At 39.3% G+C, this 66,308-nt stretch overlaps 2 protein-coding genes across 3 annotated transcripts; one reads left to right on the forward strand and one right to left on the reverse strand.

The window, feature by feature from the left end:
* Positions 1 to 18,061: 18,061 nt before the first annotated feature.
* On the reverse strand, positions 18,062 to 22,398 carry LOC116161113. Of its 2 annotated transcripts, XM_031474332.1 has the most exons (3): positions 22,140 to 22,398; positions 20,970 to 21,918; positions 18,062 to 19,146 (listed from the first exon to the last, which is right to left on the reverse strand). In XM_031474332.1, coding segments are annotated over exons 1-3 (1,050 nt in total). In that variant the 5' UTR covers positions 22,240 to 22,398; the 3' UTR covers positions 18,062 to 19,145. The 2 variants fall into 2 exon arrangements, with proteins under 2 accessions (XP_031330192.1, XP_031330191.1); XM_031474331.1 differs by lacking the exon at positions 18,062 to 19,146 and having other exon boundaries at positions 20,259 to 21,918.
* A 5,405-nt stretch (positions 22,399 to 27,803) lies between these two features.
* Positions 27,804 to 50,535, forward strand: LOC116161435 (polycomb complex protein BMI-1-A-like). Its single transcript, XM_031474772.1, has 6 exons — positions 27,804 to 28,257; positions 28,357 to 28,446; positions 46,874 to 47,040; positions 47,100 to 47,190; positions 47,548 to 47,745; positions 50,466 to 50,535. The coding sequence occupies exons 3-6, from the start codon at positions 46,911 to 46,913 to the stop codon at positions 50,533 to 50,535; spliced, it is 489 nt and encodes a 162-aa protein (XP_031330632.1). The 5' UTR covers positions 27,804 to 28,257; positions 28,357 to 28,446; positions 46,874 to 46,910.
* The last annotated feature ends 15,773 nt before the right edge of the window (positions 50,536 to 66,308 follow it).

Here is a 66,308-nt window from a genome sequence, read left to right on the forward strand (position 1 = left end):
GCAGACACACGTAGAAGCAGGCTCAGAAACAGAAAACGGAAAAGGAAACATACACAATTTATTGGGAAACTGAAAAGGAAACGCGAAAGAGAACATGGACGCGAAAACGGAAATTGAAACATGGGTAGACGGAAGCAGAGAAAACGACGGCAGAAGTTAAGGGAGAACTTAAAATAGAAGTACCTAGACCCAAAAGCCGAAATAGAAACGGAAATGTGTGCGAAAATGCAATTGAAAACTAAAACAAAAGTCGAAGTATAACCAAAACGGATGTAGAAACGAAAACGGGTAGAAATAGAAAGTTCTCTAAAGCAGACAAGGTGCTTCTTCGATCCTTTTGTTTGGCGGATGTGGTCAACAGTTGTCCCTACTTCTCTTACTTTCCGGACGTTTTCTCTCTTGCTTACCAGTTGCCATCGATATCCATTCTTCTCTATTTCTTGCTCTCTTCCATCTACCATACTTTTATTTTCTTCTTTTAAATCTCTTACAGCTTCCCTGTCGTAACTCATTATCACCCTCACGCCACATTTTCTCTGTCTCTTTTCCCTTATTCCTCATTCTCTTCCTTTCACCTCTGTTCTTACTCTCATTCTCTCGATTTTTTACTTTCAAGCCTCCCATCGTACTTCTCTTAGTTTTCGCCACTTCTTTTTTGTGCTACTATATCTGTATTTTCTGTCTCCTTTTTCTTTCTCTCTTTGTACCTTGTACCTACATATCCTCGAATGTTAACTTGTCTTCAAATTTCCTTCTTCTCTTCTCCGTCTTTCCTTTCTGCGTACTAGTTGTATCCATGGTCTCTGTCCATTTCGGTTTCCGTACCGGTTACAGTCAACGGTACCTTTTCTATTTCTGTTTCTCGGTCTACTTCTGAGCCTGATCTTTGTTCTGCAGCTTCCCCGTTTGTAGGTTTCCTTTTTTGTTTCCCATATCCGTTTCGTCTCTGTTACCATTTCCGGTTCTGTTTCTACTGCTCTTTCGGCTTCTACTGCTGTTCCTTATTTCCGTTTTCAGTCGGTTTCCGTTTATACCGTTTCGATTTTGGATTGGATTATCTGCATCAGTTTCTGCATTTGCGACTGCCGTATCTCGTAGCTCCCACTTGTGTTTGTTGTTGTTTCCGTTTCCATAGTCCGTGGCCGCCTTTGTCTCTGTTCTTGTTTGTTTTCTTGTCGCATCCGGACCTCGTTTCTGCTTCTATGACGCTCTCGGTCTCATTTCCACTTCTGTTTCTGTCATCCGTTGTCTCTGTTTTTGTTAGTTTCCGGTTTTATTTTATCCTTTTCATGCTTCAGTTTAGACTTGCACATTTCTTCTGCTTCTAGTTTCTCCACTTCTAATTTCGTGTTCGACTTCAGTCTTCTTTTGCTTCTATTTTGTTGTGTTTTGCTTCTGCCTTTCGACCGTCGAAGACTTTTGGTCTCTTTGCTTCATTGTGTTTCTACTTTTAGCCTAGTAGGATTTAGTAGGTTTGAATTAGTGTCTTTTTAACTGTAAGAGTAGATAAAGTGATTACTTTAACGGCGAGAGTAGATAAAAATGGGACGCGGATCGCGAAATAAAATGAAGTTCAAAACCAAATAGAATATTGTTTCCATGGAAACGGCGAGAGAACCTAAGCTTGCTATTTGGGACGTGGGAAATAATTCCCGAACTCGCGCTCTGATTGTTCGATTACTATCGATAGCATCGACCTTGTTTGTGTGTGTTTTTGGATGCCAAAGAGTGTGTATGTAGTGATGAACGATCTAATTAATTGGTTTTGGGTCCCTGAGATAATAGGAAAGCTTATTGCAACCATTTCTTCAGAGCTTGTAAGAATTACGTTTCAAAACGTTTAGTTTAGGTACCGCTGACTGTCTTTAAAGATTTAGAATTTTTTCAGAACTTGTGAAAATTTTCGAGTTTAATTTTATACAAATTCGTCCGTTTCAACAAATGATCAAACTACTGATCCAACAGTCTGTTACTTTAGATCAGTGGTTCTCAACCTTTTAGACATTGCGAGCGAGGTTGAGTTTGAATTATAATTGTTTTTAATTACATAATAAAAACGCCTACAATATATTTTTGTTTGTTATTAAATAAATAATTGTAAAATAATTGTTTTTCATTATTTTCCTGTATTTCGCGACCCCCCATGGACACGTTCTGCGACCCTCGGGAGGTCGTAATCGGTTGAGAACCACTGCTTTAGATAATGAGAAAATGTATACCGATAAAAAGATGATTGATGGAGAGAAAAAGATTTTAATTAATTAGAAATGGGATGATGATCCCTGTACCATTTCTTCAGAACTAAATTTTAGGAAGATATTAGAATGAGTTTTGTAAGCATTTCGAAAATATTCACGTCGAATATGTTTTGGGGAGGTATAAATACCCCAGACTCACCGATTCCACATTCTTCCGCCAGAATATTTAGTGTATTTAGCATTGGACGGTGCTATATGAAAAAGTGTCTTGGAAGCATTAAGGGTGAACGTTTTGAGGTAGAAAGTAGTACCGGGGGGTCTGCGCCCCAGTGCAAGGAAATATGTTCGTATGATAATTGTAAGGAAAGGAATGGGGAGTTTGTATTTTTTTCCCGGGGAGTATACCATACCCCCTAGAGCCCCCAGTTATACGCTCTTCTCCCAAAGTTTTCAGGCAGAACGTACTGTCGGGGGGTATGGGGAGTATAGAATACCCCCAACGCACGATAATATGATCTTATGATAATTGTAGGAAAAAGAACGTTGAATGTGTCTTTTTTCCTGGGGAGTATTGCATACCTCCAAATCCCGCAGTTATACGTTCTTCTCCTAAAGTTTTCAGGCAGCATGTACTGCTGGGGGTCTAGGGGGTATTGAATAACCCCCCCCAGCGCACAAAAATATGATCATATTTAAATCATATATAAATCATATGATTGTAAGAAAACGAACGTTGAATATGTCTCTTTTTCCTGGGGAGTATTCCATATCCCCCAGCTCCCACAGTTCTAAGTTCTAAGTGATACCCTCCAGCGCACAATCGATATTATGATAATTGTAAGAAAAGGAACGTTGAATATGTTTTTTTTTATGTTTTTTCCTAGGGAGTATTCCATACCCCCCAGAACGTTCTGCCGGGGGGTCTGGGGGTATATATAAATCTATGACCTTATGATACTTGTAAGAAAAGGAACATTGAATGTCTTTTTTCCTGGGGAGTATTGCATATCCCCAAATCCCCCAGTTATACGTTCTTCTCCTAAATTTGTCAGGTAGAACGTACTGAAGGGGGATCTAGGGGTTATGAAATATCCCCCCCAGCACACAAAAATATGATAATTGTAAGAAAACGAACGTTGAATATGTGTTTTTTTTCAGGGGAGTATTCCATACCCCCCATATCCCCAAAGTTTTGAGGTAGAATGTACTGCCGCGGAATCTGGGGGTATGGAATACCCCCCCCCCCAGCGCATGGAAATATGACCTTATGATAATTGTAAGAAAAGGAACGTTGAATAATATGTCTTCTTTCCTGGGGAGTATTCCATACCTCCCAGGCCCCCAGATCCCCCAGTTATACATTCTTCTCGCACATTTTTGAGGCAGAAGGTACTGCTGAGAGATCTGGGGGTTTCACATACCCCCCAGTATGTATATGATTTTATAATAATTGTAAAAAAAGGAACGTTGAATATGCCTTTTTTCCTGGGGGTTATTCCATATCCCCAGAACCCCCGGTTCTACATTCTCGCCCCAAAATATTTAGCGTATTTAGCACTTAAATAGGGACCATCCAAACGGAAGGTCCTTTATGAACAGAGCTGGGTAAGGCGTTCTAAAATTCGCATCGAGCTGTTTTGCAAAGGAAAAAGTGCTCGTGAGCGGAAACAACACTCAAGAGCGGAAACAACACTCAAGAGCGGAAAAACGCTCGGGAGCAGAAAAAACCGCTCGGGAGTAGAAAAAACGCTCGCGAGCGGCGCTTAATTCTTCAGCGCTTGAGGGCGGTTAAAAGCGCTCACGAGCGAAAAAAAAAACGCTCAGGAGGGGAAAAAGCGCTCGCGAGGTGAAAAGAGCTTGTGAGCGAAAAATCACTCAAAAATCGCTCATGAGCGGAAAAATGCGATCGAGTCCGAGCTAAAGTGCGTTTACTTATAAAGTAGTAAACGCGCGAGTATCGAACATCAAGGGCCGCTCCAAAAAGGGCTCGCGAGCGGGAGCTTTTGGAGCGAAACGCTTGCGAGCAGTACCCAGCTCGGGAGCCTTAAGGCTGAACGTTTTGAGATAGAACGTGGTACCGGGGGGGGGGGGGGGGGGATCTGGGAGCGCACGAAGATATAACCTTACAATAATTGTATGAAAAGTAACTTTGAATATGCTTTTTTCCTGGGGGGTATCCCACACCCCCCGGTTCAACATTTTCCCCCAAAATATTTAGCGCATTTATCACTTACAAAGGAATTATAATGGTACGGGGGGTGAGGGAGTGGGAGCGCACGAAAATATGATCTTATGATTATTATAAGAAAAGAAACTTTGGATATGTCTTTTTTCCTGGAGAGTATTCCACACCCCCCAGACCCCCAGGTTCTACATTCTTCCCCCAAAATATTTAGCGCATTTAGCACAATTAGATCATGGGAGCTTTAAGGTTGAACGTTCTGATGAGGAACGTAGGACCCCCTCCCCCCTCAGCGCACTAAAATATGCACATTGATATGTCCTTTTCTCCTGGGGGGTATGCATTAACTCCGGACCCCCCGGTCCTACATTCTTTCCCCAAAATATTTAGTGAACTTAGTGGAGTACCATTTTCGTTCTTCTGTGTTTTCTTCTACATTCGGATGTTTCCCGCTTTCCGTTTCCGTTTCCTCCATCCCCGTTATACTGTTTCTGTTTTGAGTGCTGGGTCTACTACTTCTACGTTTCCTACTGTGCTGTTTCTGTCTCGCCTTCTGTTGCTGTTTCCACTTCTGCCTGCGTACCTTGTGGTCGCTGCGGTTTCTGTTTTTGTTCGTTTCCGTTTTCGCTTCCGGCTCCGTACCCTTCTCCGTTACCGCTTCCGTTGTCGGTTTAATGCTTTTGCTTCTCTTCATGCTTCTTTTTAGGTTTTCGCTTCTTCTTCTGCTACCTCTTGTTCGGCTTGCATTTTTTTCTTTTCCTATTGCAGCGGCTGTTGACCTTTGAAGACCTTTCGTGGTGGTGCTTCTGCCGCTGATTCTTTTAGAACTTCTATAGTTCTACTTCTGTTCTTTTTGTTCCGCTTCCGTTATTGCTTCTACTTGAAGACGTTTTTTGTTAGGGAAATGGATTCGATTATAAAAGCTTATGATGCAAGTTTGATGCATAACTTTGTTCTCTAATTATAATTAGAGAATAAAAAAGAAAGGATATGCAGTCTTTATTAAAGCTTTTGATGTAAATTTAATGGTAAATCTGTATTTCTGAACAATCAAAAGAGCCCTTTTTTTCTCATTAATAAGTTAAGGAATGCAAATGCAACAATAAAATTGCAGATAGTGGCCACACCCTGCCGAAATTTTTTCCGAGGGTGAACTATTATCGATTGGTCAAATTCTTTGCATACAAAACAGGCGCGATTGTTTTTTCGAAGGTGTAATTTCATTAAAAATCCCGTAGTTAGGTATGCCGTACATATTGTCTGGGACACTGCGACAAAAGACAACAATCTGGAGTGGCGAGAATATTAAGTAACCATTCTTAGTATTCACTACCGGCTGTGTACCAAACGTAAACCTTCGAGCGGGTCGACCGGACCGCGTAGGTCCAGACGACCTCGTGCGAACCCTTTCAGCCACTCATCTTTAAAAATCGCACCCGATCGACGAATTTCACTTTGTCCTTTGGGTGGAAAAATTCCGACGGAAGAGCGAGTTTAATTAGAAGAAGAATTGACGCGCGGCCGTATCGAGGCAACCTTCGATTTTCTTTATTGTGTTTTCGGTACACATTCCCCGAGGGTTTTAAGGTCTACGAATCTAGACGTCTCCCTCTAACGCGTACGTCGGTCTTACTCCCACTAACGTGGAAGAGGAGCGGCTTGCAATAGAGAAGGCCTCTCTCTGTGAGTCTCTTGCTATGTATTGTTAAGTGCCGGAGGGCATGATTTCACCAGGAGGGTTTGATATTAAATTTAAGCGCTATTTTGATAATTAAATACAAATTCCATTTTTTTTTGCTATACAATCTGCTTTGAGAAGCTTAATTAAAAATTGGAATTTATGCAAATTCTTGTTACGTCTAATCTTTGTGTTTACCTACTTTAGTAAAAGTCTTGTGCTTTTAGTCGACATACATATACGGCCGCGCTTGTTCCATTGAGAATTGTTCCTATTGCGAATTTTCTTTTCTAAAATGAAAATTACTCCATTTCTATCCCTCAGGAGGATTGTCCTGGGTTGGTAACAAGATTTGTGAAATTGAAATATATAATAATTCCCAATGTATTCGATGTTTGAAATGTAGACCAATGGGATATTTAAATAAGCTTGTTACGATCCTTCTAGAACACTCTCGAGGCGCCATCACGTCGATAAATGATCAGTCACGGGCGATAAGGAATGAAAGCGGTTATGACTCATTCCTTCTCTGAAGTATATGCCTTCTACATTTTTAGATTTTAGCTTAAGGAAGAATTGAAGATGTTGGTTAGATCAAATTAAGAGAAAGTAATAAAAGGAATGAAAGATAAGATCATGAAATGCACAAATTCGGCCCATCGCGGATTAGCTAAATTAAGGTACGTACAACAGGCCACAACTACTTTGGAGCTTCTATTAAATTGCCCAGCGAGCCGAGGGCGAGTTCGGCACAAATTTGGCCCATCGGGCATTGGCTAAATTAACAGGCGAGGAAGAGAGTTTCTATTTCTACCGCATTCAGCGAAACATCGCGATGCAGGGTATACGTACAACAGGCTACAACTACTTTGGAGCTTCTGTTAAATTGCCCAGCGAGCCGAGTGCGAGTTCAGCACAAATTTGGCCCATTGGCTAAATTAACAGGCGAGGAAGAGACTCTCTATTTCTACCGCATTCAGAGAAATATCGCGATCCAAGGTACGTACAACAGAGTACAACTACTTTGGAGCTTCTATTAAATTGCCCAGCGAGCCGAGGGCCAGTTCGGCACAAATTTGGCCCATCGGGCATTGGCTAAATTAACAGGCGGGGAAGAGAGTTTCTATTTCTATCGCATTCAGCGAAATATCGCGATGCAAGGTACGTACAACAGCCTACAACCACTTTGGAGCTTCTGTTCAATTATCCAGGGAGCCGAGGGCGAGTTCGGCACAAATTTGTCCAATCGGGCATTGGCTAAATTAACAGGCGGGGAAGAGAGTTTCTATTTCTACCGCATTCAGCGAAATATCGCGATGCAAGGTACCTACGTACAACAGGCTACAATACGTTGGAGCTTCTGTTAAATTGCCCAGCGAGCCGAGGGCGAATTCGGCACAAATTTGGCCCATCGGGCATTGGCTAAATTAAGAGGCGAGGAAGAGAGTTTCTATTTCTACCGCATTCAGCGAAACATCGCGATCCAAGGTACGTAGAACAGGCTACAACTACTTTGGAGCTTCTGTTAAATTGCCCAGCGAGCCGAGGGCGAGTTCAGCACAAATTTGGCCCATCGGGCATTGGCTAAATTAACAGGCGGGGAAGAGAGTTTCTATTTCTATCGCAACAGACCACAATTACCTTGGGGCTTCTGTTAAATTGCCCAGCGAGCCGAGGGCGAGTTCGGCACAAATTTAGCCCATCGGGCATTGGCGAAATTAACAGGCGAGGAAGAGAGTTTCTATTTCTACCGCATTCAGCGAAATATCGCGATGCAAGGTACGTACAACAGCCTACAACCACTTTGGAGCTTCTGTTAAATTGCCCAGCGAGCCGAGGGCGAGTTCGGCACAAATTTGGCCCATCGGGCATTGGCTAAATTAACAGGCGAGGAAGAGAGTTTCTATTTCTACCGCATTCAACGAAATATCGCGATGCAAGGTACGTACAACAGCCTACAACTACTTTGGAGCTTCTGTTAAATTGCCCAGCGAGCCGAGGGCGAGTTCGGCACAAATTTAGCCCATCGGGCATTGGCGAAATTAACAGGCGAGGAAGAGAGTTTCTATTTCGACCGCATTCAGCGAAATATCGCGATGCAAGGTACGTACAACAGCCTACCCACTTTGGAGCTTCTGTTAAATTACCCAGAGAGCCGAGGGCGAGTTCGGCACAAATTTGTCCAATCGGGCATTGGCTAAATTAACAGGCGGGGAAGAGAGTTTCTATTTCTATCGCATTCAGAGAAATATCGCGATCCAAGGTACGTACAACAGCCTACAACTACTTTGGAGCTTCTGTTAAATTACCCAGCGAGCCGAGGGCGAGTTCGGCACAAATTTGCCCATCGGGCATTGGCTAAATTAACAGGCGAGGAAGAGAGTTTCTATTTCGACCGCATTCAGCGAAATATCGCGATGCAAGGTACGTACAACAGCCTACCCACTTTGGAGCTTCTGTTAAATTACCCAGAGAGCCGAGGGCGAGTTCGGCACAAATTTGTCCAATCGGGCATTGGCTAAATTAACAGGCGGGGATGAGAGTTTCTATTTCTATCGCATTCAGAGAAATATCGCGATCCAAGGTACGTACAACAGCCTACAACTACTTTGGAGCTTCTGTTAAATTACCCAGCGAGCCGAGGGCGAGTTCGGCACAAATTTGGCCCATCGGGCATTGGCTAAATTAACAGGCGAGGAAGAGAGTTTCTATTTCTACCGCATTCAGCGAAATATCGCGATGCAAGGTACGTACAACAGGCCTACAACTACTTTGGAGCTTCTGTTAAATTGCCCAGCGAGCCGAGGGCGAGTTCGGCACAAATTTGGCCCATCGGGCATTGGCTAAATTAACAGGCGAGGAAGAGAGTTTCTATTTCTATCGCATTCAGCGAAATATCGCGATGCAAGGTACGTACAACAGCCTACAACCACTTTGGAGCTTCTGTTCAATTATCCAGGGAGCCGAGGGCGAGTTCGGCACAAATTTGTCCAATCGGGCATTGGCTAAATTAACAGGCGGGGAAGAGAGTTTCTATTTCTACCGCATTCAGCGAAATATCGCGATGCAAGCCTACGTACAACAGGCCACAATTACCTTGGAGCTTCTGTAAAATTGCCCAGCGAGCCGAGGGCGAGTTCGGCACAAATTTGGCCCATCGGGCATTGGCTAAATTAACAGGCGAGGAAGAGACTCTCTATTTCTACCGCATTCAAAGAAATATCGCGATCCAAGGTACGTACAACAGAGTACAACTACTTTGGAGTTTCTATTAAATTGCCCAGCGAGCCGAGGGCCAGTTCGGCACAAATTTGGCCCATCGGGCATTGACTAAATTAACAGGCGAGGAAGAGAGTTTCTATTTCTACCGCATTCAGCGAAATATCGCGATTCAAGGTACGTACAACAGGCTACAACTACGTTGGAGCTTCTGTTAAATTGCCCAGCGAGCCGAGGGCGAGTTCGGCACAAATTTGGCCCATCGGGCATTGGCTAAATTAACAGGCGAGGAAGATAGTTTCTATTTCTATCGCATTCAGCGAAATATCGCGATGCAAGATACGTCACAACTACTTTGGAGCTTCTGTTAAATTACCCAGCGAGGCAAGGGCGAGTTCGGCACAAATTTGGCCCATCGGGCATTAGCTAATTAACAGGCGAGGAAGAGAGTTTCTATTTCTATCGCATTCAGCGAAATATCGCGATGCAAGGTACCTACGTACAACAGGCCACAATTTCCTTGGAGCTTCTGTTAAATTGCCCAGCGAGCCGAGGGCGAGTTCGGCACAAATTTGGCCCATCGGGCATTGGCTAAATTAACAGGCGAGGAAGAGAGTTTCTATTTCTACCACATTGTGGTGCGACTACTTTGTAGTTTCCATTAAATTGCCGAACGAATCGAATTGTTGGAAGAAGAGAAATTCAAAGCAACTTATGAGACGCTTAAAGTGGAAATTAAGAATCGTTATACGAAATTTGAGAAGAAGAACTTGAATGGAACATACAGAACTTGAGCATAACGTAAATAGAGTCTTATAGAAAATAGAGACCTGATAGAACCTCGGAGGGAAATTGAATGAATCTTAAGTGTAACGTAGAGACAAACTTCAAAGAATTTGGAACGAATTTTGTTGGAACTTGAGAAGAGTGTTAAGAAAAATTTGAGAGATATTTAAAAGAAAGTGAACATGAAGAGGAAGAACTTGAAAAGGGCGCTCTCCCTTTAAGGAGTGTAAAAGTTTCATATTCCTGTATAGAATTTAAAGTCACATTTTTGATGTAGTCCTCTCGCAAAACCCACCGTTTTAAAAAGAAAGATTAATTTACAACTTTACGGAAAATAAGTAAGCGCTCTGCAATTAAAATTCCCAAATCGTCAATTTTTCATCGCAATAATCCGTGACTGGTTAATCCACCAAATCGTGCAGGGCAGACGGACCAAAACACAACAGTGTAGCTCGAGCTCCCACTAATCATTGGTTTAGCTTTACACTGTTACGCGAAATTGCGACACGCGCGAAACGTTCCGTCGGGCCGGGGCACTGCGCGTCGCGACCGCCTTAACTTAACAGTGTACAATTTACATTAATTCATTGGCGTAAAGAACTGCTGCACCAGGCCGTTTCGTTTCTAATGAAAGGTCCCTGCTAGCCCCCAGCTATTGGAGGAGGACGAAGATATAGCGCGCGTACGGCGTGAGCGAGACGCAAAATCGAACAGCTGTGGAAACTTTCCGCATTTCTCATCCTTTTGCCTTATATACATGCACGTTTTGGGTTACGAAATGCATTTCTGGAACGTCGTAAGTGGATTTTCTTACAAAAAACCGCGTTGGGGCGTCGCAAGGATCCTCGGCCGGGGCCGTCGTAATTACCCGTTGAAAAAGTCCTAATTATGCGGTAGGTACGTGCGAATGTACGTAACATGTGGAAATTCTACGACCTAAAGGCAAATATTAGCAAATGTGGCTCATTATAATGTAATGTATGCGTGCCCTAATGAAACAATTTCGTTGGCTGGCTACCGTATAATTTTAACAATACGTTTCCGCTGGTACACGTTTCGGGTCACTGTGGCGTGGTGGTATTCTTTTGGGGGGGTGACGCGTTTAATTTTTTGCCTGGTGTCCTTCGATTTTTCTGTTACGCAACTTTTTTTGTTTCCATCATCTACCTACCGACTGTCGGATGTATAAAAAATGACGAAAGTGATTATTTTACAGATTAGGAACAATAAAAGAGTTTACCATATGGCACATACATTGTGTCTCACCCTGTATTTTGTAACTACTTTGGAGATAATGTCTCATTTGGATGTCAAATTAGGCGCAATTCAAATCAAAGACATGAAAACTACGGATTCTGTTTTATGAACCATAACGAATCAAAACTTGCGGAAGTTGTATTTAATCAGTTTTGTATGGGACCATAACCCGTTAGTTGGATCTACATATATCACTTTACCGTTACTCTTAAAATAAAGATCGCTAAATCGCAAATTTAAAACATGCTATATAAAATATGAAGTCAAGCAAGTAAAGGAAACAAGTTAGACACTGGAAGTGAATCGATAGGGGCAAGTTAAGGGAGGGGTCCAAGCAAAATATTTGAGAGAAGTGGAAAAAGTGACACAAATGAGATACGTCAGGTAAGTGAAGTGACAATGAGACAATTGATAAAAGTGTACCAATGATGCAAATGACACAATGCAATAAGAAGTGAAACAAACTGCGGAATAAGAAAAGAACAAAAAAGCGAAAGATATTAAACGTGAGATAATAAGAGCAAGTGAAGTGAGTGAAACAAGCGGAAAAGAACAAGCCAATCAAATGAGACATGCCGCTCAATGATGCATTGACGTAATAAGAGATACAAAGTGTGACCCACACGGAGCTAAACCGACGATTTACGAAGCGACACAGGAAGAAACAAGGCAAGAGGCAAAATATGAAGCGAAAAAAGAAGAAAATGTTGCACGTGAAACAAAAAAGGCCAACAAATAAAGCATGAAACGAAACAAACCGCGGTATAAGAAGTGAACACCGCACAAAGAAAAAGAACAGAAACAAAACAGAAATGCGCTGATGTTGCAAAATTTTTTGTCATTCATACCAGCATTTAAAGCACTCTTTTATTGCGGGGGTTGTTACTTTACGTAGTACACCGAACATTTTTGTTTATTTGATAGATTATGTTTAAATAATCTGTAACCAACCCTTAAACAACCCTTTATTAATTAATTTCCGTCTACTTTAAGTTTGCGAAATTTTTTACGTCCAAAGTCGACTACCCCTTGAGGACGTGCGCCTTGCAAAAGGTGGTTAATTTCGCCCCTAAGAAAAAAAACAAAATTCCGTCGCGCAGGAATTGTGCACGTTTACAAAACCTTTCCGATGACAACAATTTGAAAACAATTGGAGCAAACGAAGGGAGGGAAAAACTTAAAAATCTCCACGTTAGTATAACACGTAGGGGGAACACGCCGTTCCTAAAGTTGTTAATTACAAGGCCACGGCTGGCGGCTTCGTCTTTCTGTAAACGTTCTACGCCCGCGTTTCCTGCTGTCCAGCCAGCCAGCCGTCCTGCCAAAGATGAGATCAAAAGCTACCTTTTTAAAAATGCGCTATAAAACTTGCACGGAAGAACGTTTTGAGGAATAACGCACCACCAGGGGGCATGGGAGTATAAAATACTCCTCTAGACTTCGGGCGCTAGGGGACATTGATACCCCCAGACCCACCGGTCTAAAATACTGATTTATCGGAAATATTCCTTGAGTAAGGGAGATTGTTTATATAAAAAAACTAGCACGAAAGAGCTAAGGGATATACGTTTTGAGGAATAACGTACCACCGGCACAGATAATATTAAATATTTCCGTAATCAATATTCAAAAAGGTATATTAGTTGAACATGTATTAAATATACCTAGAATATATACGTGCCTTGTAAGATATACTAGGGATATGCGAATGAGATTCTCAGGTATTCTGAGAATAAGATTAAAAGAATATTCTCCATTCATTCTGAATATAAACTTACAGAATATTCTCATTTTATTCGGAATATTCTTTGTGTATGAGGATATTCTGAATATAAAGTTAATCATGTATATCAAAAACTAATTAAAATAAAAACATTTATTATTATTATTAAACTTGAAAGAACGCTTCCGTTTTTTCCCAATATTCTTAGAACATCTTTACACTTATCCCATCACTATTCTCTACATATGAAATTTGGAAGTATGAATAAAAGGTTATTAGAATAGGTATGTATAGTATAGATACAATACAATCCACAAGACTGTGACAGTGACAAGACCCATCAACGAAATACATGCCATAAATATACCTAAGGCGTATTAGGGGCTACGCTCTTATAAGAAAGAAACATCACATATTCTCAATTATTTATCCTGGGGGTGATATACCGAATAATCAAGGAATATATTAATAGTATGTTCTCAGTATTCGTATTGCTGAATATCTTTGGAATATAGCAGACGAACAGCAGGGTGTTTCATAATTGAATATCATTATTAAAGAGGGCGATTTTTTGGGTCCCTTTTAAAAAGAAAACTTCATATGAACCTATGCCCTAAACGTCTTAACTTTTGAGATACAGGGTGGTAAAGTTTTCAAAAATAAATCGTAGGTATTATTAATATCTGTAATACCACTTTAGATATTTTAATGAAATTTGGCATGTATGGACTATGTACCCAGAGGCATTTTTTGAAGTACCGCATTTTTTAATTTCCACCAGTGGCGTTCGTACGGAATTTCACATGTCTATTTTGGCAGACATTGATGGTACGCCACTGATTTCTCTGAAAAAAAATTATTCTTGAAATCCCCAATCATTTCTAAGCAAATTTGATCCCTTTGTTTTTTCAATCCGATGCACGGTTTTCACTTAAAAAAATAAAAACCGTTTCTCTGCATAATCATGACAATATCGTTAATATCACAATATGAAATTCAGTACGAACGCCACTGGTGGAAATTAAAAAAATGCGGTACGTTAAAAAATGCCTCTGGATACATAGTACATACATGTCAAATTTCATTAAAATAGGTACCTAAAGTGGTGTTACATATATTAATAATACCTAAATGATTTATTTTTGAAAACTTTACCACTCTGTATCTCAAAAGTTAAGACGTTTAGGACATAGGTTCATATGAAGTTTTCTTCTTAAAATGGACTCCCCCTTAAATATTGACATTCAATTATTAAACACCCTGTAAATTCATACAACATTCTATGGATATTTGGAATAATCACATACTTTATTATAGCATGTCAACAGAATATTCTAAGAATATCGAATGTTATGTGGGGGCGGAGGGGGGGGGGATATTTCTTAGTACGGGAGACCTCAGGGCTGAACGTTATGTAGAATAACGTACCATTTCTCGCAGGAAAAAAAGATTTAATGTTCATTTCATCTATCATAAAGACTTCGGGCACATAAGGGGGGTATTGATAACCCCCACACCCTCCGGTTCTACATTCGCCACCGAAATGCTTAGTGATTTTCGGAAATATTCCTTAGGTAAGGGAGATTAGCACGGAAGAGCTTAGGGACTGAATGTGTAGGGGAATAACGAACCACCGGGAGTCTGGAGGGGGGGGGGGTATAGAATACCCACAAGGAGAAAAAAGATTTAATGTTCATTTCCCTATACATATAAAATATTATCGGGCGCTGGGAGACCAATCGATCGGTTCTACATGCCTCCCCCAAAATACTTACTACCTACTTTTCGGGAATATTCCTTAGGTATAAGGAAGATGGTTTATATAAAAATTAGCACGGGAGACCTTAGGGCTGAAAGGAGGAATAACGTACCACCGAGGGTATGGAATACCCCCCACTCCATGAGAAAAAAGATTTAATGTTAATTTCAGTACATATTCCTTAGGTGAGGAAGATTGAATGGTTGATATACAAACCAGCACGGGAGACGTTTTGAGGAATAACGTACCACCGAGGGGTCTGGTGGTATGGAATACTCCCCAGGAAAAAAAAGATTCTCAAAATACTTACTTGGAATATTCCATAGGGATGGGAGATTCGATGGTTGTTATAAAAGCCCCACGGAAAAAAAGATTTAATGTTTATTTTCCTATAGGTACCTATCATAAAGACTTCGGGCGCTGGGGGGTATTCCATACCTCCCCAGACCCCCCGGTTCTATAACAATCGTCCCGAAAATTATTACTGATTATAGAATACCCCCCAGGACAAAAAGATTTAATGCTCATTTCCCTACACCTACATAAACACTTCGGACGCCCAAACACCCCCCGGTTCTACATTCGTCCCCAAAATGCTTAGTGAATTTCGGGAACATTCGTTAGGTAAGGGAGATTCGATAGTTTATATAAAAAAACTGGCACGGAAGAGCTAAGGGATAAAGGTCTTGGGGAATAACGTACCTCCGGGGGGTTTGAGGGGTATGGAATACCCCCCAGGAGAAAAAGATTTAATGCTCATTTCCCTACACCTACCATACAGACTTCGGACGCCCACACACCCTCCATTTCTACATTCGTCCCGAAAATGCTTAGTGATTTTCGGGAATATTACTTAGGTAAGAGAGATTAGCACGGAAGAGCTTAGGGACTGAACGTCTAGGGGAATAACAAACCACCGGAGGTCTGGGGGGTATAGAATACCCACAGGGAGAAAAACAATTTAATGTTCATTTCCCTACGTACCTATCATCAAATCTTATCGGGCGCTGGGAGACCCCTCGGTTCTACATTCCTCCCCAAAATACTTACTACTTTTCAAGAATATTCTTTAGGTAAGAGAGATTCGATGGTTTATATAAAAATTAGCACGGGAGACCGGTTCTACATTCCTCCCCAAAATACTTTCTGCTATTCTGGAATATTCCTTTGAGGGAGATTGAATAGTTTATATACAAACTAGCACGGGAGACCTTAAGGCTATAGGTACGTTTTGAGGAATAACGTACCACCAGGGGGTCTGGTGGTATGGAATACCCCCCAGGGGAAAAAAAGATTCTCAAAATACTTACTTCTCTCCTGGAATACTGCATAGCGATGAGAGATTCGATGGTTATTATAAAAGCCCCACGGAAAAAAAAAGATTTAATGGTTTATTTCCTTTCCCTACACTTATCATAAAGACTTCGGGCGCTGGGGGGTATTCCATACCTCCCCAGATAGATCCCCCGGTTCTCTAACAATCGTTCCGAAAATGCTTACCTAGTGCTTCTCGGGAATATTCGTTAGGTAAGAAAGATTGAATGGTTTATAGGTATAAAAAAACTTGCCCGGGACAGTTCAGGACTAATGGTTTTAGGGAATAACGTACTTCCAGGAGGTCTGGGGGGTATCCCCCCAGGAGAAAAAGATTTAATGCTCATTTCCCTACACCTATATCATAAAGGCTTGGGGCGATGGGGTCCCAGACTCCCCGGTTCAACATTCGTCCCCAAAATACTTCGTAAAGTTCTAGATTTAGAATACATAGCATATAGCAAATATACTTGCAGATGTGTTGCACACTGACTCCCTCGGTACTGCGCAAACGCAAGCGCGCTTAAATTTGAATTTGCTTTAACGTGCTATTGTATTTATAAATACAATGATAAAGCCTTCGGTCATCACCGTGAATTCCAGTTACATTATGGCCCCAACTTGAAAGCAACCGTCATGATCCTTTACAGCATAATATGGAATAAACAACAAGAATTGTAACGTTATTAATGTTATTATTTATTATTATAATCAAAACCCTTCTACCATCATGGTGTACGGAAAATAAATTAACATACCAGATAAGTCACTATAAATCAAGCTATAAACTATGGTGCTCCATTTCTTCCTATCTCGCGTTAACTTCATAAGGCGCAGATAGACTAGTAAGTTACTTGCGACAATCTCGCGAGAGAAACTTGTATTTACACTGTGAGTAATAAGTGTCGCGATATAAACTGTCGGGCATGTTGGGTGAGCCATTGCTGTCGCAAGTTCTCACAAAACTGTTTACACTAGCAGCACTTTTAGCTTCCGAAAATGCTGTCAGTTGATACCATGGTGTATTATACCTACACCATGGTTGATACCTAGCAGTTGTTTTCGAGAACTTATCTCACGTTATGGTGCCAATAGCACATCTTTGTGTTGCCGCGGCTGTAGTTTTATGCAATAATGTGAAGCACAAAAGAAAGTGTTAGGTGAGAGAATGGATTCCAAGAAGAGAAAAGTATGGGGCCTACCATAAATTAATTGATGACCTGAGAATCGGAGAATCAATTCCCAACAATTTAAAAATTTTATTCGCATGTCAGCGATAGACCTTCAGGAACTGTTATACAAAACTAAAAAGCAGAGTACTCATTTACGTGCCACAATAAGAAGCTTCTTAAAGGTAGTAAGATAGTCATTAGGGAAGATCTAACCAAGCATCGGCGTCTATTGTTAAATGATGTCAAGTTGAAGTTTAATTTAAATAATAATCAGGTATGGACCAACAATTGTAAAATTTTTGCGAATGTTAAAGGCAAAATCGTAAAGTTCGAACATTATAAGGACTTGGAACAATTTAAAGTGAGCCTTCCCTCTAAATAACACGTGTATCCGATATTGCATACTAACATGATAGGTAATTACTAGATTAAACGAACTTACCTGGTGAAGTTCTAATCTTAATTGTATGAGACATCACTGCTCTCAAGTTTTAATGTAGTACTTGTTCTACGAGACCGAAACGCACGCATTCAAAGCAAAAGCTAAAAATAGCCCCCCACCCGCCTCGTTAAAGGTTAACTGTTATTCATTGTTGAAAGCTGCAAACTAAATTAAGTGGGTAAAAACAAAAGGGGGTGGGTGGGATTGAACTTGAGAGCAGTGATGTCTCATACAATTAAGATTAGAACTTCACCAGGTAAGTTCGTTTAATCTAGTAATTGTATTTCGACATCACTGCTCTCAAGTTTTAATGTAGATGTTCAAAGCAATGTTTAGTTTGCTACAAATTTAATATTTATCAGAAATACACCTAAAAAACAATATGAAAGATATAACTACCATAAATCGAAATCATAAATTTATAATTGAACTTGCAAAAACGTTGGATTCACACAAAGGCAAGTTATAAAAATTAGCAAAAGTTTCTGAGCTTTTGCTCCAACCAGCCGACTTCCTAATAGAATCTATATTTACTCCAGATCTAAAAGCAGCCGACGTACTAGCGTGTCTTATACTATGCGATTTAAACAGTGAGACATCGACACCACTATCTGATAAAACAATCTTGATCCAGCGACTAAGGGTTTGCGTACTGTGAATCGCACAATGCGGTTTATTAAATGAAATGAATAAAGAATCAGCTGAATTCCGCAAACTCCTAGTCCTAGAAATATAAACTTTGAGCGTATACGCTGCGCACAACTTTTTGTCAGAGAAAAATGGCAAAATCAAATTAGGCTGTACTCTATTTAAACCAGAAGTTTTGATCTCATCAGGGATCCGAATTTCAATCTGCTTATCCAAAAATACAATGTTAGAAAGTTTAATTTTAGAAAGAGTCTGAATCCTATGGCCAGTAGTTAAAGCCAATAAAGTAACTAGTTTTAAAGAAAGATCCTTCAAAGGTAAGTCCTCTGAAGGCAAAAGAGTCTGTAAATGCTGTAAAATCACATTCGGATCCCAGATGGAGTCATACTTTCTCCTAGGCGGTCTACTTCTAAAAATTCCTTTAAACAATCTCTTAACTTCTAGATTGTTTACCAAATCATTGCCCCTAACAAAACTAATTGCCGATCTTATGACATTTAGGTAGCTAAAAGATACACCTTTATTAAATTCTACGGTAAGAAACTTAATTATATCTGAGTGAGAACTATTGTAAAAATCACAACCATGAGTCCCACAAAAATACCACCATCTAGAAAGAGCCGAAGAGTACTGCTTTAAAGTAGCTGATGATATTGAGTTGGTGAAAAGTTCAAAAGATTCAGGAGGAATTCCTCTCAAACGATAGGCTTCCCTGATAACTTGCACGAAACCAGGGAAAGTGATTTTGCTAGGGGATGAACGCGATTTCTGTAAGGTAAAATTAAATTACTATCCTCATCGTCAATATCACTACTTTGAAAAATAATAGGCTTCGATATGCATAGTTCCTTAAAGAGAGGCCACCAAACCTGAGTAGGCCAAAAGGGGACCACTACAATACCTACGGCCCCATCAAGGCTTATCTTTTGGAGCACTTTCAAAATCATCGAAAAAGGAGGAAACGCGTAAAAATATAAATTTGACCAGTTTAAGGTAAAAGCATCTACTGCTACCGATAGAGGATCTTTTCTCCAGGAAACAAATCTATTACACTTTGTATTAAATCTGGAGGCAAAAAGATCAATTTCTGGTACACCAAAAACGGAAATTATTTCTTGGAAAACCTGATCTGACAATTCAAATTCTGTTTCTACATCTAACTTCCTCGATTCACGATCGGCTATAACATTATCTGCAGAAGGAATGTAAGATGCAAACAAAAAAATTTTCCGGTTCTCACACCAGTCCCAAATATCGCGCGCCAAAGTATTAAGAGTAAAATACTTGGTTCCCCCAAACTTATTAATGTAAGCAATAGCAGTCTTATTGTCTATTCTCAATAAAATTTCACAATTTGAATAGTCAAATGCAAAACAAATCAGTCCATAAAACGCCGCTAAAAGTTCTAAGCTGTTTATATGGAGAGTTTGTTCAAAAACGGTCCAAACACCTCTGGCCGTCTTCCCTTGACAACAAACACCCCAGCCTGTCTTTGAGGCATCAGAAAAAATTTCCAGGGCATATCGATAAGTCCTAATTGGAGTTGAGATCATCAAGTTTGTTTTCCACCAATTTAAGTCTCTAGCTAGGGAAACTGGAAATGTAAACATGTCATCAAAACTCTTATTGTTTACCATTAACTGAATGAACTTAAACCTTTCAAATGACTTGAAGTGTACCCAACCAAAACGTACTGCCGGACAACTCGAAACTAACTTCCCTACAAGCCTTGCAAAATTACGGAGAGAGTACTCGTAACCGTAATCAAAACTATTCAATAAAGCTAATAAGCTGGCAATTTTCTTTTCCGGCAATCCGATAGTCATATTAACAGAATCAAAACAAAAACCCAAGAAAGTGCAAACCTTGGACGGTACCAATTGGCTTTTGACATCATTTACAATAAACCCAAGCTCACATAACAAAGACCGAGTTGATGATACGTTTAAAGAACAATTTTCATATGAATCCCCCAATAACAAGAAATCATCTAAGTAAGTAACAGAGAGTAGCCCTTTACTCCTGAGACGCCCAAAAATAGGCTTTAAAATTTTAGTAAAGATAAGAGGGGCAGTGCACAAACCAAAAGGTAAACATGTAAATTCATATAATTGTCCCTTAAACAAGAATCTTAAAAATTTTCTTGAATCCTTATGTATCGGAATATGATAATAAGCATCCTTAATGTCTAATGTGGCCATAAACATATTCCGCCTTAAAAGACAAGAGACCGTCCTCCAGTCCTCCATTTTGAAATGAGAAGTATTGATGTACTTATTTAGATTTTTTAAGTTTAAAATCAATCTGGAGGTCCCATCAGATTTAGGCACAAGAAAAATACCAGATAAAAATTGGTTATGCACAAAATCACACTTAACAATAGCCCCTAAATCTAACAGATTAGAAATGTGAAAAGCAATCTCTTGTTTTTCTTTACAAGACCAATTAGGTTCAGTAGAAACACAATTGTAATTAATGTTATTACAAAAAGGTATCACATAACCTCTAATAACTGATAACACCATGGGGTCATCGGTTACACGTCTCCAAGCAGGAAAAAAGTGGGCCAACCTGCCCCCTGTTTTACTTACTAATGTTTTCGAGGTTGGAGCCATGGCTTCCTTTTGTTGGAGCTCTGATTGGGAGTGAACTTTTTCTGCCCGCCTGTGTTTGGAGTTCTCACTGCTCCCTGTGCTCGATTCCACCGATTGGACACAAGCGGGTTGCGAAAGTTTTTTGAGCCATGTACGACAGCTTTCGGTTTGGTCAAACTTAAATCCTTCGACACTTTCTCCAGGGATTTGGAAGCTTTAACTTTTTCATCTAAGTCGGCTCCAAATAAGAAATCGTCTAAAGCAATTCCATCCAACGTAGACCGTAGAGACTCACTTATATTCGATCTTATTAAAGATCTTCGCACCTGACTTTGATTAAAATGGATGTCAGACATAATTTTTAATGAATCGTTCAAAGATTCAATTATGCTCTTGTCAAAAGATTTGACTCCAAGAAGTGTGTTTAGACACACCGAAGTAGCTGCAAGTGCCACTCCTAAACGAGCTTGTAGCTTAGCTAAATTTGCGTCCCTCTGCACGAATTTATCAGGTATCGACATGGACACCAAGGGATTTAGCTTGGGGCTATTAACGGCAATACAATTCTCAGGAACCTGGTACTTCTGTAAAAGTTTGGACATGTCTTCGGATTTTAACCCATTTCTTAGAATGAAAGTCAAATTACTAGCAATCCGGTCGTGTATTGGTGGTCCAACCGAAGTCGCTGGAGTAGAAACGTTCCCCAACAACGACAACAAGTCATCCTGCTCCGATGGAGATAAAACGACAGGAGCCGACGCACAGTCCAAGTTTTCTTTCTCTGCATCCAACACAATGGACGCAGAATCGGCGCCAACATCCCAAGCCTGTCCTGAAGCAGGACTAACCTCCAGGCACGAAAAACCGCCACCTCCTTGTGAGGGGGAAGGTGTAGTCAAAAGTCGCACGGAAAGGTCTGTAGGGGTCAGCGACCTCGACCTTGAGCCTAGCACAAAGGAAACCGTTAACGACTGTGACTAACACACATTTCTAGAAAACTTTCTAGCTTCGTAACAGAGCACTATCTTATTACGGAAAATGTAAACAAGTTACAAGATAAATAATCGCTAGAAACTTTCTAGCATCGCTTAAGAGCACTATCTTAAAGCGAAAAAAGAACAACCGCTGTTGCTAAAAATAAGTGATTAATAAAATTAAATTACTTACTGCTACAGGGCGAACAATCATCCCTCTTAAGCTTCTTCTTTAACCTAAAAAGCTCCTTCTCCAGCCTTAAAAGCTTCTTAGCACGGCTTCGCTTTCCCATAATACGTATGAAAACGGTCGCACGCAAAACAAGAATGAATAACAGTTAACCTTTAACGAGGCGGGTGGGGGGCTATTTTTAGCTTTTGCTTTGAATGCGTGCGTTTCGGTCTCGTAGAACAAGTACTACATTAAAACTTGAGAGCAGTGATGTCGAAATACAATTATTTTATTTACTCTCTTATCTCCGTAATGCATTTGATATTTTTGTCTACATATTTTTGAATTATTAGGTACGTCAAAAGTAATCTCTTTTGCACGTTTCCTTTGTTATGTTATCTTAGGTTCTTATTAATTTCTTTTCATTTATCATTCTTATAATTAATTAATAGGTAATTAAGAAATGTTTTTTGCTGTTCTGGTTTACTTATATACCCGGCATTTTGATAAATAGTTTAATTATTTATATTTTTGTTTTTTGTTTTTTTTTTTTTCGTTATGCGACACTTTAACATGGATTGGTTTCTTTTTCCATGGGTGTTCTTAAATTAGCACATATCAATGCGCGATCACTCACAAACAATTTTGATGAATTTCAAGATCACGTTATGCATAACAATTATGATGTAGTCGCAGTTTCAGAAACTTGGTTGCAAAATACTCTTGATACAGATGCTATCAACTTATCTAATTATAATTTTTTTAGGAAGGATCGAGGAAGTAGAGGAGGTGGAGTCGGAATTTATATTAAGTCTTACTTCAACTGTTCCGTTATTGCTATGGAAAATTCTGATAGTTATGAACAACTTTGGATAAAAGTTTTAGACAAACATAAGGTAGTGTATGTTGTTGGGGTGGTTTATAGACCTCCTCATGGTAATCTAAGCGATTTTCTGGATAATTTCGAAGAAGCACTTAGTACTATTATTTCAATTCACGAAAAAGTTTTCTCTTTGGGCGATTTTAACATAGATCTCTTAAAACATGATGATAATATGGTTATAAAGTATCGTTCTATGTTGGACGTATTTGGTTTATCTCAAATTATCGAATGTCCTACACGTATAGCTAAGGATTTTTTCTCATTAATCGATCACATCCTTGTCTCTGAACATAAGTCAATCTTGAGCAGCGATACTGTAAGCTCCAATAATTTCTCTGATCATGATTATGTTGTTTGCAATGCAGAATTGGACTATTGTCAAATTCATACGTCTATTTTTAGCTTTAGGAATTTAAAAGATTATGCGGGGGTAGCTGCTTCATTTGAAGATGCCTTAATGGAAGTAGCGTGGAATGATATTTATACATTACCTGATGTTAACCACAAGGTTGCTTTTTTATCACGTAACTTGCTTTCCCTTTTTGATGATTTCTTTCCCATTATAACGGTTACATCCCGTAAACCCAAAGCACCTTGGCTCACCGACAATATCAAATTGATGATGAAACTTCGTGATAATGCTTATCGCCGGTTTAAAAAAACGAAAAAGAATGGCCATTGGGAGTATTATAAATCTTTAAGAAACCTTGTAACATTCTCCATCAAACAGGAAAAGAAAGCTTATTTAAATTTCAAGCTATCCAATGGCGATAAATCATCTCTCTGGCGAGCCGTCAAAGACTTGGACATCTATAAAAAACATAATGCTAAACTACCTAACGAGTTAAACAAACCCGATGAAATTAATAGATTTTTTAATCAATCCATTTCTAATAGCTCTATTGCCACACAGAGCCAACATTTAAATTGCTATAATACTATACATCATAGCGTTAACGATAAATTTAAATTCCATTCTGTGAGGAAACATATAGTTATGAAAATTATTAACAATATTAAATCTAAATCGTTTGGCTCCGATAATATCAATATTGAGATGATCCAGCTTTGTTGTCCTTTTATAATAGCATTTATAACGCATATTATAAATGAATGCCTCTACACCAATACGTTTCCTTCACAATGGAAAGTGGCTTATGTCAAGCCTATTCCTAAAATTAATAATCCTTCATGCTATAAAGACTTGAGACCGATTAGTATACTGTGCACTTTGTCGAAAATATTGGAGAAGGTTATGAAAGATCAAATAAATGAACACATTCTTAAGTATAATCTTTTAACACCTTACCAATCTGGGTTTCGAAAAAATTATAGTTGCACCACAGCATTACTTAGTATTACCGACGATATCATTAAAGCTACAGATGCAGGATATCTCACAGTTTTGGTATTAGTAGATTTTTCTAAGGCATTTGATACTATAAATCATAAGCTTCTTTTATCAATACTGAATCATTACGGTTTCGATGTGTCTGCGGTACAACTTATTACCTCTTACCTTGAAAGTAGGCAGCATTGTGTGCTTATGGATAACATTAAATCTTCTTTACTTGGTGTACATAGTGGAGTCCCACAAGGCTCCATTTTGGGGCCACTTTTATATGTCATATATTCAAATAATATCTGCAGGGACTTTAAAAGCTGTAAATTTCATCAGTATGCTGATGATACACAGGTATATTGTTCATTCCCACCGTCTGATACATCTGATGCAATAAAATTAATAAATAAAGAACTTGAAGTGCTTGTCCGAACTGCTACAAACCATAATTTATTTATTAATGCAAAAAAGTCCACTGTGCTGCTTTTTGGACGAGATAAAGCTAGAATCCAGAACTTGGATCTCATTAGGATTAAAGTGCAAGGATCGGTATTGAAAGTGTCGCACGATGCAAGAAATCTTGGAGTTTTAATGGACTCTAACTTTAAGTATGTTAGCCATATTAATAATTGTTTGCGCAAGGCATATTCTACTCTAAAGCGTTTGTATCCGAATAGACATCTGTTATCTACTAAAACCAAAATAACCCTAACAGATACCCTTGTTTTGTCACATTTTAATTATTGTGATGTTTTGTTTCATGCATGCATTGACACAGCTACTGCCACCCGTATACAAAGAGTGCAGAATTCTTGTTTGAGATTTATTTATGGCATTGGGCGCAGAGATCACATTTCACATAAGATGATCGAGGTGGGATGGCTTAATATGTCTCAGCGTAGAATGTTGCATTCTCTAGTTCTTTACCATAAGGTTATTGTCACCCAAACACCAAGTTACCTAGCTGATCGTTTAGAATATAGAACTAGCTTACATAATCTAAATTTGCGCCATAGAGGTCTACTAAATATCCCTTTCCATCACACTGCTTACTTTGAAAAATCGTTCACATACAATATATGTAAGCTGTATAACATGATTCCGTCCCCTCTTAAAAATCTTCAACCTCTTGGCTTCAAAAATAAAATCAGACAATATCTGAAACTGGAGCTACCTAAATGAACTGGTGTGTCTTAAGATTATAGTACTTATACTTGTATTTTTATTTTCGTTGCTTTCCTCTCTTTGTATTCAAGTATTAATTTGTTCCTGAGTGCTAGCGTAATTTACAATTTATATTTTATTTTCCTATAACGAGTTGGGGTTACATGGAAGAACAGGGTTGTCAAAACACTGAATGTAGTCCCATTTCCCGTATACATTATGTGTTACTCATTTATATATATTTTATACTTATTTGGTTTTGGTATTACGTGGAAATAAATGTCATTATTATTATTATTATTATATTATACAATAAAACTCGCACGTTTACTCGCCAAAATATCGAAACAAAATGGAAAGTTGGCGAGAACTTGGTGAGCTGCACTTTTGCCTGTTTAGACTGCGGCAAGAAAAGTGTCGAAAGAATTCTTCCGCGAGTTCTGTCAAATGGATGCTATTTACACTTAAGACAGTAGTGTCCGACAGAAAATTGCGCGTGTTTTCTTTCTAGTCTAAAGGCACCTTTAGCCTCCTCCCATTCTATGCCTTGATCTTGAAGTATTCTTGCTACTTATAGGTACATATCCTATGTTGTCGTTATGCTTCCCCTTTTCTTCCTATTTTGAATTCCGGTGTTCCATATGTGTTTCGCAAGCCGACTGTTTTCCATTCGTTCAAGGCGTCTAAATAAGCGTTTTAATTTTTGTCTATCAAAGGTCTCTATCAGAGCATCCACTTCTTATTTTATCTTCTCACTAGGAATTCCACCAACTCCCCTTACCCTTCGCAAGTACTTCATTTCTGTAGCATGTAGTCTGGTTTTTTGTGATTCGTCCAGCACCCAACTCTCTCTCTACCGTAGGTCAATATTGGTCTGTAAGTAGATTTCATTAACTATTTCTAATTAACTGTTACAGTCAGTGGCGGACTAAGGGGGGGGGGCGGCAGGGGCGGTCCGCCCCGGGCCCCGTCACTAGAGTAGGCCCCCGATGCGTTGCAACTGCAAAGAGAGAAAAAAAAGACCTAGTATTGGCTGGCCGGGGTGGCCGGTGGGGAGGCGAGCGGCGGTCGGCGACGGCGTCGGGTCGGTATTCAGCAGAATAAAAGCGCGGAAACATAAATTTTAAGATTTCATCATTTGTTATGTATCAATAAAACCTTATTCACATTCATAGCTTTTTTCTATTCGTTTGTTGTGATTCATGGGTTAGAAAAGTAGGGCAGGTGGGGCCCCACTCTGAAAATCGCCCCAGGCCTCATACACCCTTAATCCGCCACTGGTTACAGTACTTACCGAAATAGTTTCTTTCTATCGCCTTTGGCATATTCTAGGAATAACAACAAAATTCATCTTGATAACATGGCATTAACATATGTATACCTATACCTAGTACACTTACTTACAATAGGTAAGCAGGTAAGTTAAATTATCTTCAATTATAACGTTTGCAGGTTATGTGTATTATTTACCCTTTAGAGAAGGAAAGATTTACCCCTTAAACTTGACAGTTGTACGAAAATTCAAATGTTAGCGCACTTGCGTTTGCGCAATACCGAGGGAGTCAGTGTGCAACACATCTGCAAGTTAGCAAATATGGGTCAGGTAAAATAAAAGTACGGTAGGTTCACACACACTACAAGAACCAAGATGCCATCATGTGCCATATCTTTCAAGTAGACATTGCAACATAACCTTACATTTGTGTTATTAATTGGGGGGGTGATATATTTCTTAACGTTACGCGAAATTAAAAGCTAACGGATCTTGGACCCCTTCAACGTCTGTACTTACCCCTTGGAGGTGTCTCGGCCGACTTAGAAAGTACTTCGTACTGAACCAGTAATTTCAACAGTTCCCGAAATAGCGTCGATGAAGAATTGTCGAGAAACCGCGGGACTCACCCCATGTCCCTCAAGCTAGAACGAAGAACAATTGCGTTATTTCATTTTATGTAGTGTATCAGTAGCCGATTTAATAATAACAAAACAAGTTGTGATATTAATTAAAATTTTGGAGCAGTATATTTTACGAGGTAAGTTAGAAAATAAAAATAATGGCAGCCTCACGCTAAGTCCAACCCTGTTCTCTAAGCCTCAAATTCAATTGTTATCAGCCTACTGATTTATAATTAGCGACAGCGATCAGCTGTTTTTTGCATGTCAAGTGAACGATAATTAAAGGAATCAAATCCCGCAACTTAATTACCTGCGAAATCCGCGGCGAAACAAACGTTCGATTTTAACAGTGTAGTGTATTTGATTTGAACAAAACCTTAGTAAAGTAACAGCCGCCGCCGGTGGAACGCTTATATACCTAAAATATATAAGGGGAAACAAATACATAGCCGCGCTCTTATATACCTTCGCTCTCACAACGACTGTCGGATGGGAACTCAGCAGTCTGTCGAGTAGAGCGAAATCGTGCTGTTAGAATATGGAATAAACGCATATACACAGAAGAGAGTGAAGTGAACGGTATTTATTTACAGCGCACGATGCCACTTTTGTGTCATTTTTGTGTACCTACGCCAAGCATACGTCGCGCAATTTCATTTATTAGTGGTGCCGGGAAAATTGTGCGTAAAGTGTAAGTTTTAAGGTTATGTGCTTGTGCGTTAAGGTTGTTAATCGCGTGTGTTTCGAATGGGAAATAATTGTAAAAAGTGATCGATCACGTGGTTGCAGTGCGTTAATTGTGATTTGACAGTTGGATTTAAGTACTTACATAACTTCAAGTAAAATCCGCCGAGGTAAGCGTAAACAACAACACCAATACACGTTACAAATTAGTTACCATAGTTGCCATATTTGCATTGTCTGTGTAGAAAAAAGGTTTCTTTTTATTGCAGTTCAAGGTTCTTCGAGTTGCTGTTATCAGTGAAAGTCGGGATTATATGGTTCGAGCCGACAAAGACGACGAGGATCCCGGAATTGTGCAGGTAAGCGAAACTCCCGTAACCTCGATATTGTTATCTAGCAATTAAGGACATTCGCATCTTATCAATTGTCAAGCTGAATTAGGCGGGAAGCGAAAGGCGTTTGAAACGAACGCACCCCCTCCTCGTCACAGTTTCCTTATCAGCGTCTCTTCTTACACCTGCTCGCAATTGTAGTTCTGGTGGAAATCCCAACGAAGGGTTGGAAGTGTGTGTACACAAAATAACGAGGTTGTTGTCGTTTGCCTCATTGCCGATTCGAGTGGATACGAAGAAGTCGATAATTGGTAAGGGGATGCCGTTGGAATTTTCGATGCTGTTTCTAGCAACTCGAGACCGGTAGGCCTAATCTCTCGCATAATCTTTTTATTCGTAAGATGTAAATGAGTAAGCAAACCCCCTCACCCTCCCCTTACGTTTAAGGTCGGTACGAACCATTATCTGCACGCGTCTCGGCATCATATACGAGGGCGGCAAAAAAAACCATCTAGATTGACGCGTACTGAGTAGAAACGCAATCTTCCAACGTGGGTCAACTCGATACCGCGTACGCTCCCAAGGATACCTACTATGAGGTGTTGCAGATCCCCTACAAGAGCCATGGGAAGGTGTTTTCTCTATCGATTTTGTCGAACTGGTCTTCGACTGTTTCTTTTTACCTATATTACACATTTCCCTCGAGAAGGAAATCGATTGTTTGATATTATAAAGTATGAAAATTGATGCGCCTGTATGAAAGTTATTCAATTGTTGTAATTTTGAATCCAAAAAGTCAAGGAAGAAAATGTCTTATTTAAGGTAGGGATGATGATCCGAAAAATTTGCCTTCTCTGGCATCTCATCTATTTAGAGTCCCTTCACACTGAGTCACTTAGCAGCTGTTGATATGGAGGTATTCATCCACACTGCACTCTGCGACTAAGTGTCGCTGCGAGGGAATCTACACAGTTTTAAATGGCGGTGTTCACACGAAGCGACCGCCTCGCAACAGTTTGTGTGTCGCCGCAGAAGCGTTATAACACCGTCAGTGGAGGAACTAGGTTAGTGCCGAAAGTGCCGCTTTGAGAGGGCAAGGGCCCGCCGAAGACGCAGCAGTACCGAACAGGACACGACGTCCCGGGTGAGGCAGTTAAATTCGAAATAGTCTGCTAAAGTCGACTACAGGGTGCAAAACAAATTTGTGAGCCTTTAGGACGAATCTCATAAACGGAGGGTATATATTTGACGCAGTTTCGATGCTATACATTTTCGTAATTTGTATAAACAAAAAAAATGCGTGGGCTCGATCTATAATATTTTGAGAAAGTAATAAATGAACGAAATGGATATTTAACTGATAAAGAAAGCGTTCGGTAGGTAGCCAAGCATACCCGTTGACAAAGGTTAAACTTAAACGAGCTATTTTTTTGTTAGTAAAAAAGACGTGGAATGTGAAATGTCATCTTAGGAATAAGGTAATAAGTATCTTTTCATTTATATTGAATAATTGAATTGAATGTGTAATTTAATATCGCATTTGTTTATGTCACAAAACTTATTGGTCTAATTAATGGGGGCGTGGTCGGACGGAAGACCGACTGAATTACATTTAACGTTGTCGAGTAGTTCAAATTTAGCCTTTGTGAAACTATACGTTCGGCCGTCAATTATTTATAATTGGAATTAAGTTTGCTAATTACGTAAGCTGCTAGTAAATTCTATTAACTTAGCTGAAATGATTAATTAATTCCTCTTCTTATAATTGACCCATATTTTAATTTTATCACTTCATGAAGATACTAATACTAGTCCGCGGTTGCGTGGCCAATCGGTGCCGAGTACTTCCATTTATGCGGAAATGTAAGGTAGAGACTGGAACGGATTTAGGATGCTGATGGGGCGAGTACTGCTCCAGCATTCGCCTCGTAGATGCCAACACTATGCGAAGCTACTTTTGTCTAAGGAAAACCCGACAAAGCCCCATACGGAGCTGAGAGGAGTGGGCAGTGGAATTCGAATCCAGAATCTGCCGAATAGAAGTCGGTAAACGTAACCACTGCGCCTCCGGCTTCGGTGCAACGGTGAGAGATGCAGTGTAGGTTAAATGGGGGCAAATGTGCCCCTTTTTGTGATTAAAAAGAACGCAACCACAAATTTTAATCGCCCTGTACAATGCGTCCTATTGGGGTAGAGACTGCATTAGTAACGGATTTATGGCTCAGTGGGTTATAATTCCGGAGGTCGGGTGTTCGAACCTGGGTTGAGGTAAATACCGGAGTAGTATAGACCAACTTAAGACCTTCTGCAGAGGCACCTCTAAATAGCATTATGCGGGTCACTGTAATTGGGCGCATGCCTGTTGAGGGCCCAAAAACAAGAGAGGGATAATAATAATAATTATATCTCAGATTTTTTTAAAGATAGAGATTTGCGATTTGCGACTCTGTACCACTTTTTTTTACTTTTAAATACCATAACCAGTATCAATCTAGCAACGTTTGTTTCCGAGATACAGGGTGAAAACTAAAAGTGGGATGTTACCGTATCTTACTACTTACCCATGTAAGATAGAAACAAGTATAAATTGTATACAACTCTTGTGCAGATAAAGCGCATTTTTTTAACCGAAATAGCTTTTGTTTTGACATCGCCAATGGATATATTTCTTGCAGACGTCTCAATCGCCATTTGATAATAGGACAGAAAGAAGGGCAGTAGTTGGTAGAAAACGGTTCCTTTCGTTGAGACCTTTAATTAGAATACAATGAGAGATAAAATTTATTTTTAACCCTCACCCCCCCCCCCCCCCCCCCCCTCAGGCCCTGTCGCTCACTGATCTCGAAAAGGAGTCGCACGGGAAAGTTATAGTTTGTACAAACCAATTTATTTCGATGAGACCTTTCATTAGAATACCATGAAGGGTAGAACATGTGCCCCCCTCCCCCCCATTTCCTAAAGTTTAACTTAGCACCACTAAAGGCATGCCTATGCAAAATCTGAGACTAATTGGTTGTCGTATGTAAAAAGCTATGCACGTTTTACTTTCAAAAACAGCATCTCAGGGAATAATTCGGGGGGAGGGCTTTTAGGCAGCGAAATTTGATGGCCGTCTGGCACACCTTCAAGGTATAGGCTACCTACTGCAAAAAATTCCAGGACTCTAGGACCTAGAAGTAGTTCAAAACGGTAGAAGTGGGTCCGAACGGACGGACGGGCGGATAAAACGCAAACAATAGCACATTTTTCTTAATTCTTAAAAAATGCGCTAAAAATGTAAACAGGTTTTCGCCTTAAGGTGAGTAACTCGACCGCATTTTCCATAAATTGATAGTGCTTCCCGAAAGACCATGTAACGGACATCTATGTGTACAAAGGAAAATAAGTTATGGAATAAATATTGTTATAAATAAGAAACTTAGCATTGCGCAGAGTGCGCATGCGCACACCTGATGTTTAAAATATGCGATATGTTTGTCACTAGATAAGTATCTTTGGTTAAAATTTCAAAAAATATCTCTGAATAAGAAATTTGACATTGCCCAGTTTGCGCATCTGTGAATATGCGATACGCCTGTCCTCACTAACAGAATCTTTGATTAAAATTTCAGCAAAATATCTTTGCACATGCGCATATAGGTATGATTTGTATAATGTGCGATATGTGTGTCTGAGTAGTAGAAGCATCTGCGGTTCAAACTTCAAAGAATGTCTCCATAAATAAAAGAGTTGACATTGTGCAGTTTGCACACATCCTATTGTTACAATGTGCGATATGCTTGTCTTTACTACTCGCTTTACTAGAAGTATCTGTGGTTAAAATTTGAAAAAATCTCAATAAATAAGAAAGTGATCATTTCGCAGTCTTGATCATGCGCGCACTAATCGTTATGATTTTTCTTGGTTGATGTGCCGGAGTTATAAGCGAAATTAGAGGAAATATTAGGAAACTCGAAGGAAATTTTAAGGAAATAAAAAGTTTCTATAAGGAAGTAACGTTACTTATTTCACGTTAATTCTGAGAAATGTGCAAATTTGGGGAAATTTAAGACAAATCTAGAACTGTTGGAGAAATTAAGGGAAATTGTGGCAATTTATCGGCAATGAAGGAAATCTTTGCCTCTCGCTTTGCCCCCTAAAATAAGTCATGATTTTTTAAAATTCCGAAATTTAAAAATCGTTTTTGTATTTTTTTTTAAATCATTTGCACCTTTTTCATTTTTGAAAGGAGAATTTAATATGCTATCTTTTCAGATTAAAATACCTATACAGGGTGTCCCATTAAAAAAAAGTTAGGTCTGATAACTTTTTTAGCTAACCTCGTATACTCATTTCGAAAACGGTAGATTATTCAAGAATCATTATTCTTTATGAAGAAACTCGTGTAAAAACAGTTTTTCTGTTTCTGTTTTAACCTCGGGGTTGGTGACGACTTATTGTAGGGGATAAAGATTTCCTTTATTGCCTAAAAATTGGTCCAATTTCCCTTAATTTCCTCAACATTTCTAGCATTGCATTTAATTTCTCCAAATTTACACACACAATTTACAAACAACAAACTTGATTTAACGTTATTTCCTTATAGAAACCCTCGTAGAAACATTTTATTTCCTTTAGATTTCCTCGAGAAATTTCTCCAGATTTCCTCAAGATTTCCTTGGAATTTCTTCGTATTTCCTCAAAAATTCCTAATATTTCCCTAGAATTTCCTTTGAAATTTCCTCTTATTTCCCCCAGATTTCTTAATATTTTCTCAAAACTCTTAAAGACGCTCAAAGACTAAACTCTGATAGACTTGAAGGATCTTAAAAACAAGACTTTTAAAAAACATGCACTTAGAGACTTTTAAAGTTTGTACAGGGTGTTCCATTTTCGACAATTTTATAGGGTCATGCACTCTTATATCACACGAGAGATATTCAAACAAGATTCAAGTGATTCAAAAAATTTTAAAAAAGATTAAAAAAAATAAAAAGAAATTAAAATCATTCAAAAAATACTTCCATATTTTAAATTTTTCTAAAAATAAAAATAAAAAAATTAAAATCATTCAAAAAATACTTACATATTTTTAATTTTTCTAAAAAAATTTTTTAATCTTTCTAAATCAATATTGAATATCTTTGTGTTATATTTTTGAAAAGGGAATCTAATATGCTACCTATTTATTGGGCTACTTTTGAGAGCTCCATGGGAAGTTCAGGACATTTACAGAACAGCCTTTGCGCAGACGTTTGGGTCAGTTCTTCAAGCTTTATGATTTTTGAGAGATCCTTGCAACAGATTTTGGAGATTCTTGAAAAAGTTCTGGAGGGATCATTGGAAATTTTTCAGATCACCTTGGGATTATATAAGTAAAATATTCGTTGCGAGATTCTCAAAAGGTTCTGGAGTGCTTCAGATCCTTAAAATTCTTCGAATCGCTCTGTATATAGGTATTAATCTGAAAACACGGGATAATAATTTCTCTTTTCAAAAATATAACACACCAGACAGAGACGATATTAAAAAAGATTCAAGTGATTCAAAAAAATTCCAAAAGATTTAAAAAATTATTCACAAAATGTAAAAAAAAACTTTTAGTTTTTTGAATTTTTAAAAAATCTTTTTTGAAATTTGTTGAATCAATATTTAATTTGTTTAGTGTTATATTTTTGAAAAGATAATTTAATATGCTATTTTTTTAGATTAAAATATATAGGGTGTTCTATTAAAAGTTTCATAAAAAGTGACACAGGGTCGCAAAAACCGCAAGTCTCTATCTTTAAAACAGCTGAGATACACTGCAGCCTCAACCAAAATATGACATACTGTACAGGCTACAGGGTGTCCCATTTTCGACACTTTTATAGGATGTCTCCTTAATTACTCATTAGTGCTATCAAAAAAGTAATATAGGCGCCATGCGCTCTTTTTTGCTCAAACTTACAATGGTAAAATCCAAATTTGAAAATATTCGCTGGCTTAAGAGATACGGGAGAAAATCAAGAAGTTCCCAATTTCAAAATGTCTATTTTCTTAGTTAAATGAAATACAGAAAAATGTATTGCAAAAGTTTCTTTATAATGATTGTTGAATTATCTGCCGTTTTGGAAGTAACGAAGTCAGCTAAAAAAGTTATCGAACCTAAACTTATTTTTTTAATGAGACACACCGTATCATTTAATGTAAAAAGATAGGTAGCACATTAATTTATCTTTTCAACAATACAAAACATTAGGGATAATAGATGAAGTCTAAGTAAGTGGTTAAAAAAATTAAAACAGATTAAAAGAGTTTAAAAAGTTAGGTTCAAATGATTCAAAAAAATACAAAAAATTCAAACGGATTTTTGAATTTTAAAATTTAAAGAAATCTTTTTTGAATCTTTTTGGACCAAAATTGAATTTCTACTGTGAGTTCACTTTTTCGGATATATGTAGCAGCATGAAAGCTGTCCACTTTAAGAGGTTGTGATAAAAATAGTGGTTAGCATTAAAAAAAACATGTCCCCCTTCATTTTGGATAAAAATATTCTGTAAAAAAATGTTGTTTTGAAAATATTCCAGAAAAGATGTCACACTGTAGGTATAAGAGTCTGAAATGCACCCAAGAGATTTTAGGTAGGCGTGCCATGCAAAAAAACCCAAAGAACTATGTACTTATTTCCGCACAGGTTTTTTGAGGAAAACGTACCAAGTTTGAATCGCTCTATATACTATTTCATCCGTATATTTCATTTTTCTTCCCTATATTTATTGTCCACTATTTTTTAATTATCTGGATTTTGAAATTTTAGGGTTGTTGAAAGCACAAGAAGGATAGGAGGCTCTTATTGCTCTTAGTATCCTGTCAAATTTTTAAAATATTCCGATGGCTCCTTTTCGAGATATACAGGGTCGCTGATAAAACGTTCGATTATCCGGAAACATATACAAGATATCGAAAAAGGCTTTATACAAAGGTTTTGGGATTATTCAATGGTGACTAGAGGTAGTAATAATTTTATATACACAGTGTTGCTAATAAAGGCGTGGCCCACCATTTTCATTCAATAAATTTTAAAATAGGTAGATATGCAATAAGCGCGGTTTATTTTCAAAACTCGATAATCCGGAAACGAGTGAATTTGGGTACGTTACGCTTCGACGCTTCTTACAAATTTTGATTAAAACTAAGAGAGAGAATTGAAATATCGAATAATATACAGGGTGTTTTATTAAAAAATGTAATTAAAAATTTATGTATAATTAAAAATTATGCCTAGTAGACCTTCGAGAATCTCAAAACGTGTCACATTTTTTTTTATATCTTGTATATTTTCCTTCATGAATTCAGAGCACAACATGATTATAGTCAGAAATGGGATGCATTGATAGTAGCAGATCTCTTTCTCTTTGATTATAAAAGTGGTCGACTCGAAATCGCCCTCTTTCCTTGCCAACTGACCCAATGCGAGAACCCTCTCAAACGAAACGTCACCAATTTACCCAGCTTGCGCGAATAAATATTAAAATTGTGGGTCCGACGTAGAGAAGAGCCACTCTCGTCAGCGAAGTGAAACGGATGAACGAATCTCGCCAATTAAGCGCAATAGAGAAACGTTTTCTTAAACCTAACGGCAATTTCGTGGCAGCTGGCAGAGGTGCCGTACCAACTTTTACACTTTTATATACGATACACCTCTCTACTACTCCAAATTAAGAACTTCGTATGCACATACATTAAACTGGCGCAGCACCATCGGAATGCGGTTCATTAAACTTCATTTTGTGAGATATACGAACTCGATTGTTCTAAATGTGCGGGCGCGTGACAGTTTACCGAACAGGGGGGGCGGCGCTTAAGCTGTCACCTCGATTTTGTCACAGTCCCTGCTGGCGAAGCCTACGCGAAGAAGGAAGTAATGAAAGCGTTTGCAATCAGCGATCAGTCGAAATGCTTGAAATCTTCATAAGGATAGCGTGGGAGTTCTTCTTTGAAGATTATCGCAAGTTTGGAAGGAGGTTATGCGGTTGGCATCTACAGCATGATTTTTGTAGTCACGCCGGAATTCGAGAAAAAAGTCAAGAACGTTGTTTAACTGTTAAATAGAAGAATATACGGTGTGTTCCCCAATTGTTTGGCCGTCTCTTGTAAGACGAGCTTCTGGGGAACAGCCCTGTTGTATTGAAAACTAATTTTGGTTTTGAAAAATCAAGGGTAACGCCTACTTTAATTTTTTTGTTTTTATTTTTTTTAGTGAATTTTTGAGGAATCTTTAAAAGACCCTTAAAAATCGTACTTTGAGTGTTTAGGAGCCTTTGGGAGATTCTGGGTTCTCTTTGAGTCTCCAAAGATTTTCCAAAGGGGCTCCAAAATATAACACTAAACAATTTTCTTGAATCGTTTATCTTTTCCTAAATCTTTATATATGTTTTTAATCTTTTTGAATCTATTGATTTTTTTGTGTGCATCTTTAAGAGCCTTGAAATGTTTTCAAACATTTTCTAGAGCCCCCAAAAGTCTTTTAGACTTACGAAAATCTTATTTGGGTCTTTAAGAGCTATTAAAAGCTTTTATCAATCCTTAGGGCAGTTTTAGTCGAGAGAGCATTTCTGAGTAGTTTTTAACAGTCGCAATTTCGCCAATAATTTCTATGCGTTTTCAAGAGGCGTTTAGAGTTTCTAAAACCCTCTAGGAGGATCTTTCTGGGTCTATTGAATAGTCTTCTGGGGGCATTAATTCGCTTTTCGACTCTTTAAAAGTCTAAGAGTATTTAAAAATCCTCTTTCAAGAGTGTTTAAGGTACCTTTAATGGCGGAATAGAAAAGAATTTTGTGTCGTGCCCTTGGAGAGGGGATTTGGCGGTGCCGTAACTAATGAGCACCCTTGTTAGTGTTTGGTTTTTTAAGAGGATACTGAGAGTTATAGGGAAATGGTTACACATGCCTTCTTTGATATGTGGTTTTGAACCGCCCGCGCTTTTAATACAATTTTCCCGAAATGGGCATCGTTTGCTGGGGTGTATTCCATACTCCCCAGACCCCTCCCTCGGTCCTACGTTCTCTGTAGTATGGAGTACACAAACCTGGATAAACCTTCCTCAACAACCCTCAAGCGAGTCCAGAAGACTAAAGGGTTTGTGGGTATTCCCTCCAGTAGATGACAACTCAATTGCCCTTTCAAGAATACCACCTTAGGGGGGTACTGACGTTTATAGGGAAAGGGTTATCGAAGCTTTTTTTGATGGGTGATTTTGAACCCTTGTCGCTTTTCACATAATTACCTTGAAGTGGATTTTTTCGTTTGCTGGAGGGTATTCCATACCCCCCCCCCCCGTGTCCCGTTGTCTGTAATATGGAGAAGAAGATCCAGCAAATCTTCCCCAACAACTCTCAGTTGAGTCCTGTAGCCTAATGGGTTTTGTAACTGAACGTGGGGGTCTAGGGGGTATAGAATGCCCCCCAGTAGACGGCAGCTCCAACGCCATTTCCAGAATACCACCGTAAGGGAGTACTGACGGTTATAGGGAAAGGATTATCGACGCCTTCTTTGATTGGTGGTTTTGAACCTCCATCGCTTTTAACATAATTTTCCCGAAATGGTAATCGAGTTTATTGTTTGCCATACCCCCCACAGCCCCCTTCCTTCGTTGTCTGTAGTATGGAGAATGAGATTTGGCAAAAATCTTCTCCAACAACTCTCAAACGAGTTCTGAAGACTACAGGGTTTGTGGAAAAAGGTGTTTCTGGGGGGTATGGAATACCCTCCACTAGACGACAGCTCCATTGCCATTTCCAGAATACCACTAGAAGGGGGTACTGATAGGAATAGGGTCATCGAGGCTTGCTTTGATGACTGGTTTTACACCCCCGTCTCTTTTAACATAATTTCCCGGAAATGAGTATCGACTATCGTTGGCTGGGGGTATTCCAGATCCCCCGGTATTACCGTCTCTGTAGTATGGAGAAGAAAAAGATCTGATAAGCGTTCTCCAACAACTCTCAAATGAGTCCTGAGACTAAAGGGTTTGAGGAAAAAGGTGTTACCGGGGGGTACCTCAACTCCATTACCCTTTCCAGAATACCACTATAAGAGGGTACTAGGGTTTATAGGGAAATGGTTATCGAGGCCTTCTTTGATGGATGGTTTTGAACCCCCGTCGCTTTTAACATAATTTTCCCGAAATGGACATCGACTTTCTCATTTTCTGGGGGGTATTACATAGTCTCCAGGCCCCCCGGTTCTTTGGTCTGTCTAGTATGAAGAAAAAGATGGGATAAACCTTCCTCAACAACTCTCAAGCAAATCCTGAAGCTTAAAGGGTTTATGGAAAAAGGTGTTTGTGAGGGGTTTGGAACACTCTATTGTCCCTTCCAGAATACCACCATAAGAGGGTACTGGTGTTTATATGGAAATGGTTATCGAGGCCTTCTTTGATGGATAGTTTTGAACTCCCGTCGCTTTTAACATAATCTCCCCGAAATGGCCATTGGCATTTTCGTTTGTTGGGAGGTATTCCCGAGGGTATTCCATACTCCACAGTACTACGTTGTCTGTAGTACGGATAAACAGATCTGATAACCTCAACAATTTTCAAGCGGGTTCTGAAGAGTAAAGGGTTTGTGGATGGAAAAAGGTGTTACGAGGGGTATGTATGACTACAGCTCCATTACCATTTCCAGAATACCACCCTAACGGTGATGCTAAGGTTTATAGGGGAAGAGTTATCGAGACCTTTTTTGTTGAATGGTTTTCAACCCTTGCAGCTTTAACATGGTTTTCCCGAAATTGTCATTGGCATTTCCGTTTGTTGGGAGATATTCGATCCCCCCCCCCCCCGTGTCTGTATTATGGATAAACAGATTTGATAAACCTTCCCCAACAATTCTCAAGCGACTCCTGAGGAGTAAGGGAAAAAGGTGGTTCGCTGGGGTATGATAGCCCCCAGTAGACGACAGTTCCATTACCATTTCGAGAATACCACCATAAGGGAGTACTGGAGTACTGAGGTAAATAGAGAAAGGGTTATCGATGCCTTCTTTGATGGGTGTTTTTGAACCCCCGCCGCTTTAACATAATTTTCTCGAAATGGTAATCAATTTTTTCATTGCTTGGGCATATTCCATACAGTTCAGGATCCAGTACCGCCACATCTTGCAAGTATTTGGGTCGGATATTTTTCTTTACTCGTAAACAACTAGGAAAACGTTATATGTAAACACAGAACGTTTTTTTGTTTTGCTTGAACGCTTTGCTTTTTTCTCCTTTGAAAAATTTGAAATGAATAATTTGTCATTTTTTAGGGATAGCGGAGCTTTGCGGTATAGGATCTCTTTTCTTTCCTCCTCTGCTCCCTTTTCACTTGAATTATTAACTAATATCATATGGAAGTAAAGGTTTCATCCATTTGATAATTCATAGTCATAAATTGACCCGATTCTCAGTTTTGGGATTTCACCTTATTCGATTGTTTGTGTAATTTTAAGAACGCCCATGAATGACTGAACAATTTCCAAAAAACTCGTTTCCGTTATGCGATAAAATCGAGGTCGCTCATTAGTTGGGTCACCGAGAAATCCCCTTTGCCAACGCCATGAACTTGCACCACAAAACAAGGTTACTCCTTACTTACGTCACCGAAAAATCCCCTTCGCCAACTCCATGAACTTGCACCACAAAACAAGGTCACTCCTTTGTTACGTCACCAGGAAATCGCCCTCACCAAGGTCACAACAGAAAATCCAAGATGGCGTCTAGTGTCTCTTTTCAACTAGCGGTTATTAGGTTTCTAGAAATCTCTAAAGCCTTCCATGGGCCATTAAAACAGTTCCCAACATAGCCTCATAGGGTCTATTAGAGTTTTTTTTTAATTTTGAGAGTAGTTAAGGGCTTCAAAGGTTTTCAAAATTCTCCCAGAGGTTGCGATTTAATTGGTAATTGGCCTTTACAATTCTTGCTTTAAGATACGTCCTTTCTAGGCTGCAGGAGCTTTAAAGAGCAGCGGAGAATTTTTCCAAAGCTTTTGCAGTACTCTCGTCGAACTTTGGAGAGCTTTTGTGCGTTACTTGTTCTTTCCATAGCGAGACGAGTTTATGAAGCTCCAGAGTAGGTCATAACAAATCTCGAAACTAGTCCAGAAAGCTTTAGAAGAGCCTAGAAAGTTCTGGAAGCTGCTTGATCCGTCTGATTTGGAAGTGTTTGATTGCTTTCAGAAGCCCTGTATTCAATCCCCTAGCCCTGGCCCTTTTCAGAGCATCCGAAGGCCTTCCAGAGCCAAGAAGAGCTTTTGCGAGTCTTTGACAGTCGTGACACTATCAGCCTCTGAAAAACAGTAAGGATGTTTAAGAGCCAATCATATAAAGGCTCTTTAATAATCTCCAAGGGGCTTTGAGACTCTTTATAGAACATTTAGTCTTATAGCTTCAGCTTTTACGACTGTTTAAGACTTTTTAAGAGCTCTTCAAAGTCGCCTACAGTCGCAAGAGTTTCCAGAGTCGTATATATAAAGGTTTTTAGTATTAACGAAACCTTTTTGATACCATTCTCGGGGGCCCCCCGATAAGCTTCTCATCCTGAAACAATGCGTTCACTTAAGGGTGAAGGTAAATGAACTGTACACATTTTTTGTTTAGGTTTAGTCTCAGTTTTACTTGTCACGAACTTGCGCCGCCTCACCTCTCTCCTGCGTAATTTTAATGTAAGGCGAATGCAAATGAGCAATGCATGTTTACTCTAAGCGAAGTCACCAGGTGTGCCACTTTTTCTTTATAAATTTGCGGCCGAACGCGAGAACAGTGCAAGAAGCGTATTCCGAGCGAGCAATTAAGCCACTTAATCTGTTGCTAATTTCGCGGTTACACCGTAAAGCGGAGCACGTGGTTTGTATCGATTATCGAAACGGAACGGTGTTAGGGAGGTTGTAGGCGCCCTTTCTCTCCGCCGACGACGCTCTATCAAAACGCGGCAATTTGCGGCCCTTTGATTGCTGACGTATCGTCATTTTAATTAGATCATCGGGGCCTTAATCAAAATTTTAACCGGACCGAGTTTAATGAGCCCGAAGTGCCGCCCTTAATTGGTTAAGGGGGTGAACTGTCGATCGACATTGTGTCACTTTATTTACCTAAAAGACGAAATTTTCTAGACTAAAAGATTCCGTTAAGCCTTTATTTTTTCGCATCCTTGTCGCTCGCATGCACCCTCGAAAATCCACGTTTCGTTGTATTACACTACGCGTCTTCCGTCTTTTTTTCACGCCGAAATCCGACGATGAATCCGTCCTTTTTCATACCGGATATTATATATCCATAGGGGTTGAAGATCTACGACTCGTACTAAAAACATACATCCATAACCGGCTTTTGGACACCACCGGAGAGAGGAAACACGCCGCCTGTTTGCAGCTTTCGTTTATACGACGTATACATAATCTTTTAGGTAGAATTTTCTATTTAAATAATAGCAGTTCAGGTATTAGAATTACCTTTTTTTCTCTCATTCTCTCTCGCTCCTTTAAACACGTATCGTGCGGGCAACATCCTCATCATGCGACCGTTTAAATTTAGACGAAACAAGCCTGTATTTAGTTCAGATTTTTAATTTTCCACGTGAAAAATTTATGTAAATCGTTTACGTCGATTGGTTTCGTCTGCAAATTCTGCACCAACCCTTCGAAAGAAAACTGTTGTTCGTCTCACTCGCACTAGAACAAATCCTAATCTTTGGCCATTATGCCGAACTCACCTTTAGTTCAGGCAGAATTCGTGAAATACTGGCTCATGAAATCTATACACGGATCCAATGTGCACAAGAAGTGCATTTCAAGAGAGACTCTTATAGGCTCTTCAAAAGAGATCCTTCAAACCCTCGAACTCTTTAAAACGCTCGAAATCATCGGAATCCTGGAAATCCTTGAAACGTGTACCTTGGAATCCTTAAAATCTATGAAATCCTTGACATTTTCGAAATCGTCGATATTCTCGAATTCCTTGAAATCCTTGTCATCTTTAAACTTCATGGAATCTTTTAAATCACTGCAATCCTAAAAATTATTGCAATCCTTTGAATACCTGGAATCCTTGTTCTTTAAAAATTTGAAATGGTTGAACAAAATCTAAAAGATTTTCGAAATCCTTAAATCTTTACAAATCTTTAAAATTCTCAAAATCTTGGAAATCGTCTAAATACTCGCTTGAAATCTATGAAACCATGAAATGATTGAAATGCTTCAAATCCTCCTACTCCTTAAAATTCCAGAAATCCTCTACAGTCCTCGAAATCCTGAAAATTCTTCAAACCCTTGACATCTTTAAAATTCATGGAATCTTTGAAATCCTTAAACTCTTTAGATTGCCTAGAATTCTTGTTCTTTAAAATACTTGAAATCATTGAAAGAACAAAATCTGAGGAATTTTCGAAACCCCCAGAAACGTCAATATTTTCGAAATCCACAAAATCTTGGAAATCCTTAAAATACTCGAATTCATTGAAATTTTAGAAATTTTTCAAATACTCAAACTCCGTGGAATCATCGAAATCTTGGAGGTTCTCGAAATCCTTGAAAATAGTCTGTAAAATTCATTGAATCCTTGAAATCTAGGAAATCGTAAAAATCATTGGAATCCTTAGAATCTGTCGAATACCTGAAATCCTTGTTCGTTAAAATACTGCGAAATAATTCTCAAAATCTCTGAAATTCTCGAAATCCTCAAAATCTTGGAAATTCTCGAAGTACTCGATTTGCTTGAAATCTATGAAATCCTTCAAATCCCAGAAATAATCAAAATCCTAGAGATTCTTGAAATTATTGGAGTCCTGGAAACCCTTGACATCTTTAAAATCCATGGAATCCGGAAAATCTTTAAAATTCTTGAAATTTTCAAAATCGTCAATATTCTAAAAATCCTCTAAATACTCGAATTATTTGAAGTCTGAAATCTGAAATCCTTGTCATCTTTAAAATTCATAGAATTCTTGAAATCCATGCAAATAAAAAAATCATTGAAATCCTCAGGATCCTTGAAATTCCCGAAATCGCCTCTTGAAAATCCTTGAAATACTCGATTTGCCTCAAATCTATGCAGTCCTTGAAGTGATTGAAATTCCCCCAATCCTCGAACTCAAAATTCTAGTAATAATAGAAATCCTTGACATCTTTAAAATTGATGGAATTCTTGAAATCCTAACAATCATTGGAATCCGTAGAAACTTTCCAATGCCTCGAATCCTTATTATTGGAAAGTACTTGAAATCATCGAAATAACGAAGGCCGAGAAATTTTCGAAATCGTCGATATTATTGAAATCCGCAAGATCGTGGAAATCCTTGAAATACTCGATTTGCTTGAAATCGATGAAATCCTTGAAATTCTCGACATTTTTATCAATCTTTAGAATGGGGATCCCTGAAATCCATCAAATCGTAAACATCATCGAAATCCTAAGAATCTTTGAATACCTGGAATCTTTGTTCTTTAAAATACATGAAAGCATTGAAATAACAAAATCAGAGATATCATTGAGATCCTTAGAATTCTTGAAATTTTCGAAATCGTCGATATTCTCGAAATTCTCGCTTTGCTTGAAATCTTAAAATGATTGAAATCCGCAAACAAACAGAAATAATGGAAATTATCGGCAACCATTGATATGTTACATGGATTGATGGATGGATTAATGGAATCTTTGAAATTCATGAAATTCTAAAAATCCTCGTGAAAATCATTAGAATCTTTCAAATATCTTTGTTCTTTAAAATCATTGGAATAACAAAATCCGAAACATTTTCGAAATTGGAAATTCTCAGAATCGCCGAAATCCTCCAAATCTAGGAAAATCTTGTAATTTTTGTCATCTCCTCATCCTCCTTGATTTGTCTAAAATCTACGAAATAATTGAAATCCTCGAGCTCTTTAAAATCCCCTAAATTCTCGCTATCCCTGCCTTCTTTAAAATCCATGGAATCCTTGAAATCCTACTTAAATATCATTGAAATCCTTAAACTCTTTCGAATACCTGGACTCCTTGTTCTTTAAAATAATAATTGAAATATCAAAATCCGAGATATCTTTGAAATCCTAAAATTCCCGAAATCATCGATATTCGTTGAAAATCTTGCAAATTCTCGAATTCCGTGAATTCTTTGAAAGTCTTGAAATGATTGCAACCCTTCAAATCCTTGCTATCTTTGAAACTCCTGCGAATCCTCCTGAAATTTATGAAATTCGTAAGATCTTTGGAATGTTTAGAATCTTTCGAAATCCGAGGAATCTTCCAAAGTCTAAGAAACCTTGAAATCCGGGACTTTCCTTGAAATTCTCGAAGTTGTCGACATTCTTGAAATCCTCCAAATAATGGAAATTCTTGAAATCCTAGGAAGTTGTGAAATCTTTAAGATTGTCAAAATCCTGAAAATCTTTGAAATACGCTTTGGAATAATCTGAACCCTTGCTTCTTGAAATCTTCGAATTTTTAAAATAGATAAATTCCTTGAAATCTTTGAAATTTTCTAGAGATCGTTCTTCAAGCTTCGGTTCTGGAAGAGAGGTAGAGATCTTAAGGGTTCTAAAAGCTTCTCTTGGCTTGCTAAAATTTTTAAAGACCCAAGAAAGCTTTTAAACGCTTTTAAGTACACAAGAGCTTTCCAAACGGATATAAAAATCTCCGGATCTCTAATCTATCAGATCAGCGGCCGTAACCGAAATCGGAGATCAATGATTACAGATCATAGGTCAAAGATCAGAAATTAGAGGTCAGTGACCTAGAAATTAGCATCAGAAATTAAGGATTAGAGATAGAGATCGTAACAAAGATCAGAAAAAAGGCACCAAGAATTAGAGATTATAGATCATAGATAAACATTGAAGGATCAGATATGAAAGAGCAGGTATCATGGATCAAAATTTAGTGGTTAGTGATTGTAGATCGGACCTCGGGGATCACAAATTAAAGGTCAGGGTCCAGGAATAGAAAATAAAAAATCAGGGATCGTAGATAAATGACCATGTATCTGGTGGGATTGAGATGGAGTTTGTTTGGAACGTGCCTTCGGCTCGCTCGGCAATAACGTATTTCTGAGCAAACGAGCCATTGCCGAGCGAACCGAAGGCGAGTTCGGTACAAATCCGACCAGAATGGAGGGTAGATAATGGGATTGGGATGGAGTTTATGCCGAACTCGCCTTCGGCTCGGTCGGCATTAACGATTACATAAGTGAGCCCAATGGCACAATTGCCGAGCGAGCCGAAGGCCAATTCGACACAAATCCGGACATAATGGAGGTATGATGATGGAATTGGGGTGGAGTTTGTACCGATGCGATGCAGAGCGCATGGGAATTTGTTGGGGTAAAACGGATTTTCCCTGGGAAAAAATTAGGAAAGGGCGGTACGGAAAGGCAGAGGTAGCGAAACGTACGCCGGACGTTGAGAGACTCCCACCCCTCACTCGGGGCATGGAAGGAAAGGCGAGAGGTCGGAACCGGGGGGGGGGGGGGCGTATCGAGTTGCATTGACTGCGCCCCCAATTGCCCATAAATAAATGGCACTTTTCTCTATTTTGGCGTTTATTCGGTGACTAGGGTTAGAAGTTGAATTGCTATATCGATCGATCACGTTGATGACGGCGCCCCCCCCCCATTCCTTTCCGTTGCGTAAAGGTCAAGTTACCTATAACGCCGTAGCGGGAGAATGGGAAGGCGTATCGAGTTTCTGTTTAGTGCGTTGACTTGGTGCTACTTAGCCCCCCCCCTCCCCCATGCTTATAGATGGCAATTTTGACGTTTATTCAGGAACGACGGGTGCAAGATTCATGCCTTTTTTACGTTGGATTTCCATATCGCTTGGTAGCGTTCTAGAATCGACAGCGATTTGAGACCGAAAGATGTTTTCTATGCGCGAGGCGAAGCCGAGCAATGTGTCAACGGTCCTATACAAGAGTGAGACTGGGTGGCATTTACAAACCACAACAGAAGGAGGGAGGATTGATGAGTTTGTGTGGTGGAGTATTTCATACATCATCCTGAATAAGTGAGTCCAATGTTCTTCATTGCCGAGCGAGCCGAGGTCTAATTCGGCACAAATCCGAACAGAATGGAGGATTGATAATGGGATTGAGGTGGAGTCTCAATTTTATTTCAAAGACCCTTTCCAAATCCTGCTGGGCACGCAGCTTTTCGGGAAAAAAATAGCGCCACCTAGGTACACTGATCGAGACACGAGATTGCATTTTAATTACGTTTCATGGGATGAGTTTGGTTTGTGCACATACAAAATTGATTACAAGATTGACAGAACACCCGGTATATGACGATACCGTTTACTGAAAGCAACCAACGGCGACCATAAATTCGTATATTGTCTCACGAGGAAAGCTTACATTTACAAATGTTTCCTGTATCGTCAATACTTTATGACAATCCCGCATTTGTGTCTTCCGGTCGTTCGTTAAAATTGAAACGCATTAATCAATATTAATTGGACGATTATTTTCAGGAAACAGAAGCAGCAGTACCACGGCCACGGTATCGCCATGACGACGCCGAACGCGACGCCGAAACCTGAAAGAATTAAGCTAGTCGAAATTAATCCCCATCTCACATGCTACCTATGCAAAGGATATTACGTAGACGCGACGACTATTTCTGAGTGTCTCCATTCGTGTAAGTTACGACTGTTGGAAGAACCTCCTTGCCATTGTATAATTTTTTTTCGTTTGCAGTCTGCAGAAGCTGCATCATAAAGTTCCTCCACAAGCACAGCTACTGTCCAATATGCGAGGTTATCATCAACAAGGCGAAGCCGAATCTTAAGTGAGTATATCGACATCTGCAACAGTTGGGGCATAAAACACCGACGCGCCCCCCCCGAAACTCGACGATTTAATAATGTACAAAACTTAGGGCTGCAGGCTCTGATTTTCTGGCCGTATTTACCGTTGAGCTCGCGAATAATTTCTCTTCCTCCACCTGTTGCGACGCGCACACTTTTTTTTAACCCCTTTTCGCGATCTTTCTCAGTGGGCGGGTCAAGTGCACGCAAATTAAGCTCGCGAAGAATATACGGAATGTTCAAAATTAGAAGGGAGCAGTTATTGATGAGTTATGCTCGCGCTTGCGCCTCTCGCGCGTTTTGTCTTTTTTTCGCTTAAAATCGGTTTTAATTTGCAGATTGGACAAGACGCTGCAGGACATTGTATATAAACTAGTACCTGAATTATTTTTAAACGAAATGAAGAGGCGACAGCGCTTCTACAGGGATCAGCCCGACTTAGCTGCCAAGGTAACCCTCGAGGAGCGAGGCGAAGATACGGAGAGAACGATATTTAATCCTAGGGACACTATCAGTTTGGCGATTGAGTATATAAGGTAGGTCGAAATACTTTCTTTTTCCGGGGGGCTATCGATTTGGGGTTTGAGGGGGGCGGAAGCCGAGTTTAATTGGATTATTTTTTAGGACGCGCCGATTAAAGGTAAACATTCGAAATTTTAGTTGAATTTAAACGCGCGAGAAATTGTGCCATACTCGATTGTATTCATTTCAATTCATTTGCGAATTGCTTATTGTAAGCGAAGACTTTCGCTCTACTTTCTCTTGCATCTATAGATCAAAGTGTTCCTCGAACTGTCAAACTGACTATTTTAGGATTTTAAATTTAGAATAAAAGGCTCCATGACAGATTAGTCATCGGCGATAAAGCACGTGTGCGGATGAGACGCCGCCTTTCCGGGAAATATGACGTGTTTGTTCGAGAACATTCTAGAATACTCGGGAGCGTTCGGAAGCGTTCGACAAATTTCGAAAAAGAGGAGCTGCTATAAGAGCAAATTTCAACGCCGAAGTAATAAATCGTTCGCATTGTTATAAATTGTGCAAATGTGTGTGATCAATAATACTTTAACTGTTATAAATTTATTTTTAATTAATTGTAAATAAAATACACCATGTAATTAAATTGACGTTACAATATATTTTGTAAAAGATGAAGATTCCCGAATGTTCTAGAAAGTTTTCAAATATTCGCAACGATAAATAAATTACGGGAATTTTACAACACCACTCGAGAACAATCGGGTCAACTGATCTGATGACTTAGCTTAGTTTTCATTCGCGAGGGATTTATTTCTTCTTTTTTTCAAGAATCTGTGAGTTAAGTTAGATTGCCATCTCAGCAAATTGACGTTGATTCCATTGCTTGCAGGTCAATTTGACCCACGGGTCATAAATTAATTTTCTTTTTTTAAGACGGAAGTTTTTTTCTATTGTTGAGATTGGATGATTCGTTCTGGGCCAATCAGGTCAGCAGATCTGCTGTAATGGATCAAAGGGATCTGGATCCCATATAGCTTGTAGGGCAGTTTGATATACGGGTACGATACCGTTAAATGATACAGGAAGCAAAAGTAGCAAGTGATATGTGCTGTTGTGCGCAGAGTTGGACTGGGTCAAGCATAGAGTGACCCTGTGACCCGGTGACCCAGTTAGTTTACTGACCCAGTGACCCGGTGACCCAGTTGATCCGGTGACCCAGCTTGACCCAGTGACCCAGTTTGGCCCAGCTTGACCCGGTGACCCAGCTTGACCCGGTGACCCAGCTTGACCCAGTGACCCAGTTTGACCCGGTGACCCAGCTTGACCCGGTGATCCAGTTTGACCCAGTGACCCATTTTGACCCAGATTTATTCAGTGACCCGTCTTGACCCGGTGGCCCAGTAATTAAATTATTGTTAGGTATCATCCAAAACAATTACAAGTAACTTTTAATTTAAAAAAAAACGTCCTCAATAATATTCGGCAACAAGCCGTAGCCCAATTTCATTCAAGAGAACTAATACCTAAAAAAATCAAATGCGTTTGTTTATAGTTTGTAGTCAAGTAGTCAATGAAAGTATTTAGAGAAAAGATTTATTTGGATTAAGCTAACTAGTAGAAAAAATTAAATGTGAATGAACACCTGTAAGCAAACTGGTAAGCCCTGAAGCAAAGAAATAACATTATTCTAATACAATTCGGAACATGGAAAGTTTTTTACGGCAGTATTAAAGCAAACATCACAGAAATGGCAGTTGTCAAGCAATCGAGTATTATTTTCAACAAACCAGCATTTCATTTATTTCATAATCTGTACACTTGAACCGAGGGCACTGACTTAACTGCGTTATTCGATCAAACTAGGTGACTGGGATCATCACATATGGCCGCGCCAGAACAAAATGGCCGACCAATTAGAGCCCTTTTGGCACTGGAACATTGCAACCGTAACAAAATTTCACCATGTATACATCTCTCGCAACACCCTATACATTTATTTTCGAATTTATCGCGTTGGCGACCTGAAATTCAAAAATTCAAACCTCCTGCACAAATTCAAACTTACCGCGACAAAATGGCCGACATCGGAAAATACAAAATTTCAAATCTCCCGCAAAAATTGAAATTTACCGCCACAGCCGCTTAATGTGACGTCAGGCCATGTAAGTGTCGTCAGAGTGGAGGGGACTACAGTACTCACACTATTAATGGATCCTGTTTAGATGGCTTGTAGGTCAATTTCATCATCTATTATATCTATTTCGATTCTTGAGTTAGGTGACACGTCCTGGGTCAATCAGGTCATCCGATCTGGTCTCTAATAGATAAAATAAAGCTTGTTCCCATGGTCAATTTGATCTAAGGGTCTCAAATTAATCTTTCTTTTTAAAGTCGGAAGCTTAGGTTGACAGGTCCTGGGTCAATAAGGTCACCAGATCTGGTCCATAATGGGTCACATGGAACTTGATTCCACAACTTGCAGGTCAATTTGATCTACGGGTCTTAATTAATCTTCCTTTTTAAAGGCGAGGTTTATTTTCTACTCTTGATTAGGTTGACACGTCCTGGGTCAATAAGGTCAGCTAATCTGGTCCCTAATGTGGATCTTGATTCCACGGCTTGTAGGCCGGTTCGACTTACGGGTGTTTTTTTAGAGGGGGGAGATTGTTTCCATTCTTGAGTCAATCAGGTCATCCGATCTGCTCACTAATGGGTGAAATAGATCTTGATCCCATGACTGGGAGGTCAAGAATGGTCTTAATCTTCCTTTTTATAGGTGGATTCTTCCATTCTTGAGTTATGTTAACACGTCCTGGGTCAATCAGGTCGACAAATCCGGTTCCTAATGGGTCAAATGAATCTTGATTCCATGGCGTACAGGTCAATTTGTTCTAAACGTCTTCAATTGGTCTTCCCTTTTAAAAGCGAAAGTTTACTTTCATTCTTGATTCAAATTGACACGTCCTGGGTCAATCCGGTCAGCAGATCTGGTACCCAATCGGTCAAATGGATCTTAATTCCATAACTAGCATGTCAATTTGATCTACGAGTCTTAAATTAATCTTTCTTTTTAAAGGTGGAAGCCTTTTTCCATTCTTGAGTTGGGTTGACATGTCCTGGGTCAATCCGGTCAGCCGATTTGGTCCCTAATAGGTCCTTGATTCCATGGATTTCAGGTAAGTTTGATATACGGGTCATACATGAATCTTACTTTTTAAGCTTGTGTCCTCGCTTGTGTCTATTCTTGAGTTATCTTGATATGTCCTGTGTCAATCATGTCAGAAGGTCTGATCTTTGATGGGTCAAATTGACCTTGATATCATGGTTTGCAAGTCTATTTGATCTACGGATCTGAATTAATTTTAATTTTTAAAAGCGGAAACTTGTTTTCATTCTTGAGTTAGGTTCACATGCCTCCAGAATCAGGTCAGCTGATTTGGTCCTAATGGGTCATTGATTCCATGGATTTCAGGTCAATTGGATCTTAAGATCGTAGCTTACTCTTACTTTTTAAAACCGGAAGCTTGTGTCCATTACTGAGTTAAGTTACTAGATCCTGGGTCCATCAGGTAGGTAAATCTGGTCCCTAATTGGTCAAATGGATCATGATCCCATGACTGGAAGGTCATTTTGATTTAATGTTCTTAAATTCATCTTCCGTTTAAGTTTGTTTCCTTCCTTGAATTTGGTTGACACGTCCAAGGTCAATCAAGCCAGCAAATCTGGTCCCTTATGGGTCAAATGGATTTTGATTCCATGACTTGCAGGTCAATATAATCTACGGGTCTCAAATGAACCTTCCTTTAATGGCGGAAGCTTGTTTCCATTTTTGACTTAGGTTGACAGATCTGGTCCCTTAAGGGTCGAGGGGTTGTTGATTTCACGATTTGTAGATCAGTTTGATCCGAGGTTTGATCTATACTTAAGTCTTAAATTAATTTTCCTTTTGAATGACGAGAGTTTGTTTCTATCCTTGCGTTAGGTTGATACCTCCTGAGTCAATCCGATAAGCAGATCTGGTCTTTTATGGGTCAAATGGATTTTGATTCCATTGGGTGTTTTCCTGTTTAGGATGAATCTTCTAAGAAATAGTTTTGAGAACCTTCTTGAAACCGCCGTAGAAAGCGTCTTCGTGCCCAACCACCTTAGGAGCGTTTCTTAAAGCCTACCTAGGGTAGCCATATTCGTGAGAGCCGAGGTGGGAATTTCCTTAGAAATAAATCTTTGTAGGATCATTTTCAAGATTTCGCTTGCCCCTTATTGAAATAGGGAGAGTTGTGGGGGGGGGGGGGGTATTTGTTCATTGATCTCTAATGAAAGGTGTCAACGAAAGGAATTAATTTCTTCCAAAGACATCCCTCCTCTTCAACGCCTTATGATGATCGGTTATAATTTCTCATATCTCATGAGTGGAGTGCCGGAGGAGAGTAGGTGCTCTCAAAGGTCGAGTGAGTAGAGACGCAACAGGAGTTCGGGCGGAATAATCGCCAAAAGGCATTTCTTTTGGACAATTCTAAGGTCCATTTTGGTAGTTTTTGGATCACTCCGGGCATGTGCGTATGTGCACCTCGCCATCTTGGACCTGTCGACAAAGATTTTGAAGCTGATGCCTGATGGAAAAGTCGTTGGCCCTGTTGGGCAAAGCTGATAGACCTGTTGGCAAAGGGGTGGGGCGCGCATGCGCATATGACCAGAGTAATCCAAAAACTACCAAAATTGACCTTAGAATTTTTTCTTAGGTTTAACATCGTTATCTCTTTTCGTTCTTTAGTTAGACGAGGAACAGGCAGACAGACGGACAATACCATTCTTTCGAAAAATTCCCCTAAAAATATTGTTTCAATTACTCTCATTTTGCACAGTTCGAAATGTACTTATTTTGTGTTACTTTAGCCAATTAAAATACGAATGTGGCTTTCGCAATTTGTATGAATAAATGAGCGGCGGCCCGTTGAAAATACATTCAAAATAAACCGAAAGTGCGTATTTAAAAACTTCATTACCAAATTTCATGATACTCATACATGCGTAATGGAGGACTCTATTGAATATTCATCGGAGCGAGGGTGCTCTCTCTACATTCGAAATGATATGGAGTGAAATCTACCGTGTACGTCGTAAAACGTGTAACTTTAATCATAAAATAAATTTATGCGCCGTATATAAACATTCTCGGCTTATAAGCGCCTACTTACAATTAATTTGGAAAGATCGTTCCGGGAGTGTCGTAAATTCGCGCCGATTTGTCATTGCTGCCCGTTTTGCTGGACGTGATGTCGTGACTTCCAAACACACGTAGAGATTTCCCCTCGTTGGGAATCGTATTTTATTTTAAAGTATATTCCGAAACAAAACGCCAGCAGCGGTTCAAAGACGGCATGAAGACTCCAAACGAGAAAGCCACAAAATGACTGCTTGCGTCACGGACGGACGGGCGATTTTTTTTATTATTTGAAGCTCTCGGTTAAGATTTTTGTAAAACAATTTTGTTTGGACGATTGAAATATTCAACGAAATAACATTTTTTATAGAAGATCCTGTAATTTTTAACGTTCTAAAAAATACCAGGTCGATTAGTATAAAGCAATCTCAAATTATTCTAATTTTTCTAAGTGACACCATTCCTTTGTTCGTTGTTATTACTGCTTTTTTTTGAACAGAGGTAAAAGTACAGGGTGTCCCATTTTCGACACTTCTGTAGGGTATCTCCCTAATGGTTAGTATAAAAAAGTAATGAATGAATGAAAACAATCGATAGTGGGGGAAATAAAAAAATTGTCAATTTCACAATTATATTTTCTTATTAATTAAAAAAGATACAGAAAAATATGTACTTATTACAAAAGTTTCTTGATGGCTGAATAATCTGCCGTTTTCAACATAAGTGCCAGATAAAAAAGTTATCTAAAAAAAAATGTTTTATACTTTAATCTAAAAAAACAACATATTAATTGTTTTTTCAAAAATATAACGCACCATGGATGGATATTCCAAAAACCCAAGTGATTCAACAAAATTCAAAATTAATTCAAAATATTTAACAAGAGGTTCAAATGATTAAAAGAAAAATTCAAAAATATTTTTGAACGATTCTACTTCAAAAAGAAATGTTGCTTCTTTCTGAGGTAGTATGAGACGTAGGATACATTAGAGATATAGCAAGTGAAATGGTTACTGATCCGACCCCCTAGTTTTAAAATGTTAATCAGCCACTATGACGCATATCTCGTCAATAATGGTATAGTTAAGGGCGGAGGAATATTTACTGCCAGGGTCAAAATCAGTAACAAAAAACTCTTATTTCTACAGACAATTATGTAAGTTATACACTGCCTTTTTTTGAGCCCCGAAAAAAAAATTGTCTCAGATCGACCCGGAAAAAATTGTTTCTTATAGAATGTGGCCTGTAGAATCTATAATTTGAAACAGTTCCAAGATTGGGCTACTACTTCAAAAGTTACAGCCCTTTGAATTTTCTTTCGAAATTGGTTTCTAGTCTATAACTTAATCACACCCCCTTATCACAAAACACACCCCCTTATCACAAAACGGCTCTGTTTGAAAGATCATTTACGTACCAAGTGGCTAACCTATACAACTCGCTTCCTGACACTTGTAAAAAACTTAGCACATCTCAATTTAAAAAATACGTCCGCAAAATCGTACTTGACCGGCAGCGGCAATAACATCTTTTTACTGTGTTATTCCATATTACCATGAACCAATGTATTATACATCATATAGTTAGTAGTTATCACAAATTAATTCTTTTTTTAAATTTTTGTCTGTTAGTCCATTGCACAACATTATTAATATGATAAATATAGTGATGAGTGGGTAGTGTGGAAGAGCAGATCAGGCGTATCCTCGTCTGTATCTGAACATCGCCCAATTTAGTTGCCCTCTACTTTTTATACTATAATTGTGTTAATTTTTTTTAATTTTTTGTTTTTTTGTTTTAGTTGACGGGTTAACTAAATAAAACCATTATTATTATTATTAACTTTTGATTGAGAAGTCTGATCGAAAAAGTACGAATTGATTTGGATTCTACGCACCCAAATTAATAAGAAAAAGTGTTTTCCCGAGAAATTTTGGTGTAGTCGACTTTTGGTAAATAAGGAAGGTTATACACTGCCTTTTTTTGAGCCCCGAAAAAAAAATTGTCTCACATCGACCCGGAAAAAAAATTTTCTTATAGAATGTGGCCTGTAGAATCCATAATTTCAAACAGTTCCAAGATTGGGCTTCTAGTTCAAAAGTTACAGCCCTTTGAATTTTTTTTCGAAATTGGTTTCTAGTCTATAACTTTTGATTGAGAGGTCTAATCGAAAAAGTACGATTTGTTTTGGATTCTACGCACCAAAATTAATAAGAAAAAGTGTTTTCCCGAGAAATTTTGGTGTAGTCGATTTTTGGTAAAAAAGGAAGGTTATACACTGCCTTTTTTTGAGCCCCGAAAAAAAAATTGTCTCAGATCGACCCGGAAAAAAAATTTTCTTATAGAATGGGGCCTGTAGAATCCATAATTTCAAACAGTTCCAAGATTGGGCTACTAGTTCAAAAGTTACAGCCCTTTGAATTTTCTTTCGAAATTGGTTTCTAGTCTATAACTTTTGATTGAGAAGTCTGATCGAAAAAGTACGAATTGTTTTGGATTCTACGCACCAAAATTAATAAGAAAAAGTGTTTTCCCGAGAAATTTTGGTGTAGTCGATTTTTGGTAAAAAAGGAAGGTTATACACTGCCTTTTTTTGAGCCCCGAAAAAAAAATTGTCTCAGATCGACCCGGAAAAAAAATTTTCTTATAGAATGTGGCCTGTAGAATCCATAATTTCAAACAGTTCCAAGATTGGGCTACTAGTTCAAAAGTTACAGCCCTTTGAATTTTCTTTCGAAATTGGTTTCTAGTCTATAACTTTTGATTGAGAAGTCTGATCGAAAAAGTACGAATTGTTTTGGATTCTACGCACCAAAATTAATAAGAAAAAGTGTTTTCCGAGAAATTTTGGTGCAGTCGATTTTTGGTAAAAAAGGAAGGTTATACACTGCCTTTTTTTGAGCCCCGAAAAAAAAATTGTCTCTGATCGACCCGGAAAAAATTTTCTTATAGAATGTGGCCTGTAGAATCCATAATTTCAAACAGTTCCAAGATTGGGCTACTAGTTCAAAAGTTACAGCCCTTTGAATTTTTTTCGAAATTGGTTTCTAGTCTATAACTTTTGATTGAGAAGTTTGATCGAAAAAGTACGAATTGATTTGGATTCTACGCACCCAAATTAATAAGAAAAAGTGTTTTCCCGAGAAATTTTGGTGTAGTCGATTTTTGGTAAAAAAGAAAGGTTATACACTGCCTTTTTTTGAGCCCCGAAAAAAAATTGTCTCAGATCGACCCGGAAAAAATTTTTCTTATAGAATGTGGCCTGTAGAATCCATAATTTCAAACAGTTCCAAGATTGGGCTACTAGTTCAAAAGTTACAGCCCTTTGAATTTTCTTTCGAAATTGGTTTCTAGTCTATAACTTTTGATTGAGAAGTCTGATCGAAAAAGTACGAATTGATTTGGATTCTACGCACCCAAATTAATAAGAAAAAGTGTTTTCCCGAGAAATTTTGGTGTAGTCGATTTTTGGTAAAAAAGGAAGGTTATACACTGCCTTTTTTTGAGCCCCGAAAAAAAAATTGTCTCACATCAACCCGGAAAAAAAATTTCTTATAGAATGTGGCCTGTAGAATCCATAATCTCCAACAGTTCCAAAATTGGGCTACTAGTTCAAAAGTTACAGCCCTTTGAATTTTTTTTCGAAATTGGTTTCTAGTCTAACTTTTGATTGAGAAGTCTGATCGAAAAAGTACGAATTGATTTGGATTCTACGCACCCAAATTAATAAGAAAAAGTGTTTTCCCGAAAAATTTGGGTGTAGTCGTATTTTGGTAAAAAAGGAAGGTACTATGTTGCTGAAATGAAATAGAAACCAAGACACAATAGCATACCCCCCAGTGGTACATTCGCTGCCGTGGTGGAGAACTGACCACCGGAGGGTGAATCTACCATCATCAGTATACCATAAGACCATTCTTATACTCATATAAATACCTATACTCTTCGTAAGACCCCCACCCCCGGTAGTACATTCGATGTCGTTTACCGAAAAGTGTAATGATTGTGAGGCAGACAGTTTTGGGGGAGAATTTACCACCGAGGGGTCTGGGGGGTATGGAATCCCTACCCACTCCCACCCCCGGTACTACGTTAGATGCCCCTCAAGTAAAGGAAAATTCCCTATCATCGTTATTATCACCATGAGATAGTTCGTATACTCATATAGTCTTCACGTGCTGATGGGATACTCCAGGTCTCCCCTCCCCCCGATATTACGTTCGATGGTGTCTTAATGCCCAGTAAATTTAGGGCAAATGTGTAAATGCTTCGTAAATGGCGAGTACATGGGGGAGTGACTATAGTAAATGGAAGGTAAATGGGGCATGAATGGAGAGAAAATGGGTAAATGTGCAAATCATAAACTGGTGTACCAAAAAAATAGGCAGCCTACCCCGCTATTGGTATTGGTATATTGGAAAGTAGGATATAATATCTTTAGCAACATAAGCAAATGATTCCAAAATGAAGCTGAGACGGTCGGTATCAGCAACGAAAATTTAAAATTCGTAGCTTAGCATAATCAATTCTGTTTCCAAAGTGTTGCTTTGACGGGGTCAGCAACACAATAGAAAAATTGAAAACTGGACCGCGGGTGGTGTCGAATGCAAGCAACACAAACAATTGTTGACCATCCTTTGCTGAGCAAATAATCAGCAAAAAAAACATCATAATTTCGTCATTCGTAGCGAAATTGCCTGTTTTTTTTTATGTCAACGTCTATTGAGGTTACCGAACAAACAACCCCTCGTCGAACGTACAAATTACAGAATTGTGAAAGGCTTCATTTTCTGTCGGAACAAGCGAGGGGCGCGAGAGGGGCGGTTGTAAACTCTCGTTTTACGTTTTCTCTCCTAATTTTAATCGCAATTAACGCAGACGACGTTTTCAGACGGCGCGGCGATCGCGTTTCGGGGGTTGCATTATGCTGTAGATATTATAAAGAAATAGGCCGAACGCGCGTGTTGCATTATTTATGGATCTATTGATTTTCGAATGAGTGGAGTGCAGAGGATGATGCTCACCAGGCGCGCATTAAATTTATATTTCGTGGTCGGACTGTCCCTACTACACGCGTTTCGAGTAAAAATCAAGACGAAAAAAACTCGCCTCCCTTAAAATAAAAGCTCGCGAGTTTCCTAAACGAAATAACGACTCTTGAAAAACACCCCTTAATTAAAAGGCTCTTGGTCGTGCGGCGCGGTTTGTAATATTAACCTACAACTGAGGAGCGATCGTCGACAAGGCGCGGGGGTGGAAAAGGGGTAATCATCTGTTAGAGGAATTTTTATTACGACATGACGGAAGAAGTGCGCCGGAATCGATCCCCGTAGAAAATTCGTGATAGTTCACGTTGTGGTACACGAAAAAGTGACGTAAAAAGTTGATTGCATTACGTAAAACCTGCAGAGGCTTTTTAATAAATATTAAAATTCAACTTTTCCCCGACCTTTTCTCATTTTCTTTGTCTAAGGCATTCCTTCGAATTCCAACATCTCTATTTCGAGTTCTCCTCGTTTTCCCTGTCAGTTTGGTTGCTTCCATTTTTGTTAAATCTTTTATTCGCATTCTCTTTTTATATCCAATCTTTTTCGGATTACGTTTCTTACCACAAATTCCCTCGTATACATTTCTTTTTCTAGTTTTTTGTCTTTCATTGTCTTGTTTGATCATCTTCCCCATTATCTGTACCTCTTTTTGGTGTCAACTTCATACTAACCGTCTTCAGCTTTTTTGTTTTTCATGTTTTTTTAATCTTTCTTTTACTCACTCTCTTATTTTATTGCGTTACATGACTCGCCCCTTTTTCCGTCAACTTTCTTCTTCCTTTCCGCTTTCATTTCTTTGCTTTGTTGCAGCTCATCGTTTATTTCCTCATTTCAATATGTTTGGTCTCGGCTGCTTCCCTTTCTTTATTTGCTTCTTTTTTCCCATCTTCTTCCCATTCACTTTATTATTCCCCTAGCCTTGATCAATTATTTTATTTATTTTTCATTCGTTCCTTTCTTATTTTACCTTTTCACGCACTTTTTATTTGGCTCTTTACTTGCGTAGGATTTTTAGCGCATTTTTGCAAATTGATTTGTAATCTTACTTTGGCCGGCCGGCTGTCTGAGTGACTGGTTGGCTAACCGGCTGGCAGCAAATGAGTTATATCAAGGAGTCGACGAAATAAGAAAATACCTTTGAACACTGGTCGTCTGAATTCATAAGGGCGCATTCTGCAAATCTCTAACAGATCACAACACAAACAAGCAAATAAAAGGGATAGTGAATGGCGCGGCACATAAAATATTGCAAAATAGCAATGCTAACGTCTGACACAGAGGCAATCGTATATTAAACTGTAACTAATACTCAAAAAGGATCAATAATTATAAAATTATAAAATTATAAATGATTAAAAAAACGAATTTGAAATTTCCGAAACGAAAATTTCAAAAAAATACTATAAAGAATTAATTAACAACGTAATTAAGAGTCTTGTTTAGTGTAATACAAGTAAGATACGCCGAATGTTTATAAACTTTTAAAAGATTATTACTTTCAACAAGAACTGGGAAACGATATATATAAGTACAACTGATACATAAGAATCTTTTTTTTCTTTTTTGACCAATTTGAAATGAATAATTTGTCATTTTTTAAGAGTAGCGTAGGTTTGCAATATGGCATCGCTCGATTTCTCTCCGGCTTCCTTTTCACTCGAATTATTTAAGTTATATCCTGTGTTGCCAAACGATAATAATATTAACAAAACACAAATCAGCGAATCGATGACCTTGATTAACCTTGCGAATTCATCCCCTAAAGAAGGGAGTGCTCATCTGCACAAGGAGTTGTTGACAATAAAAAAATTTATCTTTTAAACTTCGAGTCACCACCTTGCGAACTCAAAAGGGCGCGTTCTGCCAATCTGTAACAGAGAACAACACAAACAAACAAATAAAGGGGGTAGTGAATAACGCGGCACATAAAATATTGCGTAAGCAATTGTAACGTCTGAGACTGAGGCAAATCGGATCCTAATACTCAATAAGAATTAATAATTCGAATGACTTTACACTAGCAAAGCCAAATTTTGACACGGCCACGGATTATCCCTACAAAATCTGTCTAAAAGCATAAACGTGATTCCAGAAAACACAACAGCAATGTATTCTAACCAATTCAGAATGTAGATCAGGTAGTATGAACAAATTCTGCTTATCAAATCATCCAAAAGTAGTGGGTAATCTCAAAATGTTTCGGATGCTGATTGTCTTTAGCCCGACCAAATGATATTAATGAATTCCCCCAATTAGATCGTGAATAAAATCCAATATGGCGGAAAAAGATTACCACCTCTACGTTTTTACGTTTTGTCTGTCGAGAGGTTTGAGAGTTCTGGAGTTGTTTGCAATAGGTAGCCTATCAGACAAGCTCACAATTTGTTGCAATAAGCCCCCCCCCCCCCAAGTAAATTGTCCTGAGATGCTGTTTTTGAAAGTAAATGCATACTCAACTCATGCCTTTTAGTCCAGGAAATAGATAACTTGCAAAATGAGAAGTAGTTCCAATTTCTTTTGCATGTCATAGACCTCCCACTCCTTGTGCTTCCCCCGTACCACCCCCAAAACCCCTGAAATGTGGTTGGTTTCTTAGTTTTTCAATCATGTCTTTTTAATGGTTCACTTTAGAAAAAAATATTGTTATCAGAAATTGTAGACCATAAAATTCTACAGAACTTTGATATACACTACTTTTTTGTGAAATGTTTATTAAAAAAGATATAGAGCTTGAGAGTTGGTTATATTTTGAAGAATTCTGAAATTTCATACCTTATCTCTATAATTATAATTAAGAGTTTTATGAGAAAATATCTTGAACTTATCGTGGTATAAACCCCCCTACCCTGCACCCTTACCAAAGGGGCTGCATAATAATTCAACTTTCAACCCTTGCTGGTGGGGATGTTTGAATCACTGTGGGATTGTAGCGCTTTCTAATATACTTTTGAAATTAAAAAATTGTCTCACTTAAGTTCAGTTTCACGCCCCCCCCCGGGTGGGGGGGGGGTGTAGAAAGTGATTATGATTCTAATTAAAGGTTTGAACAACAGGAACTGTTTTCTCTCTAATGAAGGGTCTCAACGAAAGGAATCAATTTCTTTCATCCATAGTCCTTGGTCCCTTATCGTCATCGGATATAATTCCTTATATTTCAAGCGCGAAATGTCGGAGGGTACTCACAAAGGGCGATTGGGACGTCTAGACGAGACTTATCTATTGGCGATGTGAAAACTTAATAGTGAATATCTCGCAAATGTTGGCGGAAGATTACCTACAAAGCGAAAATGCAATAATCTTGCATTATATAGCGTAGATGTTCAATCCATGCCAGGCGGCCTTTAAATGTTTATAAATAAAGAGCCCCCCTCCCCATTAATCATCTACGAAGAAAGTAAATATCGATGTCATAACCCAACTATCTACTAAGCTATTTCGGTTATAAAAAAATGCGCTTTATCTACACAATAGATACCTGTTTTCTAACCAACCTTTTTTAGCGGTTTTCAGGGCATTATTGCAAATTTGTTTTTGTAAAAAGGTAGCTTTTAGGCTCCGTTCACACACGGCGATATTCGCGCGATTCTCATCAGTCTTATTTACATGAAAATGTTATAAATCATTTAAACACGAGAATCGCGTAATTATCGCCGTGTCTGAACGCAGTCTTAAGCTCATTTTGGCCGGCTGACTGGCTGGCAGCAAAGGCGGGCCCCCAGTGTAGAAAGACAAGGAGTGTACGTGTACCTACCGGGGCCGTCTAATTAACAAATTTAGGGACGGGGCTACATTATATGGGGTGGACGACATCTGGGCACCATCCCCGAACGTGGTGATTTTTCAGTTTTTTGCTATCTTCGTCTACAGTTTTGGTCCGATTGTTTTCAAATTGGTGTTGTCAGAAAGATCTTGTAAACGCGCACTACTCCTGCGTGCCGGAATTTTATTTCTTTCTCAGGCGCGAAATTAACGACCATGTGCAAGGCACGCGCTTCTTCGAGGGGTAGTCCACTTTGGGCGCCCAAAAGTTTCTTAAAGTTCGAATCGCGTTTTTTTTTTCGTGTCTCGAGCTATGAGAAGTGCCCCAAAAATTGGGTACTATTTTGTGGTGGGGTTATACTGAAATCCACCAAACTGCGAATTGCGGGTAAGCGGGACGTCGGAAGTGGGTACCGTCAAATGGAGTTTGGTAGCCTTCGACAAGATATTATTGACGGTGGAGTTAAAACTGGCTGATCTTGGCAACGGTTCTGCCCACCTGTCCTTCGATCCGAGTCGATTTTGGTGCAAATACCTACTGATATAATGTGTCCTTATGCACTTCGGTCCTTTTTTAAGTGTCTTTGTGGCTGATGTAGATGTTGGACTTTTGCTTCGCAAACTTTTAGAAGAGTCGACCATAATCGCAAACTCCGACTGGGGCACAAAGTTATAAGAAATTGATCATAAACGAGCCTAAGTGCCTAACACTCGCTTAATTGTACTTTACGGATAAGTGTCTGAGGTAAATTTAATACGCAACTTCCCAAAGGGCCATCAGTCGCACTCCGCGTTTATTAAGCTGTCGACGGGGACGGATAAGTTTTGTTAGTTTCCGCCGACGCCGGTAAGTTGAAAGTATTTTACGTAGCGCCGCATCGTGTGAACGTAGCGTTGTAATGATTATCGCTCGTTCCCTAGCTTTTATAATCTTCTCTTTCTCTCGCACCATGCGTGTTCCTATTCCGATTATTTCTAGAGGAACTCGCGGAGAGGGTTCGAGTAAGTACAGGCAACAAAGTTTCGACGTGCTTCGGTAAATTCGATAAAGCGAAAGTTTCTGGCGAGAAAAAAAAGAAAAGAAGTTGGCCGCCTTTAACGAGCACGGCACGCTCCGCAAATGTTGTGTCTTTGGATAAGTTTATGATGGAAACCGATACTTTGGGGGTGTGAAGTCAAGAGTTAAAAAGGGATTTGGTATTGACTGTGTTACTTTTGATGCATCGCTCGCGGAATTTCAGCAGAAGCGCGTCTCGTCAAAAACTTCCGGGTTTTATAAATGCGAGCTGTCACGTCTTGTTATCTTAGAGGAAGACGCCGCAAACTTCCGACTCCCTGGCAATCGTCTAATTAATTGGACGTTAGCTGGGATTTTAATCTTGTCACACCTGTTAACATTTCAAACCACGACGTGCTTTTCAACCCTTAAACTTCCGTATTGTTATACTCGCATCTTGCTACGTCATTTTCGCCATGAAGATAAGTTTCAATTTGTGCAAAATCTGATATTTTCCCCTTGCTCTTTCCACCATGTTACATTCGCACACTCATCTTCATCACAAATTCTGCAATATCATTTCTTCTTCTTTTCTCCACTTCTCCTTGTCTCTCTCACTCGTCCACGTCTTGTTTAATCTTTTCCTTGGCCCCATCTGTGACGAAAATCCAATCCTAATTTCCCATTTCATCCTCCGCCCTCCCCTGTCGCTTTCCCTAACTGCTGTTCATTTTCTTCTCTTGATATCTCGTCTATTTCCACCTCCTCCCTGTCACCTGTTTCTTCTGCGTCCCTTGCCATACCGAAGTGCTGCTTCCAGCCGTCTATTTGGGTTTCTCTTCAACTTTGTTGTGCTTTTCCCCTTTCCTCTGTTTATCATCTTCCAAAAAACCTGGTTTTGTTCTTCGTAAGTATGCCTTCTGTATCTCCATTTTTTTTTCTTCTTTCTTTTTTTCTCTCTTATTTCTTTGTCCATCATTAGTATATATCTGTTTCTCTCTTCTATACACTATCTGTCGCACTACTCCTGTCTATTATCAGTCCCCTCCTCTACATGTCTCTTGTCTATAACTGTATCTCTCTTCGTCTTTGCATCTTCCCATTTCTTGTCGCTACCTTAAATTATTCTGTTTCTTCCAGTATTCTTACCACCAGCACGTTAGTGCATTGCGGGGGTAAAAATTGCCCCCCCCCCCCACTTTTTGACGGAAATACACGTTTTGAAGCGCCAGGAATCCGAATCGAACAAAATTTCGATTATGTCTGTCGGTCCATCTGTAAGTACTCTCATTTCCGGCTAGACGGCTTGCGAGCCAAAACTTGCATTGCATGATGTAGGCGATCCCTGATCGCACTCGACGGACGCGATCCTTCAAGCGGCGGATGACCTCTGCGTACACTTTTCCGTTGACAGTCTGAATTTTTTCCGAACACATCTCGTATTTCCGTTCAAAATTCTCCCTCCTCTCTTTCTGATAATTCCAGTAACACTTATCCCTCTTTGTTACATCTTTACCGCTTGATTTTCGATCTTGTGTTCGTCTTATCCATCCCCACCAATTTCCCTTTATTCCCTGTTCTGGCATTGAAATCTCCCCCCTTCCATCCCTTTCATATTTTTTAACTCATTCCTTTTCTGTTTAATATGGTTATCATCACTCTCATTTTCTTCCCCTACACTTCCACTCATCTTTCTTGTTTCGTTTCCTCTCCCGTTTTCTTATCCCTTTTTACCTTCCTTTTGCTCTTCGATTAATGATCCTATCATAATATCCTTTTACACACTCCCACAATTGAACGTCTTTACTTGCTACCCCCGCCACATCCCAGAACATCATTTTCAATCTCCATTTTTATTTTGCACCCTTCCCTCCCCGCTACCTCTATCTTTTCTTTTACTGTATCTCTTTCCAAACTCCACCTTGTCCTCTTTCATTCTTTGTTCTCATTAACCCCTTTTTCTTTATTGCTCCATCTGCATTCTTCATCGTCAACCTTTAATGTCCTGACTTTCTTGTACTTTCCTCTTTCTCTCTCCGCAACTACCCTTGTGTCAACTCGTCATCTATGTATAGCTACTCCCCTTTTATTTTCCCGTATCCCTCATTCTTCTTTCCTCATGTTAGTTCCGCCTTCCGCGATTACTACCATATTTCTCCCTACTTCAATTGTTCTCGTCTCGACTTGTATATTTTCTTCTCTCTCTTTTCTTTTTTCTATCTTTACTCCTTTTATCGTTATATTGTTCTTGATCTTCTCTCTATCTTCCTTTTCTATCTCCAAAAACGAATTCACGCTATTCACACATTTGAGACCTCTATAGCTCTTTTCACATCCCCTTTCCTTATGACAACTAGCCCTACTGGAGGCGCCGAATTTTTTCACCCGCGTTCGGCGACCGTTGATCTCAAACTTCAATCAACTGACCCGCTTGGTGCTCGAGCGTTCACTTAAAGTGCGCGAGCGGTTTTCTGCTCATGAGCGTTTTTTTTTCGCTCACGAGCTCTTTTCCCGCTCTGAGCGTTGTTTTTCGATCGCTCGCGCTTTTAACCGCTTTCAAGCGCTGATGGATTAAGCGCCGCTCGCGAGCGTTTTTTCCGTTCCCGAGCGCTTTTTCCGCTCACGAGCATTTTTCCCAAGCGCTCGCTATAAACCGCTCGAGCATTTTTAGGTGTGCTCGGAACTCGCAAGTGGTTTCGCTTGGCAGAGCAGCTCGATGCTCGCGAGCATTTTTGAGACAATTAGAGCGCTCGTCGCTCGACTCAGCTCTGCCTCCACCGCAGTTCCTCGAGCAAACTTTGACCATCGGGCGCTTTGAATGCGCCGTGGAATGCAACTCGATAGTTCCCGCTCCAGTTTCGTTGTTACGGGGTTCTAAACTTTACTTCTGCGCCATGGGGGAGGACGAAGCAGTGCGCACCACGCCGTGTTAGAAGCGTCGTGACGCCCCGGTTCCGGTTCACTACCTCCGTCTTCCCTAAACCTCGCACTCTCTACTCTGAGCCTCTCGTTCGTATTTACCTCGGTTGCACACTTTGCGCCCTCCTCTCGCCCTCCTCTCGCCTGTCCTCGCTCCTATGAATTCCGGAAGTATCAACCACACAAGACGAATAACTCCTGTGTGCTCGAAAATGCGGTTTTCTCGTTTTTCACGCTTTGTACGACACCCCCCCCCCCTCTCGCCGATCTTTATCATACTTGTCGGTGCCTATTCTCCCTACTCGCTTCTGAGGCAATCCTAGTTATGTTGAAAAAACACGAAATTCCCAAATGCGAAACTTTTGACACATTTCCGATTTTTGTACTTCGCACGGGGGGGGGGGGCATCGTAACGTCCTGAGTCTGGCTCACATACCTTTCCGACCTGCCTAAATTCCCTCTCACTCCGCTTTAATCGGAGCGCGAACTTTGCGCCCTCCCCGGAGTTCGTCCTGTCTCGAAAAAAATGCGAGAGATACCGCCCACACCCCTACGGCTACGGATTTCGGAAGTACCAACCACACAAGAACGCATAACTTTCTCTCCGTGGCGAAATATGCGTTTTACTCGTCTTTACACTTTTACAACCTCCCCACCTCACCCCACCCCACCTCAGCGATAAAATTTTATAATACCTATCGCGCCCCTTCCCCCCCCCAAGCTCTGCGGCGTCCT

The sequence above is a fragment of the Photinus pyralis genome, unplaced genomic scaffold (genome assembly GCF_008802855.1).
Source record: "Photinus pyralis isolate 1611_PpyrPB1 unplaced genomic scaffold, Ppyr1.3 Ppyr1.4_LG10, whole genome shotgun sequence".
Lineage (NCBI taxonomy): Eukaryota > Metazoa > Arthropoda > Insecta > Coleoptera > Lampyridae > Photinus > Photinus pyralis.

Coding starts and splice junctions, on each gene's coding strand:
- LOC116161113 (XM_031474332.1), bottom strand. CDS start 22,239: ATGGGAAAGCGAAGCCGTGCTAAGAAGCTTTTAAGGCTGGAGAAGGAG. Junction 21,919..22,139: donor TGATTGTTCGCCCTGTAGCA/GTAAGTAATTTA, acceptor CCTTTGTGCTAG/GCTCAAGGTCGAGGTCGCTG.
- LOC116161435 (XM_031474772.1), top strand. CDS start 46,911: ATGACGACGCCGAACGCGACGCCGAAACCTGAAAGAATTAAGCTAGTC. Junction 47,041..47,099: donor TTCTGAGTGTCTCCATTCGT/GTAAGTTACGAC, acceptor TTTCGTTTGCAG/TCTGCAGAAGCTGCATCATA. Junction 47,191..47,547: donor AAGGCGAAGCCGAATCTTAA/GTGAGTATATCG, acceptor TTTAATTTGCAG/ATTGGACAAGACGCTGCAGG.